Source organism: Culex pipiens, chromosome 3 (genome assembly GCF_016801865.2).
Source record: "Culex pipiens pallens isolate TS chromosome 3, TS_CPP_V2, whole genome shotgun sequence".
NCBI classification, from domain to species: Eukaryota; Metazoa; Arthropoda; class Insecta; order Diptera; family Culicidae; genus Culex; species Culex pipiens.
The window spans coordinates 121,638,442-121,694,364 of NC_068939.1; the positions used below are offsets into that span (position 1 = coordinate 121,638,442).

The 55,923-nt window shown below is 37.0% G+C and overlaps 1 protein-coding gene across 1 annotated transcript; it reads left to right on the plus strand.

Moving 5' to 3' along the window:
- Positions 1 to 11,108: 11,108 nt before the first annotated feature.
- LOC120413070 (uncharacterized) lies at positions 11,109 to 51,674 on the plus strand. Its single transcript, XM_039573773.2, has 5 exons — positions 11,109 to 11,934; positions 34,502 to 35,252; positions 38,059 to 39,573; positions 50,949 to 51,078; positions 51,142 to 51,674. The coding sequence occupies exons 2-5, from the start codon at positions 35,067 to 35,069 to the stop codon at positions 51,501 to 51,503; spliced, it is 2,193 nt and encodes a 730-aa protein (XP_039429707.1). The 5' UTR covers positions 11,109 to 11,934; positions 34,502 to 35,066; the 3' UTR covers positions 51,504 to 51,674.
- Positions 51,675 to 55,923: the final 4,249 nt, after the last annotated feature.

Below are 55,923 nucleotides of genomic sequence, written 5' to 3' on the forward strand. Positions count from 1 at the left end.
CATTGATAATCATATTAAGCTTGTTTGGGTTGGATTGAACATATTTTGAACTTTTAACACTCCTCCGTCCAAGCCTCCGAAACCGTTGCTTCGCTAATTTCAACTCGCTCGCATTTGGCCCCATTTCAACCAATCTTGATCGTTCTTGCAGCATTCGAACCGGTAGGATTTCAAGATTCATCTGAAACAAGAACGAACTTGATCCGACTAACCTGCTAGTCACACCGACTAAATTCGTCGAAGCAACTCTTTTTAGGCGCTCGTTTTAGGGAACACACCATGGCCAAATCAACAAGAAAGCATTAAAATTTGAAATCAACCATTCAAATTTAACTAATTTGGGGTCGCTGAACACGAATATGACATTCAGAATATCCCAAAATATTCAGAAATCCAGAAATCCAAGATGGCGGCCAATATGGCGCCTGTAGAATAGCGGGAACATATATTTGAGGGTGTAGTAGCCGTTCAACTACTCAAATCTAACTAATTTGGGGTCGCTGACCATGAATATGACACATAGAATACTCCAAAGTATTCAGTAATCCAGAAATCCAAGATGGCGGCCAATATGGCGCCTGTAGAATATTGGGAATATTTATTTGAGGGTGTAACAGCCATTCAACCACTCAAATCTAACTAATTTGGGGTCGCTGGCCACGAATATGAAACTGAGGATACTCCAAAGTATTCCAAGATCATGAATTCCAAGATGGCGGCCAATATGGCGCCTGTAGAATATTGGGAATATTTATTTGAGGGTGTAACTGCCACTCAACCACTCAAATCTAACTAATTTGGGGACGCTGAACACGAATATGACACTAAGAATACTCCAAAGTATTCCAAGAACAAGAACTCCAAGATGGCGGCCAATATGGCGCCTGTAGATTATGGGAAACATTTATTTGAGAGTGAAATAGGCATTCAACCACTCAAATCTAACTAATTTGGGGTCGCTGGCCACGAATATGAAACTGAGGATACTCCAAAGTATTCCAAGATCATGAATTCCAAGATGGCGGCCAATATGGCGCCTGTAGAATATTGGGAATATTTATTTGAGGGTGTAACAGCCTTTCAACCACTCAAATCTAACTAACTTGGGGACGCTGAACTAAGATATGAAACTGAGGATACTCCAAAGTATTCCAAGATCATGAATTCCAAGATGGCGGCCAATATGGCGCCTGTAGAATATTGGGAATATTTATTTGAGGGTGTAACAGCCTTTCAACCACTCAAATCTAACTAATTTGGGGTCGCTGGCCACGAATATGACCCTTAGAACACTCCAAAGTATTCCAAGATCATGAATTCCAAGATGGCGGCCAATATGGCGCCTGTAGAATATTGGGAATATTTATTTGAGGGTGTAACAGCCATTCAACCACTCAAATCTAACTAATTTGGGGTCGCTGGCCACGAATATGAAACTTAGGATACTCCAAAGTATTCCAAGATCATGAATTCCAAGATGGCGGCTAATATGGCGCCTGTAGAATATTGGGAATATTTATTTGAGGGTGTAATAGCCAGCGGTTCGAATGCTGCAAGAACGATCAAGATTGGTTGAAATGGAACCAAATGCGAGCGAGTTGAATTTAGCGAAGCAACTGTTTCGGAGGCTTGGTCGTCCGTGTAAGTGAAATATGCCTTGGACGGAGGAGTGTTAAGAAATTTCAATGCACAGCACCGCAAAAACTTAAGTTTTCGATTTTGAGTCGTTCTTCGAGTCTTTTATAAAAAACAGGATTATAGCTTTACCTCAGTGTAGAATACTTAATACAAAACAAATCATCGCCGTCGTACTAACTTGTCGTACGTGCCTTTTTGGAAAAAATGAGTTAAGAACAATGCCTCATCTTTTGACCTTCACAGATCCTCAAAAAATCAATTTCAATCCTGAGATATTCTACAAAAACCAAAAAAGCTCCGATTTTTTTGTCACTTTTCATATGAAAGAAGTTCCAATCTTGTCGTGCTATTTTGACTCAGCCTGAAAATTGACGTAAGTACGACAATTGGCCAAAGGGTTTTCAGGTCAGAACGCGTTTGACACAGATACAAGCTCGAATACCGTAAACATTATCAGTTATAACTCGGGACTCAGGTAACCAAATTCAACCAAACTTCTGGGCAATGCACGGAAGTTTCAACCAAATAAAATGTGTTTGTTATTGTTTACATTGCGTGCTCTCGTTTTTTGTTTATTCAAGGTCAAACATTAAAACGCGTTTTTCTCGGAAAGTCAAAAAGCGACGTACGACATGATAGCACGACGGCGTCGAAATAGAAATGAAAAAAAAAAACCCCAAAATGGTACAAGAAACATAAATCAAGACAAGAAAAGTTTCATTGAAATAAAGGAAAAAAAAAATTAAGTGAAACGGGACGCCAGTTCTTGGATAACTTCTTTTCAACTTAAATCAAATTATGAACTCGACAGAGCTATTTATGGAGAGTTCTTTTATTACGTTAATAAAAAAAGATTTTTGGGCCCCTCCCCCTGGTAACAAAATTTCCATACAAATTTAAAAAAAATGTTTGCCCCCTAAATGCGTTACGTAACAAAATAACGGTCCCTTAGCGTCTGCAAAAGAACTGAACTTCGTAAGTTATGTAATTTCCTTAAAGGTGCTTGCAAAAATAAGAGGCACAGTATGACGCTGCCTTCCCGTTTCACCTTAAACAAAATTAAGTAGTTCAAATATATCGAAATCGACAAATTCTTCCAAAACATCCTGTCCAAACAGATTTACGCTGTTTTTAACATTCAATGTGAAGCAAAAACGAACAAAAAAACAACAAGATTTTTTTTTTATAAAATTGGTATTGAACGATGTTTATTAATGTACTATAACAAATAAAAATAAATTTTCTGTTTTGATAAAATCAACATAACATATTTTTCCTCGAAACAATACAATCAGGCAGCCCATAAATCAACCAAAAAATCGCACCAATTAGCAAATTAATGTCAGCACCACGTTTAACCTTTAACGGCAGCAATTATGCTGAAAGACAATATTCATAAACACCAATAAAGCAGCCGAATGTACGCACCGAAACGAAAACGCAAAAAATAAAAAAATAAATCAAAGCCCAAAATTTAAACTTGCGGAAGTCTGAATCTCGCAGCCGCCAACGCTAAATCGCGCGTAGCCGTAACCTTAATTTTGTTGGCGGTCCACGTTCACGATTTTCTTGTGCCTTCCTGCAGTACCGTTTCGTTGCGAGCTGTGCAACACCTGGTGACGATGCCATGCCATGTTCAGGTTCAAGATCGATTGTCCCGCTCAAATTGTGATCAACTTTCAGGAAATGGTCGTTTTTGCTTCCAGGTTTGCTTGATTCGTTATTTAAATGTGTAAAATTCTTGTGATATTAAGATTGTATGGAAATTCAGTCTTTCGCAAAAGTACTTAACAGAGTGATTTATTCAGCATGAAAATCAAACCTAACACGAACCTCCAATCTAAGTTGGTATCGTTCTAAATATCACATGTATTAATTTTATCCTATACTGTAAAGGTCACCTGAGTCCCGGCATCCAGCTCAAGTGAGCACCTTTTTCGTGACAATCGAAGGGTTTTGCAGCGCGGTCTAGACTGCAATCTCACAGTCGGTCGAGAGGTGCAACGCCTTGCCTTGGTGATAAAATTTATTACAATTCACGACTGTGCATTTGCCGGACTGACCCAGCAACAACCATCGATCCAAGTTCCAGAGAGGTGGAATATGTTGCGATACTGGTGCTTTGCCAATTGTGATCGTTGCACAATCTACACGTTGTCATTAACCCTCGACAATACAGTTCTTTGGTAGTTTTGTTCTTATTGAGTGTGTTTAACTTTATGTTCTGTCCTATACTGTTCTGTACTGTTCTGTACTGTTCTGTACTGTACTGTTCTGTACTGTATTCCACTCTTATTCATACTTCACTTCTACTTCTACTTCTACCTCTACTTCTACTTCTACTTTAAATTCTACTTCTACTTCTACTTCTACTTCTACTTCTACTTCTACTTCTACTTCTACTTCTACCTCTACTTCTGCTTCTACTTCTACTTCTACTTCTACTTCTACTTCTACTTCTACTTCTACTTCTACTTCTACTTCTACTTCTACTTCTACTTCTACTTCTACTTCTACTTCTACTTCTACTTCTACTTCTACTTCTACTTCTACTTCTACTTCTACTTCTACTTCTACTTCTACTTCTACTTCTACTTCTACTTCTACTTCTACTTCTACTTCTACTTCTACTTCTACTTCTACTTCTACTTCTACTTCTACTTCTACTTCTACTTCTACTTCTACTTCTACTTCTACTTCTACTTCTACTTCTACTTCTACTTCTACTTCTACTTCCACTCTACTCTACTTCTACTTCTACTTCTACTTCTACTTCTACTTCTACTTCTACTTCTACTTCTACTTCTACTTCTACGTCTACTTCTACTTCTACTTCTACTTCTACTTCTACTTCTACTTCTACTTCTACTTCTACTTCTACTTCTACTTCTACTTCTACTTCTACTTCTACTTCTACGTCTACTTCTACTTCTACTTCTACTTCTACTTCTACTTCTACTTCTACTTCTACTTCTACTTCTACTTCTACTTCTACTTCTACTTCTACTTCTTATTCTACTTCTACTTCTACTTCTACTTCTACTTCTACTTCTACTTCTACTTCTACTTCTACTTCTACTTCTACTTCTACTTCTACTTCTACTTCTACTTCTACTTCTACTTCTACTTCTACTTCTACTTCTACTTCTACTTCTACTTCTACTTCTACTTCTACTTCTACTTCTACTTCTACTTCTTCTTCTACTTCTACTTCTTATTCTACTTCTACTTCTACTTCTACTTCTTCTTCTACTTCTACTTCTACTTCTACTTCTACTTCTACTTCTACTTCTACTTCTACTTCTACTTCTACTTCTACTTCTTATTCTACTTCTACTTCTACTTCTACTTCTACTTCTACTTCTACTTCTACTTCTACTTCTACTTCTACTTCTACTTCTACTTCTACTTCTTATTCTACTTCTTATTCTACTTCTACTTCTACTTCTACTTCTACTTCTACTTCTACTTCTACTTCTACTTCTACTTCTACTTCTACTTCTACTTCTACTTCTACTTCTACTTCTTATTCTACTTCTTATTCTACTTCTACTTCTACTTCTACTTCTACTTCTACTCCTACTTCTACTTCTACTTCTACTTCTACTTCTACTTCTACTTCTACTTCTACTTCTACTTCTACTTCTACTTCTACTTCTACTTCTACTTCTACTTCTACTTCTTATTCTACTTCTACTTCTACTTCTACGTCTACGTCTTCTTCTACTTCTACTTCTTCTTCTATTTCTACTTCTACTTCTACTTCTACTCTACTCTTTTAGCAGACTAATATTTCGATTCAATCTCTTCAAGGGTTAAGCCGATTCCTAATGAGTTCAGCTGCACGGAGAAAAAAGCGTTCCGAAAATCGTGAACAAATGTGCATGTTTTTGCGTAAAATATTTGTTCATGTAATCGTGAACTCGTGCACGATTGTATGAACAAAAAACTACGTTTTCATGAACAGAAGTGATAAAAATCATGAACTAAAGTTCACGATTTTAAAGAAGCGTTACGTTACGTTTTTAAACATAATAATCTTATTATTGTGCAGGTTGTACAGCCATTTAAATATGGGGTTCTGTAAAATAAAAATAAAGGCAAATCCCTAAGCCGCCGTCACAGTGAGTAACGGCTTCTTACCAAAATTATTAGATAAAAACTGCATTTTGCCCACTACGGCTGTTCGATATGCTTAAAACTTTTAACTTACAATCCAGAAAACTTAACATTTTTTACTAGCTCCAAACTCTTTTTTCACATTTAAAAAGTGTTCTTTAAATCGTGAACACATTCCCACGTTGTTCCCTGAAATCGTGAACAGTGTTCATGATTTCGATAACAAGCTAAGCGTTATGCTGCAGGCGTTACGATTTTTCGTGAACACCTGTTCATGATTTGCTTTTTGTTCATGAAAATTGTTCATGGTACGTTTTCGTACCGTGAAATATCACCTTGTTCCAGATTTCGTGGCACATTGTTCATGATTTTCGGAACGCTTTTTTCTCCGTGTGGGCACCTGCTCGCAGCAGGAGGTCCTACCGGGTCAGCTGATCAGGATCTTGCATTTGCATTAATATCAGCTACAAACAACAACACGACAAGAGGAAGTTGACGCTGATTTTTACAAGGCGCAAAGCGCCTAAAACGCAATGACAACAATGAGGTACAATTGATTGACCACTTCGGAAGTGATTGTTCGTCGGTGACACCTGTTTGTACAGACGTTGAAGTCGCTTGCGAGTTGTCGGGCGTCATCTAGAACTGGTGTGGTGACCAAAGTTGAAACCTGCATGCAACTGGAATTAAATTCAACCGGGGATTCCCGGATGCCATCTTCAGCCTGTTTGTTTGGATTTCCCACTCTTAACTTTCGCTGCACCGCTTCCTCGGCCTTTGAAGCGCGGAGAACAGCATCAGAAGTAATGATGACGTAAGAAGTAGTGATGTTGGTAGACACTGACTACAATGCAATTTAATCCTTTAATTGCTTTTTTTTTCTATAGTATTTTTGTTTTAAATAATTTCTGTTTATATTTTTGTAATGTTTTTTTAAACAGTTTTTTAATTATGGGAAATTTTTTACAGATTTGGTTGATAAATCTATTTGTCTAGGTTCTGCATTTGGCATCTACATGCTGACGTCAGTTGTTTGATTTTTTTGTTCAAGACAGCGACGAATTGATTTATTTGGTCAGGTCAAGAATCCGGATCACGGATCTACAAAACAAACAAACAAACAGAACAGAACCGAATTAAAATCAAATGCAAGTAATTCTAACGACAGATATTGAACTTGTACCTCCGAATTACATAATACAGACACACCAACTACAGGGAACAACATTCCTTACCAAACAAGATTAGTGCCCGACCAAATCGCTTCGTCATTATGAGCCGCAGATTTACTATAGATTGCTTCCGAAACCCTTTTTTTTCAACCTGCACTCGATCCAAATCGTATTAACTTGTCCTGTTCTAACCGGTCCTCAACTTTGGCAAGAGTTTTATTGCTCGATGTTCTCGCCGAGTATATTCATGGATATTATACCCACACGGAGAAAAAAGAGTTCCCAAAATCGTGAACAAGCGTTCACGAAAATGGGAACCTCGAACAAAGTGTTCAAATCCCATGGTACGATTTTGAAAAACGTACCATGAAATTTGAACACTTTGTTCGTGGTTCCCATTTTCATGAACGCTTGTTCACGATTTTGGGAACTCTTTTTTCTCCGTGCAGTCGCAGTCTGGAAGCAATCAATCAGCAATAGGCGGAGATCGTGACCATCGCAAATGGGCTTGTCTAAGGCGATGTTTGTGCTTTGGGAATTCATCTACCATCAGAATCAGCATCGGTGGATGATGATAGGCCACTGACAAAAGATTTTCGGTCGTTGATTTGCATGTTGTTTCTAAATTGAAGCGTTGAGAGCGACTAATTAAGCGCACCAATTCAAGTTTATTTCGAACTGCTTCCACTTTTAATAGCTGTGCAAAACGAGGTTTTGATTTTTAATTGATCCGTTTATCGCGAACATTTATTGCCTGGTTTGAACCAATGTGAGATAACCTCTAAAACGATTAATTGAATTCTCACACTGGACGCTCAACGCACAGCGATCCTAAATTACATCGGATTTGTAAATGACTGGGCAATTTTCATCTACCTGAGGGCGAATCAATGAACCTAATTGATGGAACGAAAAGAATTTTTCATCTGACGTCGGTGACGTCAATGAGTTTCGGCATACTCTTATCCTCATTGGTGTACTGGCGCTCTTCCCAACCCCAGTTGACCACACGTAGGTCAATTCAAACTATTAAGTATGATAATGCTGTAACGATCATCTCATATCATCACAAGGGGGCGTTGAATACCTTGGAGGCAAGCCTTTTAGAATATATAATTATATTTAATTGAAATAAAAGTCTCACGGTTTGGCCAAAGTCATCGCCGGGTTCATAAATCATCGGAGGAAGATTAGTCCGCGATCGTTTTTGTATCTTGTACTTGAAATATATCAGTATAGTGCATGGAAGAGCATGCATGACTGTTCTCCGGGTTTAATGAAAACGATTGTATTTGAGTGTTTAGCGGGTAATTTACATAATTGTCCTAAAAAATATAATATTGAACCAGCGCTTTCTCAATAAAAATTTCAAAAAAAAATTGCTTCCGGAATCAATTTTTAGCATCCGGAATCTATGTTAAAACTAATTTTTCTACAAATTTTCATCTCTACTGAGTTTCATTCGTTTACCATTAACCCACTGTTGGCATTAGGGAGAGTGAGATTTTTGGAATTGGCTATAGATGTCGTTCGTGTGTATACTTAAATTTTAATTAAAACTGGTCCAACATTTGGAACAATTTTTTTTCCAACTTTCATGACTGTGATTTTACAGCAATTCTTTACCGCTTTATTATATTTATGGTACGTTCGTTTGAGGGCTAGTTCCGCACTGAGTGCCGCACTCAGAGCTGTCAAAGTGTTTCTTTGATGAAACTCGCGCTAGTTCCGCAGAGTTTCGCCGCCATCTTGGAACTGAAACTCTAGTGCCACACTCGATATTGTTTTCAGTTTCATGCGAGTTCCACGCACACTGACAAATGAAACTGGCACAGACGAGTGCGGCACTCAGTGCCGCACCAGCTCTTCAAACGAACGTATCATTAGAAAGCATTTATGTTTTTTTTTAAATATTCCGTCTATCTTGCAACATTGGTTCACACAAGTTTTCGTGATTCCATTTTACAGCTGTCAAGTTTGACAGCTCTCGATGTAGGTTGTATACAAGAAAAAATGCATTTTGAATTGCCGACAATAAAAGTGTAGTAATAGTAGCGCATGCGCACTGTCCAAAATTGGGCCCAGCACACGTGCAGTTCTACACGCATACACGTGTAAGGAAGTGAATTGAATTCGGCACGAGATTTTCAATTGTTTGGCACTCAAAATTAAACTTGTAGCTAAAAATGTATTTTTTTTACCAAACTTATTTCTAGGATTTTAAAATTTTGAGAAAATTTCGATCTCTGAAACAAACATAAACTTGATTAAACAAAAAAATCTTGGGATCACAGCTAAAAAAGTAGTAATCCAGCTGCGTGTAAAAGGCCTGGGTGTAAAATAAATATTGCATTATTTTATGCAATTTTATGTGATTTTACACCCTGAAATATGTAGCCCATCACTATGGGAAACCTACTTGACCGAAATGTCAAGCTCATATATGCGTTTTTCCAACAAGTTTTACATCGTTCTGATGGCCGAGCGGGCTAAGGCGCCAGTCCCTACTGTAGGTGCTGGGTTTGAGTCCCGTCGGTTGCAACTTTTTTTTGTGTTTGCAAAAATTGTACATGCAGTGTGTAATAATAAGTGTTTATTTTGACGAAGGTGATGTGCATGCTTTTGTATGCGATTTTACCATCGGATTTTTTGCTGTGATGTTAAGAATAAAAAAAATAAGCATTTTGTGTTCTGTTTGCGAAAAACCATACTAAACATTTTCCACTCCCTTAGAAATCTAACATTATCGCAATATTATGAAATATAAATATTTTTTAGATTTTTTCATGTTTTGTTCATGTTTGTGTTATGAAAAAAATGTTTTATAATTATTTCTGAAATGTTGAATTTTAAGTACATGGTAAACAAAAGTTTAATTATGGGAGGATTAAAAATGTACTGATGATCAATACCGGCGCCGGCTACGACCAGGTGTAAGGTGGGAAGCAGATTTGAAAGTTTGTCCGATACTTGAGTAATAGGGACTGGCAAATCGACTGCATCTCCGACAAATATCACAAAAAAAGACAAAGTATCACGTGAGTTTTGAAAGGGATAGTAAGACGGGTATGAGATCAGGATTCAAAAGTAGCAGTGATTTGATCATGAACAGTTTGTTTATCGATTGAAAACTTTAAACCATTGGCAGCCGGCTATATTCAGATTTTACTATATAATTCATTCGATCGCGATTCTCCCGAATTTCTTCGTTAGCGTGCCTGCCGATGAGTGATGATATAGTAAGGCCTTTGTTTATTAAAACGATTTGTGTAATACCATAAACCGTAACGCATATTCTTCGGCGTGTCTCCGATCATCATTGCTTGTCTCAACATATTGGCACATTTCTTTTGAAAACTATATAAACAAAAAAAAACTCAAAACACAACGAAACATGCCAATCTACCGCGCGATCCACTGCTCGCGATTGACTGATGATGCCGAGAAAATAACAAAAATTTAATGCCCAAAATCACGATTAAACATGGGAAGCAACCGCGTGATCACGCTACTCGAGCCGATGACTTAAATGTTGTAAGTTTATTGATGTTTTAAAGTTGATTGATGATAATTTTGATTGATGTTTAAAATATTTAAAGCGTCCAGCAAAAAAAAAAAAAAAAAAACAATGGTTTTTAAAATTATCAAAGATTATCGAATATTCAAAAACATATTTTTTATAATTTCACATACTACGTGTACACTTTTATTAAAATAAAACAGTATAATATTTTTTAATGAGTTTGTTTTTGTGTGTGTTTCGTATGCTTTTTTTTTATGAGTGTAGAAATTTCTACAAAATTATTGCAAGTTTGCAACAACACGCATCGAAAAGTAATGTGAAAAGCAAATTATGGCTTTAATTTACCTTTATTGTGATTTTTTAAGCATTTGACGAATTTCAAACTGTTCAGATTTTTAGGGATTACTGAACTTTTTTTTCCTAATCATGGATCAATGTATCATACATAATTCAATAAAAATTAAATAAAATTTAAAATCCTTTGAAAGATTCCGCTATTCTCCGCCTCCACTGTACCACCTCCTTTTCTACGCATGTATTGGTACCATCCTGGGAAAACATCCCGTGTGTCAGCCATCGGCTCCTGTATTTATGCACCCGTCGAGACGCTTTTCCTCTCAGTTTTTCACGAAACGCGCTCCAGGTCGGCTAGCTTCCACAGCTGCAGGTGTAAACGTCACGGCCCCCTTAGATTTTCTACTACGGTTTTCCACCACACGTTTCCATAGCCACCAACCCAGGTTGTGGAGATGTGACAGATTGCTTGTTCGTGTGTGTGTGTGGGTATGTGAAAATTGAATTCGTAGTGCCTCCTGCAGTGAATATCCTTTTTTGCCGATATTCTTGAAATTACTCTGGAAGATTCGCGACTAGCGGTGTGGAGAGGTTCAAGGATTTACGTTCAGCAATTCTGGATTGTGTTTGCAAAGGATAATGAAGTGTTTTTCATTGGGAAATTGATCAAAGATAGCCAAGTATCCTTCGGAAGGTGCCAAGCTCAAGGCTGACTGGATTACTCGTTTTACGTGCGATTGTGTCGGTGTGTGAGGAGTAGGAAAACAAACAACAAGAGAAGAAGAAAATGGCCATGGTCTTCGCGCGGTAGAGGCAGTGCAGTGTTTTGGTACAGTGAAGATGCTGCGTGTCGGGACGATATCTATCTAGCTATCACAACAGGTGCACAGCTTCGTTAGTGGCTCATCTGGTCCTTTTGGGTACTCGATGTCCTGAGAGGAAAAACACCTGGCAATTATCGCATTTTATCGAGAGCGACAATAAAGGCAAAAACGCGTTTTTGTTCTTGCCTTGAGGTGAAGGTGGTTCAACAAGGCTCAGCAAAAAGTTGTAGGATAATAAAGTGACCAATCTTGTTCAAGGCTAAAAGGACAGGATGGTCAGGTTTGGCTGCTGATTGGAGTTGATCTTGTTTCAGGGTTGATGCTGTTGCCGGGATTATCGTTAGAATTATACACACATGCGAAGGTATATCTTATTATTTATGAAATGATTTTTTGCTTATTTTCACATATTTTAAAAGAACAATCCTTTTTTGTTTGTATCCGTTTTTTGTTCTTTCAACCTAAAGGAATTTTTAAGCATCGTTATAACATAAATTCCTAGTTTTTTTATTCAATATTTCTTAAAACTAATAACAAATTGATCCCTCAGAATTTCGACTGCAAAACAAATTGCTATAGCTTTTACATTCAGTGTAAAAAAAGAGTTGTAAAAGGCATTATATAGTAGTACATTGCCCATGGTCACATAAATGTCCCATATGCAAAAACAGCATTCAGAGAAAAACGCATTGGAAGTTTGCCCCACACGTAAGGCTACGTGTCAAGTTTTCGCGAAAAACTGGATTTCCTCCTGATTTCTACGACAAAGTACTGGATGTTGCAGGCTTTTCGGAAAGAGCACACGATTTTGAACCAAGCTACATCAATATAACTCAAAAGCGATGAAAATGCATATGAGACATTTATGCAGTACAGTTGTTTTGAGTATTCAAATCATTTTAAATGTTTTCGGAAAAAAAATTCCAGACTTGACTATCACAATTTTCAATTGCCCGAAGTTACGATTATCCAAAATTCGATTATCCCAAGGAATTATTAACAAAAAAAAATGTTGTTGTTTTTTTTTCTTATTTAACAAACGAGTGATGCACCCCATTTTGCTGAAAAAAAAACCTAAAATTCAAAGTTGATGAATGAGGTGGAAGTAAATCTTTCCCTGTTGCTGAGAGAAAGACCCATGAAGAGTATCGGGGCCGGCATTTACAAAGCGGATTATGTAACAGTTTATTAATCAACTTAATGTTAACATGTTAAGGTTAATGTTAACATTCCATAGGTTGTCTTCCTAAGGTGTCTTGATAAGGTCCAGTGCGTTGCATCGTCACGAAATTTTAGTTTCAAAATAAATCATAGTTTTTGTTAGTTTGAACAACTGTAGGTTAAGATTTCATTATAAGACATTAATAGACAGTACAAGGACATGTGAATTGATTGGCCCGCCCATGTAAGAAACCCCCCCCTCTCTATACCGCACAGTAGTAGTACGATTTACGAAGTTTTTCAAAGTGTTTTCAAAGTAAAAATTAATATTTGTATTATTCCATTATCACGAAGGACCCCCCCCCTCCCTTCTCCCCTCCTCTATCCATGTAATGGGACGTCCATGCATTACGTAACGGCGTAATATCAAGGGGGAGGGTGGATGGTTCGAGGATTTATACAAAAAAACGTATCGGAAATGTATTACCAGGGGGTGGAGAGGGTCTAAAAATATAAATGTTTTGTTACGTAATGCAAGAACGCTCCCTTAATATTTTAATGGTTTTGAGCAATTTACAAAAACGTGGAAGTTTTAGAAGGGAGGAGGAACTTCAAGTTTTCAGGAGGGCTGATTTTTTTTAAATAAAGTGCCCATATCGTTTGTTAATGGCCCCTAAGGGGTGATCTGCAAACAACGTAACTTATTTTGTTGACTTTTGTGCTTTTTAAATTAAATTTGAGGAAATAATAAAACTGTTTACCTACCCAACAAAACATTTTTAATTGCGAACAACTAAACGTTGCATACAACTTATTTAGGTAAGGGTTCGTCCAACAACAAAGTTACAAAAGTTTGTAAAAAAACAATCGAATCACGTGGTTTTTATTGTTTAGTGAATTTCACTGTAATTTGGCCGACATAAGGGTGTGAGATAAAAAAAAATCGTTGCGTTGTATTAGAATGAACCCTTACGTAAATCAGTTTATCATAAAAGGGCCATCCAGTAACCATGTGATTACTTGTTAGAAAGTTTTTAGAATTTTTACACCTGGTGAACATCGGTCTATTTTGATTTGTTTAACAAGTTTCAAGAAAATACCTACTTTTTTCGAGTTGCATACAAACTTAAGTAAAGGAATTTGTGAATGACCCATGTACAATTCTTCTGTAAATATGCTCGGAAACACAGGATTTTTTTCAAAAAGCTTCAACATTTAAAAGGAAATAGAAGTCTAACCAACTGAAAACAATTTTAAATGTATTTTCCTGCGTTTGAAATCATATTTTGCATTCTGGTTTGGTTGAGCGTTTTAGCAGAATGCATTACTATGAATACAAAGAGACGAGTTGTTCCTTTTAATTTCGCTATATATTTTTTAATATATTAATAGATACGTATTTCGTTTACTACTTGTAGACTTCATCAGTGTTCTGTTCTCGACAACTCGTCTCTTTGTATTCATACTTTGTGGCATGTGTGTGTGTGTGTGTGTGTGTGCAACCAATCAAACGGGACCACGCGGCCGCTTCTTACAAATTGAGTTGTTTCCATGTATTTTAGATTTTATATTCTATACATGCAAATAACTCGCATAGGCATTTGGAAGGTGTTAGCTCTGCCGAGCTTCGGTGACCCATTTCTACGCTGGCTAGCCGAGCGCGAGGTACCTCCGCTGAACCGACAAGCCCCGCCCTAAAGAACGGTTGCATCAATTTGATCCAAACGTTATTCAGAACTTCCGGACCCTCGTCAAATGGACAAAGATCCAGCGCGTATATAATTGTTAGCAGTAACAGTATTCCTAATTCCAGTCATAGCTCATACGCCGCGAATCTGAACGAGGGATCGAACCCCGCCTTGAGCAATTTTGATTTTTTGTTCATGTTCAGGAATTTCAAGAATTTATATTTCCTTAACTTTCTTATTGGGAGCAGATGGGAATCGAACCCAGAACTATTCGCTTATAAAGCGAACACCGTAACCAGTCAGCCACGGCCGCTCTTGCAACACTTGAAAATTAAATAAGGATGCAAAAAGGAAATTCCTCACCGGGTTTGAACAACACGATCTCGAACAGCCGTTCTATGCCGCGGAAAGCACAGATCCAAATCCCTCAGCTCCACATATTGGCCAACTTCCACTAGTCTTCTTCAGACCAAAATTTGATATCAATCGCCACCCAGCGCCGTCCGCTATAAAGCTGTCCGTAAAGCGAATTTAGTAATTCACTTGGTTGATGGCCGGCGCTGACAAAACAGTTTCCTTCTTCACCAGGTGCACAAGTTTTAAAACATTCACAAACCGTTCGAATAATTTTGAAGACATTAAAATTTGGTCTCAAACATTAAAAAATAAAAACTCCATGTAAATGACAGGAGCACAAAAATTTCTTGTATTCATACTTTGTGGCATCGATCAAAAATATTTTCAATTTCTGTGAAATTCCAATGTCCAATTCAAATGGCAAAAAAAAAAAATCTCTTCAATACTTGGATATTTTGAAAACTAATGAATGCAAAACTACTGGGCAGGTGTAAAACGCATTTAAAACACTTTTTTCATTCAAGTGTTAATACCACGGCTTTTAATTTAATTTTTTATATTTTTTTATTTTTTTGCCCCCCTTGACTTTGGCCAGAGACGAGGGACATAAACTTCAAAAAATATTTGCAACGGCCTTAAAAATACTTTAGCGAACGAAAAAAGCACCGCGCATTTATTTTTTTACTCTGAAATGTCGAAATTATTAAAATTCAAGAGTTTTTTAACATGGAAAATCGAACCAATAGTTTCCGAGATATTGCGAATGGATGACACTGAGAAAAACACAAAATTTTGAACTATGTGAGGGTGTATCTCAGTCCGATGAACAAAGCCAAACATTGTTTATTTTAGGAAATATTTCTAAGCTTCTCAAATAATTTTTTGGCTGAGTACTTTTCCTTCATGAAGTATTTTAGATTGAAAAAAATATGCTGGTCATCCATGTCAACTGCACTCAAAATCAAAACCATCCCTCAAAATGATACTTTCTATCCTTTTTTCAAGTTCACCTGGCGTCACCCTTTCAAAAGAGTATGTCAAAATCAGTACATTTTCGATACCCTTTTAAAAGGGTGACGACGGGTGAACTTGAAAAAAGGATACTTTTGACTTTGAGTGTGGGTACACTTTTGGACTCGACCTTCACCGATTTGGACCAAACTTGGAGGGAACGTTCATCTATCGATAGTTATTAGAAATCCCAAGTTTGGTGCCGATTGGATCATCCCTCTATTTTTGGGACCGCCCTCTTTATTGACGATTTCGATAAAAAAAAACATTTTTTTTCTTTTACTTGTAACTTTACAATTATTCGACTAAAAGACTCTGGTTGCATTTTACAGGAAATTGTACAAGGAATTCAATAAAAATAAAATATCAACGCTTAAATGCCTTCCAATATAGTTGATGGCTTTAAACGTGATTTTCACACATTCTATAACAAAATTGTCAGAGGAACACGATGGTGTTCCCCGGACAATTTTACATAAGAATCAATAAATATCTCAAACTAAACCAAACCATTGCCGAGAAACAGTCCTCCTAAAATAATGAATTGCAAACCCCTGAAAGAAGGCCTGGAGCGCAAGCGTAGATCACGTGCTTATTTTTGTATAGGAAATTTGTGTATCCATAATTCTGATAGAAATGCGACGCATTTATGGTTTGAAGTGAGGAAAACGACCTACAAATCATTGTCTAAAGTGTTTTGCATTTTGTTAACAGCATTCAGATATTTACATTACCTTCTCCTACAACTATAGATCATATTGCATTGCTAAGGTATCTGCTACCTACAGATAAAGCATTCTGTGTGAACATAACTCTTATGATTTCCATAGGCGTCACGTTACACTGAACCAATAAAAGCTTTCAGCGTGGGTAAAAGTTATTACAAAAAGCATCACTCCTGACGTGCACAGCAGCAGAAGCAGCACGGTGATTGTTTTGCATCGTTCTGCTTCCTGAATATGAGAGAGTACTTTCAATGGAACTGACAACAATAAACCACACGAGCTCTGAAGCTCTGTTTGATACGAGGACGTGCTTCCGGTGTGGCGCAAAGTTGGCATTTCAAAAATAGTTTTGACACTGCTTTTATGAATTCTCGTTTTATTCATGACGCAGCAGCAGCACGAACCCCTCGCAAAATGGAAAGCGCTTCATCCTAAAAAATCGAATCAAAAAGTAATCTCGTCAAAATTTTCCATAATTCAATTATCCGGGAAAAAGTGCTCGCTCCTCCTCGAAAAAATGAACAAAAACATAATCAATTCGGGGCAATTTCTAATCACGCTTCGAGCTCAATTTCCTAGACCTGGTTGCAAAGAGCACGCGCGCCAAATCCTGGAATCATCAAGCTTTAAAAGCTCTTCAAAAACAACAGCCATGCGATTGGAAGGCTACAACGAACGACATAATAAACCCCGTTCCTCTTCCGGTTCCGGCTAACAGACGATCGTGCTGATATTATACTGCCACAATACTGCGTCTTAAGTAGCGTAGTAGTGATAGAACTGCTCTTATTTTTTAAAGCAGCCTATTTTTTTTTATTTAAAATTTAAATTTTCACCGCCAAAAACAACAGAAAGTACTGAAAGGTACTTTTCAGCATCCATTTGAGTGCTAAAAAGTGTAACTTTTCAGTACTTTTGATCGTAAATGTCAGACTTTGAGTCTTTGTATTCAAATGAATAAGTACTGAATACAACATATTATGATAAATAATTAGCGTAAGGAGTATTGGAGGAATCCACTCTTGTGCATCCTTTAAAGCCTGTGCAGTCTAAGGGGTGGTTGGGTGTCTTTTGGTGATTTTCCGCGAAAAAGATTTTTTTGTATAAACTATTGTCCACAGCCTCCAACACCCATACTCCCATAGGTCAAAAGTTAGGGAATTTTATGGACTATAAGCTTACGTTATTAACTTTTTGGCCAATCGCAGTTTTTCTCATAGTTTTACGATTTTTCTAGAACAAACATTTTACAACGTTAGTTTTTGCCCTGTAGGCCTCCATAGTGGCACTTTTTGGTCTCAATTTTGCCATATTCGGAATCCTCAGAAAATTTAACATTAGATTGAGGTGTTGGAATTTTGAATTTGATTGGAAAAAATGCCATTTAGAATTAATTAAAATATTATTTAGCATTTTGTCGGATTAGGGGTAAAACAGGGTTTCGCCTACTTGATACAGCATTTGACGTATTGATCATAGGATAAATAAGATCTATTTCTTTTTTCACAAAAATGTTTTATTTAATTATTTTTTAAATCAAAATTACAACTCCAATACTTCTAACTTACGTGAAATTGTCCGAGGATTCCGAATATGACAAAATTGAGACCAAAAAGTGCCGATATGGCGATCTACAGGGCAAAAACTAACGTTGTAAAATGTTTGTTCTAGAAAAATCCTAAAACTATGAGAAAAACTGCGATTGGCCAAAAAGTTAATACCGTAGGCTTATAGTCCATGCAATTCCCTAACTTTTGACCTATGGGAGTATGGGTGTTGGAGGCTGTTGCCAAAAGTTATTAAGGTTTTAAAAAATCCATTTTTAACAGTAATTTGCAAAAGCTATGAGAAAAAGTCAAACCAATCCTGGATGTCTATAGCACATTTTGAAGGGCTTCAAAATACCTTTCGAATGCATCTAAGAGAGTTGGAATTGATGAAGTTTTACGGAAATGCGAGCAATTTTAAGATTTTTCATGTTTTTTTGACCTCAAACTTCAATGCCCGTTTTACCCCACTTCCCTTTGTCGTAGAGGGCTCATATTTGGCATGAGTTCATCTCATGTATAGACAAACAAACCCTGAAAGTTTCATCCAAATCGGAGCACCTCGATACGACCTCTAGAACAAACCGAGCAGAATCTACAAATACTGCCTCTTAACCTCTCGGAAGTCGCGTGTTTTGGCGTTTCATACAAGTGCCATTACAAAGTGTGTACAAAGTACACGTGTGCAACTGCCGGTGGGGATTACACTCCACAAACCAGAATCGTCGTCGGCATGATGTGATTTAAAGTGATTTAAAATACAAAATTTAATTTCAATTCATTTTGAATAAAAACACTTGAACTAAAGACTATCCAACTAATTAGTCTATGCTTGTGAACTCTCTTAGACGACGCAATTACAACAGAAGAGCAGTTTGCCTAATATCTTGTCGAAACGCACGCCTAGATTCTGTCAATAAGCTGAAGCGGCCCCTAATTAATTGAAATGAAAGACAGCAAAATGGCTCGCACACAGTTCGACGTAAACAATTTAATCTGGACCATTCTGGAAATACCTACTACGCACTTCCTCGAGGCATCGGCAGATTTGTGCCGCGTGTAGATTAGGCCGCTGTTTTGTGCGGTTATTTGAGGTGTGGGTGGGTGAAAGGACGTCCTATTTTCCCTGTGGCAGGATGGTACAAGACGAAAATGAAGAAAAAACAAAAATCTACCCACAAATATGCAAATTCAACTTTCGGCCTACAACCACAGAATTTGATCCTCGACCTCTCTCTCGGCTGAGTGTGTGGGCATCGGAATGTAGAAATAATAATAAAAAAGGGGGCAAAATCACAAGGCACAAGGATCTCAACCAAGGACACTTACCCCATCATCAAAAATAGAACAGAAGGAGGGAGGACACAGTCTGGTCCCAGCAAAGAAGCTAATACCAATCAAAGCCGAAAAAGAGCGCAGAAACTTTCTTCCAAGGGTTCCGACTTTTCCCGTCATGTCAACTACCCATACAGAAGAGATTTGGAGCCATTACGGTGAGAAAAGGGGAAAGTTTATCATTTATTTACTACGGGTGCCGTATTGTTGGAGAAATTTGAACATTTCTAGAGTTTTTTAAAGGTCCTATAAGCTATTGTGTTTCATATGTTTAAAGGACCTATTCAAAAAAAAAAAACTCTAGATTTGTTTTAACGGTACACATCAACCATAGGTTTAGCACCCAGATTTCTGTTACATTTAAGTTTCTTAAAAAATACGGGAAATATCGATATAATTTTTTATTCATCCCCTAAATTACTGTCTTCAAAGTTATTTACAAAAAAAGTTTGACTTTTTTTGTAATCAGATTCTTGCAGGATTGGGTCCGCAAGGTTGACAAATTTGGAATAAGAAGACAACAACTTCCTTGGTTGCTGTACAACATTTTTTTTTTTAAAGCGGTTATTTTCCAAATTTAACAAATTTTGCAAAGTTTTCCTCTTACGTAAGCAAAAAATGCCTTTAAAATTTGTTATTAAGTTTACAAATTCACATAAAATTGACCTCTTGAAATAAACATTAGCTTAGGTTTTGGCTGAGTGTGAGACAAACATATAACCAACCCTCCCAAGTAACATTTTTAAACCAACTAGTCACCACCTAGTTTTATTGAGGTTTTATGGTAGCATCTTAATTGCTTATAAGTTTTATATTGGCATTCACAGCAACTAATAAGCATGAGCTGATTTATAGGTTCTACACCCAGAACTAGGCATCGGCATACGAGAGGATAAAGAGCACGGTTCGGTAGTAAAATGGTACTGTGAACAGACGGAGAGGATAAATCCCGAAATTACCGAGAGTACTTCACTCATGGGTTCATTTTCAAAAAAGTTCATCTGTCAAAAAAAAAGTACCGGTACCGAGACTCGAACCCAAGACCTTTGGCATATTGAACCGCGCCTTTGCCGTATGGGCCACCATGGTTTGGTGACTAAGTGGCAGTCATTTGTCCATATAAGCCACTCAATAGGATGAACAGTTTCAATGAACGAATGAACACGCGAGAGGTCTATACTCTCGCAAAATAGTACTTTCCTCACGTTTCTTTTCGGGAGGACTTTCCCCTCGATCTTTAACTTTGGGTGTAAGAAGGTTTTATGCCTCGGACATAAAACCTGGTGCAAATAAAAGCTAAAAGGCTTTCAATAAGGTTTTATGAAAGTTTTAAGAGAGTCTTGAAAACCCGATGGCAATGTCATGCCTAATGGTTTAAAACCAAGGGTGTTGTAGCTGTCAAGTGCCATTAGGCATGCAAAAAGCTTACTTAAAACCATAAGCTCTTAAAAAAGCATTTAACGCGGCCAAATAGCAATGCATAAATATGGCTCCAAACGCGTGGTCTGATTGAATGTGATTGACCGCCATCTTGGTAGAAAAAGTTGAAAAAGCAATAAATTTGATTAGCATTTGATGAAAACACACATTTATCCTGAATTTCTGACATAACTAGTACAACCATAGACGTTCAAAAATTTGTTGAATATTTTTTTCAAAAAACTGCAGAAAAAAAATTTTTAATTAAAAATTGTAATTACAAAAGAATAATTTTTGATGAAGCGAGTTGATTTTTTTGGCTCTATCTCCCCCACATTTATCGATATAATTTTAACCGCAGCTGAAATTAAGCCACCAACTGCGAGAAATAATCTTTCAATTATTATAATTACCTCCAATACATATTATTTCAACATCGCCATTTTTGCAAACCATCTCCATTATATCATTTGGCAAGACAAAGACTATTTTTTTGCCAGAATAAAATCTGTCTGGCATAAGACGTTTGAAGACGTATGAAATGTCATTTTTCCATAACTCCTAACTGGGTTTTAACAAAGGTTTTATTAAGGCTTTAACGGTACACATCAACCATCGCTTTTGCACCCAGATTTCTGTTACATACATTTTAGTATCTTCAAAAATACGGGAACTATCGATATGATTTTTTATTCATCCCCTAAATTACAGTCTTCAAAGTTATTTACAATAAAGTTTGACCATTTTGACAATCAGATTCTTTCAGGATTGGGTCCGTAAGTTTGACAAATTTGGAATAAGAAGACAACAACTTCTTTGGTTGCTGTGCACCCTTAAGGAGGTTTTTTTTAACCCTGAACTCCTACGTAGGTTTTATAAATAGGCCGTGACAACCTTTTGCGGAGGTCCTTTTGGGTTTTAACAGAGGTTTATCGGAGTTCTGGGGAGGCTGTTACGACTAAGTGGTTTTAATGTTGGTTTTGGCTGATAGGTTTTATAGCGGTTGTGACAGCTTTGATAAAGCCTAAAATATTACTTGGACTATTCGTGATCAGTTGTGAAAATTAGCACCCCTATCCTAGCGATAGAATGTGTAAATTATTAATTGACGTGTTTAAATAAAATTTCATGTAAATGTAAGCCAACTTTTAAATATTTTTTTTTATTAAATTGTAAAAAAAAAATAAAAAAATAAACTCAGATTGACCACCACTTAACGGTTCATTCACACATCGGCCTGTCTCATAAAAAGAACTTCCTCAGATTCTGCTGTCCGAATGCCTAAGCTTCTCGGAAGACCCTTTCCCTTTTAAGATGGCGGAGATTGTGCCCACTGGGAGGGCATCTGATTCACGGTGCTGTTTACGAAAATGTGACAGCAGTAGCGGGAGGGAGGCAAGGACCCAGCTTTGAAGTTGGTGCTTGGATATATTTTTACCATCGCGATAGGATAAACTACGACTTGGATTTGTTCTGCAAGCAGATTTCGAATGTCAGTGAATGTTTTTCAGATCGAAAGGATAACGTTTTTGGGTGAGCTAATTTAGTTATTTTCAATGGAAACATCTTTATTCACAACACATGTGAAATATTTTCAGGGAAAAATCTCTTTATACTGTACCACTGGAAAAACTCAAATCTACTGTAAACGAAAATTGCAGAGTTACCATTTTCCCAAGATTTGAAAAAAAAAAATCTTTTAAAATGATTTTCTACGCATTTTAATTGACGCTTTCTCGGTAAAACATGTACATTTCATAGAAACTGTATCACTTTTTTTCTATAAATAAATATTGCCCTTGCTGCTTTGCGGTAGAAGAACGAAGCAGCACGCTTCCAATCACCACAAATCATTTTGCGGTGATGACACGTGTGTACACACTGCACAATTACATGTTTACCGAGCAGACCGACACGCACACGTGGTGTTGTTTTGCAGCCATCGCCTCAAATGAATCGTTAACGTAATTTCCTTAGAATTATTCAGAGTGTATTCGAATTGGTTGGCACACATCGAGCAATAGTTCTGGGATCGGAAGGAGACTGAGTATTTTTTGATATTTTTTTTTCAAATGTCAAGATCCAAAAGATGGTGTTTCCCATACAAATTCCCATATAAAAAGTCAAAGTAGTTATGTCACAGACATAACCGGAATGGCGTAGACTACGTAAAGTTTAGATATGTGGACACAGAGTTTTCCATTTCTTAATTTTGATGAATTAGCTAGACACTTGAAATACATTAACGGAATAAGATCGTGAATGCGAGATGGACCCCCCGACACATAGTAAATTCAATCGGACCGTGTACGTACCGGTTGTTGAAACGGAATTTATATACGAAATATATGGCAAATCTAATGCGAACAAAACCGCAGCTACCATGTAAACATACTTTGAATGTGTTGATAAATCTTTTACTAGACAACATCGAATGGAGGAAGGAAAGAGAAGAACGAAAAACGATTTTTTCGCGAACCGAATGAACGTTTAGTAGCAGAATGAGGGGGAGGGAGAGGGGTTGGGGGCGAGAGCAGCCTCAGAAAGCTGTGCAGTCCGTCGCCCCGAAAACCAAAATTTGTTCCTGAAATTTAAACTGTAATCATTCAATGCGCTTCTTCGCCCCGGGTGGGACGAGGGACGGGGAGTGAGGCAACTCTGAAGAGTTGGGAAGTTTAACAACTAGAATTGGGAAGTTTCACAACCACGGCTTGACCCACGAGAGGCACCTTTTGTGCGAGAAGGCAGCAGGCGCGCGCCTCATTTGGTTGCTGCATCGTCGGGTGGGACGATCCAAACGGTCCGGCCATCGAGAGGCAACTGGCTGACGGTGACGACGAGAAGGCGATGCGCACTTCTTTTGCAGTTCTGGTCCCTCTCTCTTCTGCTGCTGCTGCTCTGGGCTGAGCTTTCCTGCTGCTGCTGCCGGTCCGACGTCTGAGACGTGAATGATTTTCTGAAAACTGGCGCGCGTTCTTATATATGATTTCGGCCCGCTACTTCCCCTCCTTTTTCGCGACCGACACTCGGTCGCGTTGCTCGGGTGATTTTCCCCTCAAAATAGGTACTTGACATTCCCGTCCGTGAGTGGGAAGCGCTCATTTTGCTTGCAAAATCTCTGCATTTTGAAAACATTTTAAAACATTGAATTGTTTCAATAGTAAAACTATTTTGCCAACAATGAAAGTGTTATAGCAAATTGCTGAATAATTTTCGAATCGAATGGAACATAAATCGTGTCGATTCGATTAGAGGGAAGGAAGATATAAGCGTTTGACGGATGACGCAGTATTCAGGGCCTTCGGCCCGGGTTTTTTGGAATGGCACCCCAGTACCTTCGACAAAGACGTAAGTCTACGTCAAAATTAAAACGTTTATGTTCAGCATACTGAATTGATTCAAAAAACAGTTTCGTCTGCGTTTAAAAATTTGAAAAATCATTGCGATCAGAAAGCGTTTCGGTCTCATTTGGCATGCTAAACAACCCTATAGCATATGCCAGAAATTTTAACATTTCTGAAAATGTCCAAATGAATTCCGCATTTCAAGTCAACTGTTGTTTCAACCGTTGAAAACCACACATTACCTTGTTTAATTCATATCCATACACAGTAAAAAATTGTGTAAATTCGGAAGGAGTAAAATTTGAGGTTGTAATATTACCTCTTCTATGGTGTAATATTACCTCAATGTAAACTGAAGAAATGAAATTACAATGAAATATTGATAAATTTACACATTTTGAGAGGGAAAATTACACATTTTTTTCTGACATAAAATATGTACTCATTCCGAAACGTAGAGAATTACTCAAGGACAATCAAATCAAATTAGCTTTGATTCAAGAAAGCACAACATTGCCCGTAAGTTAAACTAAAATGAGGCCTCCAGCCTAAATTTCAGTTCATTTGGTTGAAAAATTTGCCCTGGCTAATATTTTTTTATTTCCTGGTACAGTCCAGACTTAATTATCCGAAGTTTTTTTTTCATTTTCTTATTTTGAACATTAAATTCGAGTTCTGCGACCCTATTTTAGCCATTTTGCCTATTAAATAACTAAATGTATTTATTAAACATTGGATCACTGCCATTTTGGCCGCCATCTTGGATTTAAAAAATCTAAATCACACTAGCTTAGTTCAGGGGTCATACTTAAGCTCTAGAATCAAACATAAGACAACGAAAAAAAAAACGTTTTTTCGTGATTCGATTATCCGAAGTGATTTTTTTTCCGAGGCCTTTGGATAATCAAGTCTGGACTGTATGCACAACTTTGGCAGGAAATGATGAACTTTTTGACACTGCAACGCCCAACGCATGTCCAACTTTCACAGACGCCCAGAAAAAATTGGAGCGATAACTTCAAATCGGTGGTTTCGGGCATCACTCAAATTGAGACTCAATCAATCGGGACGATTCTTTTTTCCAGTGATTTGTAAGTGCTCTCTACACAGCAAAAAATGCGATGGTAAAATCGCATGCAAAAGCATGCACATCACCTTCGTCAAAAAAGACACTCAATATTACACACTACATGTACAATTTTTGTAAACACACAAAAAAGTTGCAATAAACGCATATATGAGCTTGACATTTCGGTTACGCAGGTTTCCCATACTAATTTGCTACATATTTCAGGGTGTAATATTACATAGAATTTCATAAAATAATACAAAACTTATTTTACACCCAGGCCTTTTACACACAGCTGGATTACTACATTTTTTGCTGTTAAAAGTTGAGTAAATTTGGAAGGTGTAATTTTAGAAGGTTGAATATTACCTCTTTAATTATGTAATTTTACCTCAATTTAGACTAAAAAGTGACATTACACCAGAAAATTGGTAAAATTACACATTTTTTCGGACATAGAAAATGTACCCCTTCCCAGATGTAATATCACCATGTACTTAAATGATTGATTATGATGTTAGGAATAATGTTTTCTTAGTAAAGAAAAGATAATAAAATACTTTCTCGCATTTTTTTTCGAAAATCGATTGGGATCAATACATAGGGGAAATATACCCGTTTTAAGCCTAATAAGCGGTCGCGTTTGAATGATGCTGGATAATCTGGAGTGTTCCTTGAAACTTGCTAAAACCACTCAAACGCTCGGGTAGTCATTTAACCCCTATTTTTTTTCTTTAAAATCTCATAACATTTTAGAGAATTTACCAATTTGGATGCTTCCGGTTGCAAAAGATCCAGATTTGTTATTTGTTTTTGGGACAAATATGGTCCACTTTTACCGGAGATATTCCGTATTCCGTTGGGGTACCTCGGCCCTGCTATTTGGGTCTTTGGTCAATATAACAAAAACTATTTCACATAACAATGCCGGAAATGATGCAAAACTTCAAGATATCATCCTAATACATCATCCTGCAAAAAAAAAAATGACATGGTCAAGACCTACGGGACACCGGAGCCGGTTCCAGTTGGGCACCAATCGACATCAGCTCAGTGAACCGTTCCCGGTTGGAACCTGTTCCGGCGCCCAAAGGTCTTGACCATGTCAATTATTTTTGCAGGATGACGTATTAGAATGATATCTAGAAGTTTTGTATCATTTCCGGCATTGTTCTGTGAAATAGATTTTGTTATATTGACCAAAGACCCAAATAGCAGGGTCGAGGTACCCCAACGGAATACGGAATATCTCCGGTAAAAGTGGACCATATTTGTCCCTCATCTGACAGTTGAAATTATAGACAAATCTGGATCTTTTGCAACCGGAAGCATCCAAATTGGTCAATTCTATCAAAAGTTATGAGATTTTTAAGAAAAAAAATAGGGGTTAAATGACTACCCGTGCGTTTGAGTGTTAATAATAGTTATGCTATTCCTATTACATGCATTTAAAAAAAATATTTCCAAAATGCATTCTAATCAGTCGAGTGCATTGGGCCACGCCCATTTTCCTATTTTCAGCTTAGTTCTTTTTTTCTTCCAGAGCTCTTTTGTGTCTGCTAAGTGCTTTAAATTTTAAGCGAACACTCACGAAAAGTAGCATTCATAGAGAAAATTCCCTGGCATCACTGGCTGGTGTTGGTGGCCACCCTTTTTTCTTTATTTGCCTTCGCTTCTCGCTCGGTTTTCTTCAGCCTTCGATTGGAATGGGTAGTCAAAATTGAACCGTCAAAAGACTTAACGCGTTTGTTTTTTTGATGGTGCTTGCTAATTATTTACATGTTTCGGGATTATTTTTCAAGTGAGTGGCTAACTAATGTGCAAAAGAACATGTTGCCGGTAGTTGGAAGCAATTTTATATCTCAAGCGCTTTTAAATCGTTGGCGCAAGTGAAAAGATATTGATGGCGACTTCCGTTAAGCAGTTAACCTCTCATCTTGCCTCTCAAAGTGCGTTAAATTTGATCTTTTTGGCCATTCAATGGCATAAATTTGCGTGCTTACTTGAGGCGGTTCTGTTGCTGGTAAGTTTATAGCCTAAATAGTATTTTTGGAGCTTTAATCGAGCATCAAACTCTTCATATGGCGAAGATAGGTGTTTAATTAGAAAGGGTATATTTCCCCTAAGAAGATTTAATAATGCTTATTTTGTCATTAAATGATATGAATTTGTCCAAAATTTCAGTTTTTGGTTTCTCCCAGGCGGTTTTATGTCGAAAAACTGCAATTTTAAGGCTCGTTTAATTTAGGGTTGCTCATGTTTTCCAGTGAAATCCATGCAGCTTGCAGATTTTATTTCCACGAACATTTTTCAACGAGATATTTGAGTTTTAGTGGAAAAAAAGCGCCAATTTTCAAAAATTCTCAGAATTAACAGGAAGGCCTACTTGTTTTCAATGAATCCATATCTGGAATCTATTTTCACGAAAGCAGAGAATATTCGGAGCTACGCCTGTTTGGAATGTTTTTTTTTGCGGTTATCAGCTGCATTTTAAACCGCTGGCAAGTTTGGTTATATCTCGGATTTCGTACCACTTTTGCCATGGTAAAAATCTGTAGATAAATAATTGACAGAAATCGACAAATGTCAATCAACCAGAATACAAGATGGATGGATGGATCCTTTTTTTCCGTGTCTATTGGATTGATTTGCTGCAATTTCAATAATTGAAATCGATCTCATGCACACACATCCTGAAAATCCTTAAAGCAACTCTTCCCACCAGTCAAGATTCCTTCCCCTGAATTGCACCGCCGGTGACATTGACACATGGACTTGCCCCGACCCCGGCGGGGGTCACTCACGAAGAGTCGATATTCCGATCGTATAATATGTAAATTTGCACGCACGCAGCATAAAAAATCGACAAACCCACATTCTATCGGTCTACGAAACGTGTGCGGAATCGGACCAAATTTCATTGTCACACTCACCTTTGAGCTGGGGAATCGTCGATTTGCACCGCAATATCATCAATCAGTTTGATGCTTTTCAGATTCAGGTAGGGGTAAAATACCACACAGTAAAATAATCATTTTTTTTACAAAACAATTATTTTTTCAGTAGTTTTTTTTTAATGGTTTCGGATTAGTGATAATTTGAAAACATTTTGTAAATACTTTCGGAACAACGAAGTATACATTGATCCATCTTTTTTCCTTTACTACATTTTTTCTCAGTATGTACAAGGGACGTGAATTTGAAAACCGTTTAAATGATGGATGGTGGTAACAGTATGATTGCTTCTGCTGCGTAATAAAAAATTGAGGGTGCGACTTGATTGCTCCCTGGCACTTAGTTAAACTTTGGGGAATTTGTGTTACAAGATAACTTGACAAGGAACAAATGGTTTCTTTTTAATCTAGCTGGAAAAGTTTTCTAATGGAAAGACGACAAGTTGATTATATCGAGCCGAAAAGTCAAACTTACATGATGATTATTTTTTTAAGATTTTTTTTAAGAATGAGCTATCAACAAAATCATTGATGGTTTTATTTTATTTTCGTCAATACTTCCCGCACATGATTTATTCAATCACGTCACCAAAAAAAGGGTAAAACAAAAAAGTCATGCTAAAGTTTTTATGTGACATTTGTGCATTAACGTGAAACGTGACGTGTACAAATAACGTTACTTAGAGCTGTGCAAATGGCAGGCAAATGAGGACAGAAAACAGGACAAGAAAAAAAAAAAACTCAAAAACATTCCTTCTCTCGACTGGGATTGACTTATTGGACAAGGAAATCCTTCGTGAACTTTCAACAAAGCTGCGATGGTGGGAGCTTTGGGTTGTTTGTGAGCACGTGTATGCCGATCACGTGTTGGTTTTTATTCTCCTTCTGTGTTGGCAAAGTCGGCGGGATTTATGGAAATGTACCTCAACTCACCGGAAGTTGGTACGGGGTGAATGACTAAGATTTTTGCATTTTTTTTTAATTTTAGCTGGCTTGTAGCCAAAAAAAAAAAAGAAAATATATCAAAATATAATTGGCGCCTTCTGTAAATTTGTATGCACAACGGTAAAAAAACACGATTAAAAACCATTTCTGATCACTTTATTTCATTTTAATGCAAAAATTTTGTTTTGACAAGACAACATTTTTTCGATGGATCAACTATGGTCCCTTTTGGAACGAGCTGTCAAGTAGGAGCTTTTCTGTCAAGAAGGGCCGCGAGGTTAATTTTTCAAAATTGATTTAAAAATCTATTTTAAACTCTTTGTGGTCGTACAAAGGGTCAATGTACTCAGAAAAATAAGCTTTATCGCAGTAAACAATAATATCAGCAATCTAAGCTGCATTTTAGGACCCAATTACAGGACATGGTATTTGAATGAAAAAGTGTTTCGAAATGGATTTTACACCAGCCTAACACAACATGTAATAATAAGTTTTAAAAAATATCTGTGTAGCTAAACTTGATTTTCAACGCAGGAAAATGCATTTAAATCGTTTTCAGTTGGTTAAAGTTCGATTTACATTAAAATGTTGAAGCTTTGAAAAAATATGCTCCTAGATTTCTAGAGCCGATGTTGAAGAAGGTGACATAAACTTTGAAAAATATTTGCAACGGCCGGTTTAATGAAAATAAAATAGCATTCCAATACACGGATAGAAATCTTGTAAGCTAGTCCGGTAATCTTGCCGGTCACGCTATGTTGTCAAATTTGTAAAAATCGTAATCTCTTGTAACCAAGCGCCAGGGTTGCGAATGAGCGAGCGAGCCAGAAGCCGTGCTCACTCATTCATGAGCATGAGGACTTAACAGGTAGCTCGTGCTCGCTCATGCTCATCGCATGCGCTCGCGCTCAATGAGCGCTCATCAGCAAATCAGGTAGATTTTTAGTATTGTTGATGAATCTGGCACAGGCCAATTGGATTGCCACTTTTGAAGATAATTTCATCGCGAAAAAGGGACATGAACTCATCAAAGTTGCATTGGTAATTTAATTTTGGTTAACCGCGGTAAATTTTCATGAAATCATTCGTTGGCGTCGAACTATCAAACATTGATCGCGGTGGATTGCGGGGGATACTTTTCTACCACAGTTTTTTGTGTGATCAATGTGGATTTTTGTTAATTCGAAATATTTCAAGAAAATTTACCGCGGTTAACCAAAATCAAATTAACAATGAAACTTTAATGTTGTCAGCCTATATTTTTTTTCAGAGTTTGATAATTTAGAAAACTAGTTTTGATTAAATTCCCGATAAATGAAAAATGGCTGACTCGCAATTAAGGTGTCTTAATTTGCTAAGAATCCCAGACACTCTTTTTAGCTTATTTCACTTTCAAATTTAGAGTAAACTGTCAAGGAACGGAATTTTTAGGTCTTAAATAAGCTGTAAATAGGATGGTAATCGATTTTTTTATATTAAAACATGTTTTTACTTGTGAGCACGCTCATTTCTCATTTATTTATTTGGATCGACTCCAGCATATAAATAAGATAATTGATGTGAAAATTATCTAAGACACAGATTTGACATTTATTGCATGCAAAATTATTTACAAATAATTGACTAAACAAGATGAGGTGCCCAGGAATTAAAACATGACTAAACGTATTACCAAGAAAACATATTTGTGTTCCTTAAAAGATACTTTTCAGCTTTATTAAATAGTTCACTTTCACGTGTCACTCTATTATCAACTTTTTTTATTAATCGAATTATTTCTACACAGTAAAAAAAGTGTACATTTGGATGGTGTAATTTTGTAAGGTTGAATATTACCTCTTGAATGTTATAATTTTACCTCGATTTAGACTGAAAAAGTTGCATTACACCAGAAAAGTGGTAAAATTACACATTTTCAGAAGTAAAATTACGCATTTTTCTAACATAAAAGACGTACTTCCCAGATGTAATATTTCTATGGTTTTTTACTGTGTACAGATCTTAATGTAACACCTTAACCCCTTAACTCTGACTCCAAAACAAGTTTCAAAACAGAAAATATGACAAATAACTTCATCCAATATTATTAAGATTAGCCTATTCAAGCCTCCATTTAAAAAAAACAACCTCGAAGCTCTGCTGAAAAAAAAAGTTATTATCGTTTACCCGTTACAGGTAAAAAAATACCGCTCATTTTGCTCAATGAGCAAAAATGAGCGCGAGCGCGAGCAATGAGCATTTTTGCTTATAAAATAAATGAGCAAACACGAGCACGAGCAAACGTGAGTTAGCTCGCGTCGCGCTCCTCCTCACGAATGAGCGAAAAATGCGCGCTCGTGAGCGGATGAGCGCTCAAAATCGCAACACTGCCAAGCGCATACGCGAAATCATTTTTTTTTAAATGAATCAAAATGTTTAAAATGGCATAACTCAAAAAGTGCACATTTGTGCACTTTGAAATTTGGAGACAAGTTAGGACATGGTTCAAAATTTAGGCTGGAAAATTTTCAGATCGCACAAATGCACACAAAAAAAGCACTTTATTAACAAAGTTGAAAAAACTAAATTTTGAATAAAAATCCATCTTTTTGTATTTTTAGTAATTTTTTAGCCTGTAAAAGCATGTTTTGTTCAATGTTATGTTGCTTATGTTTACAGCAGTAGTGCACTTGTAGTAGTGAGGAGCAGTTGGGAGCATTCGAAAATCACATTACGCATTCTGTCTTTTCATCACCCAGATCGTAATGTTTCCAAAATCATCAACATTTCTTCTGATTTTGAACAACAACGTTGTCGATTTGAAAACATTTGCAGCAAATTGAAAAAAATTGACGATTTTGGAAACATTTCGGTTATTACAAATTCGACAATATAGCGTTACCGGACTAGCTTACAGGATTTCTATCCGTGTAAAAACAATTTAAAATGCATCAGCCCAATACATCATCCTGCAAAAGTTATTGACATGTGAGCAATTATCATCGAAATCAGCCGATTTCGACCATTTCGCTCTGAGGCTACCAACTGTACGGATTTTATCCTTACCGTTCGGATTTTCGACCTTCTTCGCGGATTTTTAGCCGATTTTTACGGAACTCATTGATGGGAGTAAAAACTGTTGATTGATTTTTAACTATCATTTTCAAATTTTGGTTTGGTTGGATTAACAAAGCAGAAAGTTTTTTTTGAATTCCAATGAGTTGAGTCTCTAGCTGACCAAAAGCTTGTGGAAATCTGAAAATCAGAAAAAATAGGTACACCGAAAAAAACTGGCAGATTCTTAAATATAATTTTTAATTTTTGAATTTTTTATGTGTTTTAGGAGACAAAAAACCGCAACTTTTGAGCCATACAGAAATATGGAGAATAATTTTGCCGCCGAGTTATGACTTTTTGTTAAAAAATATCGTGATTTTACGAAAACAAACTTTATTTAATCCACCTTCAGGTGGTTGGTGCCTTCCTAACATTCATAAAGTGTAGACATTTAGTCGAAATAGCATCATTAACAAATTAACTTTATTACTCATTTCTTTTGCCAGGGGTTTCAGACCTTCAATATGTCTTGCTCATCGTTTATAACTGTTGATAGGGTTGTTAAATCTGCAATATTTTGGACGCGTTTGAAAGATCTTTTGATAACCCAACTAACGATAGATTGCATGCCATATCTGGACAACGTTTTCATCATAATATTCGAGATCCGGCCTTCAACAGTGTATAAATAGCACTTTTAAATGCCTATCTTAAAATGTCTAACATGTTACATAACTTTTGAAGTGCTTAGCTATGCATCATGATGCAATTTTGACCACAAGTTAAAGAAAGTCTCGATATGATTACTTAAACTGATATTTTTTTCTTTTGAACAACTATGACTAAATTTATTTGAGTTCATTTTGTTGTCATAATTGTATAAAAATTTCTGTAAAATTATTGGCAACATATTAAAAAAATTGTACTAAACCAAAAATTCCTGGGTCCTTGGAATTCCCGGGAAATTGAACTTTCGATTCCCGGGAAATTGAAAATCTCGAGAGTAGGGTTCTAAAGCTCTATGCAAATTTTTATGTTCAACGGTAAAAACACGATTGAAAACCATTTCTGATCACTTTCTTTCATTTTACTTAAAAAAAAAATTATTGACAAGACAACATTTTTTCGATGGATAGACTATGGTCCCCTTGGAAAGAGCTGTCAAGAGGACCTTTTCTGCCAAGAAGGCCGCGAAGTTATTCGTTTTAAATTGATTTAAAAATCCATTTTAAATCCTTTGCGGTCGTACAAAGCGTAATTGCACTCAGAAAAATAAGCTTTATCGTTGTGAACAATAATTTCACAAATTTAAGCTTAATGGTAGGGCCCAATTGTCACCCTCTAGTCACGAGAATGGAGCGCCAAATTCGTGTTCAGGGACAAAAATTATCGCTTAGGACAAAAATCAGGACGCTTGGGTTTGCCGGAAATGAAAGAGGGGTCGGGGGAACTTCTTGGTCATTAGCTACCTAGTTAAAAAAAGTGATTTAAGATCGCGGTGGATACTTTTCTAACACAGTTTTTTGTGTGATGAATGTGGTAGATGCTTTGGTGGATTTTTGACAGTTCGAATTATTTCAAGAAAATCCACTGTGGTTAACCACAATCAAATTAACAATACAACTTTGAGGTTGAAAAATATCATAATATAATATAATTTAGAAAAACAACATATTAATCAAGATGAAGTTATATAAAAACTTAGTGTTTTGAAAAAATGTCAAAATAGTTCAGTGAAGTTTGAGTTTGAACAAAAGTTGCTCAGAATGTCACTTAAACCTGAACCTGAACACGGAAGAAATAAAAAACCGAAAAAATCCGGTTTGTAAAAGAATTGGTTTTTGTGACTCTCTGACCACGCATCTCCATAATATTTGCTGGGTTATGTTTTGAGTTTGACCATTGACCATGGCTTTGTTGATTTCGTTCGTTTATAATAATTGCAAATGAACTGTAATGTTTTTTTTTTTTATTTCAATTCCATCATAAAACTACTTACTTTTCCTGTCATTCTAGCTCGATGAAACAGCCTACTTTTCACTACCAAAAAAAAAACAGATTCGAATAGAAACACTTTTCAAAACAAATGCTGAAAAGTTCTACTTTTCAGCACAGAAATGGATGCTGAAAAGTTAAACTCATCTTTCTGCAACTTGTTGCATACACTACTATTTTATTTTCATTTTATGATATAAATCATTTCAAAATTGGAATAATTTCTCCACCAAAACGATTCCCCTTTCCAAATTGACAATATAACTGCCATCAGATTTCAATAATATCTTCTATCATACACCCTCTTTAAACAACTCTCTCTCTCTCTCTCTGTTTATCTTTCAGATCGCGTCGCGGGAGCAAACTGCGCTGAATGAATGAAATCGCGGTCTACCACAACCACTGAATATGATGGAGTCGTCCATCACTTCAACAGCTTCACCAAGCGGTTAAAATTCCACCAGGACTTTCCAGCAGCGATTCCTGGCAGCTAGGCTAGGCTATCAAATTATCGCAGAAGTCGCCCACGCAACGACAAGTTTCTGCTGCGTGGTTGGTTGGCCGTTAAAAAGACCATCAAGAGCTTGTAATTGGGGAAAACGACTGTTTCTTGCCGTTCTCTTTAAATTTGGCATTTACAGAAGTGAAATGGAAGTAAACACAAAATATAAGTGACGAAAATAGGCCAACTCCCCCTACATTGAGTCAGAGTTGGGGCTGATTTGGGTGGTTTAGGGGGTGGTTCTATATGAGAACTTACGCCGTGCAATCTGTATCTGAAAACAAGGAGGCAAAAAGAAAAGACGAAAGCTCTCTGTATCATTCGAGTCACGCGACTTTTGATCCGACCAAACTAGAGTAGCGTAAAGAGTGTCCTTGCGGGGGTGTGGGTGGACACATTACGACGAAAATGGGAAGCTTGCCAAATTTGAACGAGCTGACGACGGAGCGGTTGGAGCGCCGGTTGGAGGAACGGGAACGGATGCAGGCCCGCGAACGGATCATCGAACGGGACTTTGCCCGGGACCAACGGGACGGCGGCGGCGGAGCGGGACTGCGCGGGCTGGACCGACCGGTCTTTGTGCACCAGCAACAGGTGGGTGGAATCGTTTGGGGGGTTTTGGGTGCTATTTATTTTTTCTGGTGAGTAGGTTGAATTGAGAAGACATGTAGAATTTTGATTAATACAGATGTGGGTGGTTGTTTTAACTAGACAAATCTAAAGGTAGACCATAAGTTTTTCTTAGTTTCAACCAGTTTAAGTTTCTTTTTAAGAACATTGAGTGAAAATGGTACAATGATTTATAACGCCTGTTTTACGCTATATTAATGTCGAACTCATATTCGGTTGCTCTGAAAAAAAAAAAACCACGTCCGTATTATGTTTTTGCTTTTCTTGTTTATTTCATCAAATGGAACTGATAAACAGTATTTTCTTTATCCCACCCGTGTGGTTCAATCGGACCGCGCACTGGACTCTCTATCCAGAGGTTGCTGGTTCGAATCCCGTGGCGGGCGCTCTACAATTCTAATTGTAAATATGGCGCCGTTGCTCCGTGCCGTACTCAAACACTTAGGAGTCCAGGGCGGGGAAGTCCTTGTAGATAAAAGGAAGACTCAAGTGGTGGTACTACCAATAGTGACCGACAACTATAAAATCAACTTCGTTTGATTTCCGTGGAGTGAAATTATCTGGTTTTAAAAATATTATATGGATTTATTTCATTCATAACAAAATTAAATTTTTGCAATTCCGTCGTGAAACTACTTACTTTTCCTGTCATTCTTGAACGACGAAATAGCCTACTTTTCTGTACCAAAAATAACAGAATCGAATAGCAACACTTTTCAAAATAAATGCTGAAAAGTTCTACTTTTCAGCACTGAAATGGGTGCTGAAAAGTTGAACTTTTCAGCACTTGTTTCGAAAAGTAACACTTTTCAACATTTTTTTTTTTATTTAAACGATTTATTGACAAAATACATGAAAATTCTACTTAAAATTTCACTCAATGGGTGTTTTTCGAAATTGCAAAAAATGTTGTATGGAACTCGTTGCAAAACTTGATTTTTTCAGCACTCGTCGTATTTATCCAACTCGGTGAACCTCGTTGGATAAATGTACGACTCGTGCTGAAAAAATCCTCTTTTTGCAACTTGTTGCATAAACTACTATTAAATCACCAGTCAAAATAATAAAAACTTGATTTGATTTTTTTTTATTTTCAAAAAGGCATCGCAAAATGTTCCGAACAAAATAACAGTTATGCTGCTGTCAAAAATCATCATTCTAAAAATTTCAGGAGATATTCATGTTTTTTAAGGTTTCGGCTTCCTCTTTCTTAAGTTTTTTTTTTCAACTTGATTGAGAAAATTGTATGAACATTTATACAGTGGACTTTCTCGTTGTCGATATTAAAGGGACCTTCGAGAGCGGGAGTTATCAAATCATAGAACGGAAAATCAAAGCAATCTATTTGAAGGGACTGAAAAATTTATTGACAGCTGGAGCAATATTGATATCGAGAAGATCGACATCCAGAGAGTCCACTGTAGAACAAATGTTGTTTTAAGACTTTACAGAACCTATTTAACATTAGTTTTATTTGTACATTTTGTTTTCTATTTCTTTAGCAAAAAATAACAGAAAATAAATCTGGCACGCCACCACTTCAAAAAAAAAAATGGCCCGCAAAGCCAACAGATTGGGCACCACTGGTTTAGATGAAAAGTGTTATTGCTGGAAAAATCAAAAATATTATCAAAACTAAAATTCAAAAATATTTGTAATTTGCATAATCATATATTTTTTGTTAGGTGCACCGTTTTCAAGTAATACCTAATAGGCATTTTGAAGTTTTTTTTTATATTAAATGTTTTGGAATTTGGAAGGAAAAAAACTGCACAAAAGTGAATATATTTCCCCGAAACCCACATTCCCGAAAAGACATTTCCCCGAATGCCACATCTCCGAAAAGACACTACGCAGAAATGTCATTTACCCGAAAATCATTTCCTCGAACAATACATTTCCCTGAACGACCACATCCCCAAATGGCGACTTTCCCTAAAAACGGGTACTTTTTATTTCGCAATAAAAATCGCGAAAACTTAGATATTTTGGAAACTAAAGATTGCAAAACAACCAGACAGGTGGATAATGCATTTTAAAACACTTTTTTCATTGAAATGTTGTAACCATGGCTCGTATTTTAAATGTTTATACTTTTTTATCATATTACGATATTTAATGATTTGCGTAATTTTTTACAGCCCAATCCTTAAATCGCCAGACCTATTTTCACCTCTGCTGACGGTAGCGTAAAATATTAAAACACGCAAATTAAGGTCGTAGAAGATGTCCCTCACTTTTGGGTCAATGACTGTCAATGATGGTTCTGAATTCAGGGTCCAGAAATAGTAAATTGAAATGAAAAATTAATCACGATATTTAAAATGCTTCTACAAACAACACAAAGAAAACCATTTTTTGAATAATACATTCTGAATCAAGATTTGAATGTTTTCTAAAACAAACATGGCCGCCAAATGGAATGATGCCTTCCAGAGCCTTAAAGTGATTGAAAAAATATGAGAATTACCAAAGAAAACTCAAAAAATAATTGAAGAAAATCATAAAACAAGAGATCTTAAGTTTCCGTATAACAAAAGTTGTTCAAACTGACCTCCTACCTGAACTAGGGAAAAATGATAAAATATCCAGGCGAAGGGGCATAAGTAGAGGCTCAATTTGACAATAAATTGACATAATTTTTAATGTAACTTTTGGCCCATTGCCGTCCTAACTTCATAACGGTACACAACATAGTTGGAAATGTTAGCTTCATGGAAACGCATGATGCCTTACCTAATTTGTACTACTTTTCCCTTTCACATTGCAGATCGCCGCCGCCAGAACTTTCTTCCAGCAAAAATGCCCTCCCTCGGCCCGGAAGGTGATGCGAACGCGAAGTTCTGGCCAGGCCCACCACATCTGGGACGATCCGTTGATCGAGCAATTCATCACCAACTACTCACCTGCCTCGTCGCGTAGCCATCGCCTTGCGGTGGCCCCTCCCCTGGCCTACGGCTACCCCTTCCAGAGTTCAACCCTGGGCAATCGGAGGCGTGACTCGGTCAACAGTTCGATTGGGGCGACTTCGGTGCGCCGACTGCTGACCGTGAACAACCGCAGCTACGGGTGCCGGCACAAGATTCCAACGCACGTGCGGACCAAGGTCACGAAGAACTTTATTCTGCTCACGATCGCCCACGGGTTGTTGTGTATGGTGTTGGTTCCGCTGCTGGGGCTGCAGGCTTCGAATTCCACCTGGTTCGTGCAGGAAGCGTGGCTGCCGATGGGACCGGACGTCGGTTCGGCGCTGCTCAGTTTGGCCTGCATCGTGACGGCGCTGATGTGCCTGGTGACGACCAAGATCCTGAGGAGGTTTGGGTACTCGATCGTGCTGGCACTGGTTTACGGTGGGCTTTGTGTGTTCTTGGCGGCGCATATCTATCCGGTGCTGGTTTCGCTGGTTCCCGGGTATTTGATTCTGGGGCTTGTTCTTGGACCGTCTGTGATCTGCAAGCAAACGCTGGTGGTGTCGATGGCTGGCAAGTTGAGCTGTTCACAGCCGGAATGTGGGGGGAACAGCATGGCCGGTATCAACGCGGACAGTTTCGATGATCACAAGTTGCTGTGTGGAAAGGACGAAACTATTCGAAGGTTGGGACGATGGTACAAAGCTGCCGGGGATTTCGGGATCATCCTGGGAACGGTCATAGCTTCTTTCATTCTGACGTGCGCTTCGTCGAATGGTACTGGATGCTATTACATGTCGCCACTGCCTTCCGCAAACACCTCAACGACGCAACAGCAACTCAACGGTAGTGCCGGAATCGCCTTCAACCATGTGGACATTGCTCCAACCTCAGCCAGTAGCGCCGCAAACCTACCCGAACCGAATCCAACCACCAAAGTGACCACACCGGGAATGCCCAGTTTCAAAGAAACGCTCTTCTTCCTGTACAACATCCGGCTCCAGCACCACAGCAAAGACGAAGAAGACGACGGTTTCCAGCTGGACCGGTTTCCGTACAGCACGTTCCAGACCAACGACCACGGCGAACGGATCTGCGGGTCGCACCTCTGCCCTGTTTGGGATCGGAACATCCTGATCAACAGCAGTGCGATCAATTCGCTGGGCATGCAAACCTACACGGGGACTCTGCCGCTGATGGGACTGTACCTGATCGGTGGGGTGATTGCGCTGACCGTGACCGGTTTCACCACGCACATCGAGCACAACGTAAAGTTCGATTCGATCCGAAAGATGACCGATACGATGCTGTTTGCGGGACCGATGGCGTACTTCATCGGGACAGAGCAGGGGTACATGCTGGCGGATTTCATGAAGGTAGGTTTTAATTTTTGATACATATTTTTATTAACCACCATATCTGCCGCTCTTATCTAGTCCGTCCCATATGTATTTTGGTAATTTTTAAGATAAACATAGCAAAAGTATTGTTTTTACATGTACCGTCAGTGGGGGTGACATTGGGTCAAAGTGATTTTTTACGGATTTTACCATTTCTCAGATTCTTCTCAATGAAACTAAATTCTGTTAAAAGGGTTGTGTAGGGGACATCTTAAGATCACTTCGCTGAAAAAATCTCGTTCCTAGAACAAATCCTGTTATTTTGGCAGATGTCTAAAGTTGGGATACGTTTTTGGCCAAAAATGACCTCTCGAAAAATCATTTTTCTAATATTTTTGTTAGAATTGCTCGAAAACTACCCAAATGTTTGAAAATCTCCACTTTAAACATTGTAGCGTGTCAATACGGTTCCCTCGAACAAGAAACACTGTTGGATGACTTGTTTTTACCTGTTTTTACCATATCGTTGTATTTGAGCATCATTTTAGTTTCATTTGACCCAATGTCACCCCCTTTAAGGGGTGAGATTGGGTCAATTTTCAAACTATTGGCATTTAAGGTAGTGTTCATCAAAATCCACCATATTTTGGGAAAATGTTAGTAAACTATCTAAGAACAAATCTACGTTGAAAGATTTTCGATGTTATTTAAATTGTTTTTGTTATCAAGAAATTACGAGAGGTGTATCGTTTTTTGACCCATAGTCACCCCCACTGAGGTACTTTGAGCCAGTTTAATAAAAAAGTGATGTTTGTTCTGAAAATTCCAAAATAAAAATCACTTTCGTGCTGTCCCATATGCAAAATAAAGGCTAGTCAGTTCCTTCTCAAAATGTCTCATGAATCGATTAAATGAACGTGTAACCATTTTAATCTCAAGGACTATGTTTCTATGAACCCGCAGATTATAAGTAGTTCATATCTGCAAGAATATAAAATTTGATGCGTAATATTTGAAACCATTTGTGCTTTTTTCAACCATGAGTAAACAAGAAACTACATACCATCATTATGAGTAGGGTTAGTGAAATTTCACGATTTCGCGGACAGCGTGAAATCCGCGAAATTTGGCTTTTTCCGCGAAATCCCGTGAAATTTTATGTTTGTGTGAAACTGTAACGATTTTCCCAAAATAATTTATCAAACTCAAATAGGAAAAAAATAATCTTATGAACTATACAGTAGAATTAAGCGGGTGAATATCCTGGTTTTATTACTGATTTAAAGTTAGTGATTCTCGACGATTCGTAGACGGCGTGAAATTCGTGAAATTTATCAATTTTCTCAAATATTTTTTTTCAAATAGTAACATAATAAAGGTTTCATCCATAAACACTTTTTAACTAAATTTTATTAGTTTTCAATTGAAAAGGTTGATATGAACCATTTGAAGAATTGTTCAGATTTTTCAGTTTTTTTAGAACTAACTAAATTTAGTAATATTTTCATTTGCTGTAATAAAAAATTTACTGCTACTTTATTTGAAAGGTATAGTTTCAAAACAAATTAAAATAATCAAGCTTTGTTTAGTTCAAAATAATATGAAAAGTATTTTTTTTTAAAGATCCAATAAGCTATTGTGTTTCATATGTTTATAGGACCTTTTCAAATAAAACTCTGGATTTTTTATCTTTGCAACCACGTTTTCAAAACATTTCAGTTTTTTTTCTGAGTTTAATTTTAACGATATTTGATTATTTGGGTGGATGATTCCCGTGAAAGTTCAAAAATACTTTTTTGTTTTCTTTTCTCATTTTGAAAAAAAATTCGTTTCCGTTGCAAATTATATTATTTTTGATTATTGATTTTAATTTTTTTTAAGTGAGATGAAAACCTTAAAAAAAAGTCAAAGTAGTTATGTCACAGACATAACCGGAATGGCGTAGACTACGTAAAGTTTTGAGATGTGGACATAGAGTTTTCCATATTTAATTTTGAAGAATTAGCTAGATACTTGAAATACATTAACGGAATAAGATCGTAAATGGGAGATGGACCCCCCAACAAGACAGAACTTACACATTCCAGTCAACTCAATCGGACCGCAACTGCCATGTAACCATACTTTGAATGTGTTGGTAAATCTTTGACTAGAAAGCCTTATTTAAACAATAGAAACATCGAATGGAGGAGAGAAGAACGAAAAACGGTTTTTTCGCGAACCGAATGAAAGTTTGGTAGCATAATGTGGGGGAGAGAGAGGGGTTGGGGGGGAGCAGCCTCAGAAAGCTGTGCAATCCGTCACCCCCGAAGACCAACACGAGTTCCTGAAAGGCATTTCACCGACTCATCACGGGTGGGACGAGGGACGGAGAGTGAGGCAACTCCGAAGTTGGGAAATCCTCACCCCCTACCACGAAAGATCCAAACGGTCCTGCCATCGAGAGGCAACTGGCTGACGGTGACGACGAGAAGGCGATGCGCGCTTCTTTTGCAGTTCTGGTCCCTCTCTCTCCTGCTGCTGCTGCTCTGGGCTGAGCTTTCCTGCTGCTGCTGCTCGTCCGACTTCTGAGACGTGAATGATGGTCTGAAATCTGGCGCAGTTTCTTATATATGTTTCCGGCCCGCTACTTGCCCTCCTTTTTCGCGACCGGTACCAGTCGCACTGCTTGTGTGATTTTCCCCTCAAAATAGGTACTTGACCTTCCCGTCCGTTAGATGGAAGCGCTCATTTTGCTTGCAAAATCTCTGAATTTTGAAAACATTTTAAAACATTGAGTTGTAACAATAGTAAAACTATTTTGCCAACATTGAAAATTTAATAGCAAATTGCTGAATAATTTTCGAATCGAATGGAACCAAAGTCGTGCCGATTCGATTTGAGGGAAGGAAGATATAAGCGATTGACGGATGACGCAATATTCCAGGGCCTTCGACCCGGGTTTTTTGGAATGGCACCCCAGTACCTTCGACAAAGACGTAAGTCTACGTCAATATTTTTAATTGGCTAAACGCCGCAGACAATTCAAATTATTTTACTCATTTTGGCAGGACAAGTTTGTTCAATCTTGCTTTGATATGAAATTCAATAAATTTTAAAATGATAAAACAGAAGCAAATCAGCGAATACTTTTTAGCTTTTTTAGTCGAAAATTAAAAAAAAGCAGTTCAGTAAATGAGCATACATATGCCCTACATTTGGTTCAAAATATATATATAGAGCCCATCCCAAAACCAGGTGGAAGCATTTTTGAAAATTAGGAGATTTTTTTTTGTCACGTTCAAATTTAGTGAAATTTTTTTTTAGTTTATTGAAGAATAAAAAAAAATGAAGCATAAAAAGTAGTTTCTGTGATTTAAACGTAAGATTTTGAGAGTTATTTAAATTTTTTCACGTTCCGTGAAATTTGCGTGAAATTTGATGTTTTAAAATTGAGGTCCCCGTGAAATTTGCAATTTTCGAGCGTGAAAAATCACTAAGCCTAATTATGAGTAATATTCCATAAAATAAGTTCTATTCAATCTTGAATGAATTGCCCTGGTCCTAGTTCTGGAAGAGGTTCTACTTACGGTAAACGTAGATTGTGGATCACTAAATTTCAACGGTCCAGACGTTGAGATTCGCATTCAAATATCTCTTGCCTCTGTAGTATTTTAGTCTCGTTTATGATTACATTTTCATAGTTATGAACTTTACTTAAAAGAATGAGTGAATCTGAAATAAACATAAAATAACGTAATTTTATATTATTTGTGAAAATTACTTGGAAATTACCCAAACAAACCTTGATATGACAGTTTAACTTCTGGTGAAAATGTTTAAACCTACCTTGATATCATTGACTGACTTGCCTTTATTTATAGAATAATAAAGGCAAGTCAGTTCTAGTATGTTGTTGTTTATTTTATTAACGTGATTTTTACCTTGTTCTAGTATGAAAATAACACAAATTTATCTCTAAATTTCAAGTTTTATGAAACAAATATATGTTAAAAATATTTGTTGAACCAATATTGAAAAAAAAAATGTATAAAAATTTAGCAAAAAAAAATGTTGATTGGAAATTTGAAAAATGGTGCAACATTTTTTGGCCTTCTTACGGCGTTATCTCAGCATTCACTTTTTACATATGGGACGGACTACACGGTAAAGAATTGTGTAAATTTGTAAGGTGTAATTTTGGAAGGTTGAATATTACCTCTTTTATGATGTAAAAAGAGGTAAAACTACACATTTTCAGTGGTAAATTTACACATTTTTGCTGACATAAAAGATGTACTCCTTCCCACATGTAATTTTACCATGATTTTTTTTTACTGTGTAGATAAGAGCGGCAGATGGTGGTTAATAAAAATATCTATCAAACATTGTTCGGGACTATGATAACCTGTATCAGCCTAAATTTAAGTGTGATAAAGATTAATCTGATTTTTAATCTGTAAACAATTTTAAATACCAAAGGCAGAAAAATATTTTGTAGAATCAGCCTGTACGAGGTTTGATTCAACAATTTTTTTTGTTGAATATAATCAACGCCGATTTTGCGTTGAAACAAACCTTGATTTTCTCAATTCCACAAAAATCTTTTGTTGTTTTGAAAAAGTTGCTTTGACGTTTAGCGTTGATTCAACAAAAATCTTTATTTTCAAATCAACAAAACGTTTTGTTGATTCAAATATGCCTTATTTTTCTGCGTGCAATTAAATTGCATAATTTTTCCAGGCAGAACTTTATAACTGAGTTAATAAGCTTCTGCCTTCTGCATCATTATACCCGGTTTATTAGCATTGAACTCACTTTTCCACAAATTCCACGTTCAATTTTGCACCACAAACTATGCTCTCCTCTCCAATTCCCTCTAATTATTCAGCCTTCCTTCGTACCATCATTCTCAAAACCTGAGCAAAATATTTTTAAACATTTCGAAACAACCATAAAAAACAACCTCAAAAGCAAAAACATCTCAACAATTTTCCGAGATGCCAAAGCACCCGGCTCCTCATTGAACCCGGACCGAAGCCAAACTTTTGCCCGGTCGAGTACGTCGAGGTATCAGTTGCAGCCGAGCCGGGGTTTCCCTTTCAACGGTGGGGGGTAAAAAAAAACTTTTTGAGTGGGTATTATCACAACTTTTTCCCGGTTGCTGTCCGTGACACGCGTTCGACACGACGAGTTCGACAGCTTTGATGAGCAGGGTGGATTTTTTTTTGTTCTGTTGGGATTAAAAGTTCTGCATTTCAGGTTAATTACCAACTCTAACTCTAATTATAAAACATTTTTAACAAAAAGGGAGCAGGTTTCCCAATAGCGTAAACAAAACGAATTCATGCTTCGAATCGGCCGAGAGTGAAAAGATCTCGGATTAAAAAAAATCGTTCTGATACAGCCATCCCACATATTCGAAACACCCACAAACTGGATACTACATATATCAAAAGTAGGTATCCATAAGACAAATTTTCATTTCACATTACTATTGTCAGGGACTTGTTCAGGCCATTCTACCGCTGTTTTACTGGTAAAAGAAGTTCTTTTACAACAATATATTGTAATTCAATGAATATCAGCACTGCCGCTCAAGTCAAGTCCGTCCCATATTTAATTTCGTCCATTTTGAGTTAATGATGTAGTTTGGTTCAAAATCTTGTGAACTATCAGAAAAACTAATGAAATTTAGTAGTTTATTCCAGAAAATAGTGGCAAATTTAACTTTTTTGTTAAATCCTAACATGTTGCCTTATGGGCGGGACAAATTTGCCTTGTTTTTTTCTCGGCTTGCTGTTTTTATATATGGGACGGACTAGATTAGAGCGGCAGAGCACTTCCATATGCAAGTTAAGAGCAGGTCCACGAGCAAAGCATACCCATCTCGCATCGACCTTACCAATCTGCCTGAAATTTTCAGGGGTTGTTTGTACATATAAAACTAACATCTGGCCAAAATATGAGCACTCTAGGTCAACGAGAGTGGGGCAAATCGGGACACAAAATTTAAAGGTTCAAAAACGTCAAAAATCTTAAAAAGGCTTTAACTTTGTGCAAAATTCATTTTAATTTCAAAACTCAAAATGCATCTGAAAGGGCTTAAAAATGCAACAAAATGCAGGGAGAAGCATCCCAATTGGTTAAATCTAAAGGGAGTTATTGGCATTTTAGTGAAAAAATAGCATAATTTTCAAACTCAAATAAAAAAGTGTTCCATCCAGATATCAACTCGGTTCGACCTGCAGCTTGTAGGGGACATCTGGGACTACCATCTGAGACTGAGAACGCTTTGGGTAAGGCAGTTTAACATAATAAATAAACACTTTTACTTTTAATGAATTTTTTGATTGTAGACTTTTGCTCGGGGACCCCTTAGATCCCATTTTCTGGTGATAATTTTATCATATTCGTATTTCTGAGACAATTTCACAATAGAAACATGCATAAAAATGTTTAATTTCATCCATTTAACCCTTTAAAAAATGAAAGTTAAAAAAATCTTCGATTCACATTTATTAAAAATCAAGTTCGTTTTTAAGGATACTAGATGAAACCAGAAAAACGCAGCTTCTTAATATTTTTAAACTTTCATTTTTTTGAGGGTTAAAATGAATGAAAATAATCATTTTTATGCATGTTTCTATTGTGAAATTGTCTCAGAAACACGAATATGATAAAATTATCACCAGAAAATGGGAACTAAGGGGTCCCCGAGCAAAAATTTGCAGCCATAAAACATACTAAAAGTAAAAGTGTTTATTTATTATGTTAAACTGCCTTACCCAAAGCGTTCTCAGTCTCAGATGGTAGTCCCAGATGTCCCCTACAAGCTGCAGGTCGAACCGAGTTGATATCTGGATGGAACACTTTTTTATTTGATTTTTCGAAAATTATGCTATTTTTTCACTGAAATGCCTAAAATGCTTCTCCTTGCTATTTGTTTCGTTTTTCAAGCCCTTTTAGATGCATTTTGAGTTTTGAAATTAAATTAAATTTTTCCAAAGTTATAGCCTTTTTAAGATTTTTGATGTTTTTGAACCTTCAAACTTTGTGTCCCGATATGCCCCACTTAGAGTGCTCATATTTTGGCCAGATGCTAGTTTTATATGTACAAACAACCCCTGAAAATTTCAGGCAGATTGATGAAGTCCTAACAACGTTCCATACAAAGGGGTAAGCCCTGTTCGTGGACTCGCTCTTAAAGAAACAATAAATAAAAGTGCTTCGATTTGGCTCAAAATTGGAGTAGGGGTTCTTTGGCCTAAATAATTAGAACCGTATTTTTTTTTGGCCATAAGGGTGACCTACGCCGTGTTAGGGTGGTCCGAAAAATTGCAATTTTATGTGTGTTAATGTTTTTCAATGATTTTCCAATAAAATTGAGGAAGACACAGTAACGTTTTTGAAGACAAAATATCGGATTTCGGTTATATCAATCGATTTAAAAGTGCCATGCGTCTCCATCAAAATGAGTTTCTAGTACATTCGACTGGATCCCAGACCATCTTCTGCGGGGAGTTGTGCCGTCGATCTTCGCATCAAAGTACAACCATGTTCCTCCAAACAACAGATTCTTCACCGATGGCTCCAAGCTCGACGGCTGTACGGGCTTCGGTGTTTATCTTCATGAATCTTATCAGCTGTTCCTTAAGCTGAAGGACCCGAGTTCGGTTTACGTCGCAGAGTTAGCCGCGGTTTACTGCGCACTGCGAATCATCGAGACCATGCCACCTGACCACTACTTCATCTTCACCGATAGCTTTAGCTCTGTTGAGGCTATCCGGTCTCTGAAGCCGACCAGGGAGTCTGCGTTTTTCCTCACGGAAATACGCAAGACTTTAAACAACCTGGCGGCTCAGTCCTTCAGCATCACGGTGGTATGGGTCCGCGCTCATTGCTCGATTCCGGGTAATGAGAAAGCGGACTTGCTCGCCAAGAAGGGTGCTGAGAGTGGAGACATTTTTGAAAGGCCAATTAGCCTACAAGAATGCTACGGTTTTCCGAGGCAGCGTGCGCTTCTGGATTGGCAAACACAATGGGACGGCGACACCAAGGGACGCTGGATGTATTCCATACGACCTACGGTGCAAAGAAAAGCCTGGTTCAAGGGAATGGACTTGACGCGTGGATTCATCAGAACGATGTCCCGCCTTATGTCGAACCATTACTCGTCCAAGGCTCATCTTTACCGTATCAACATGAGTGATACGAACCTTTGCGACTGTGGGCAGGGTTATCAGGACATCGACCATCTCGTATGGGCGTGTCCAGATCACCATGTTCACAGAATTAAGTTGAAAGATACCCTCAGGGCCCGAGGAAGACCACCAGAAATCGCGATGCGAGACGTGATATCTCAACTAGACTTTGATGTTCTCTATCCGATCTATCAGTTCCTCTTAGATTCCAAAATAACTATTTAGTTTTCCTCCAGTTAGTTTTCCTTCAGTTAGAATAACTCGCCTTCGCACAAAGCCGTCGTTTCTGGTTTGCAAAGCAAGATTACCCCTGCAGCTGGACACCGAGTTGCGGCTGAGGACAAAACGCAAAGGCCAGCAGAGCCAACCAAGACCCCTACACAATCCCCCTTCCCTTCCCACGCCTTGTCTTTTAACATCAATCCCTTCCCTACTAATCCCGAGTAGGCCGCGGGTAATCGGCTCCCCTCCCACTAACATTTACACACAAGATCCTCTGTAATTATTAAGTCAAATGTAATTACAAAAGTCGACTCGGTCCTAACCAGGTCCCAGTACCGAAAAGGACCTAATAAAAATAATTTTATGAAAAAAAAAAAAATACATTCGACTGGAGACGCATTGTGCTGTGTTCAGTTAATGTACCGTAAACCGGGGTGACTTTGATAGGATTTCAATTTGTTTTTGGAATATTTTCGAACAGGTAAGGTTTTTCTCAAGATTATTATTTTTAAAACATGTACTGGGGTAGGCGGAAAAAAAGTTTTTTCAGTAATGTTCAGAAAAATAGTTACGTTTAAATATTTTAGTTTTAATTCCGGGGTGACTTTGATAGTCATAGTTTTTCTTGTTAAAATCATATTTAAGATGTTCAAACTTTATTTGTACGCTAAATGTACCATCACTAAAGTAGCTGATATAGTTTTAAGAAAAAAAATCAATGTTTATATTTAGTTAACTAAGTGTATAAGCTTTTTAGCAAAATACATATAAATTTTAGGTATAATTGTTAAAAAGTCGGAATTTTGCCTGAAATTTGTTAAAACTTGTTTTGTTTATAAAACTATCGATTTATATTGCATTTTATACTGAATTTCAAGCACGAATCACAGATTTTCACATTTTACATGAAATTTGTTCAACTGAAATTGCCTATAAAGTTGGAGATTTTTTTAAATTGTGTTTCAAAAACAAAATATTATATATTATTTACATTTTTTTTTTAACCTTCTCCTAGTGGAAAATTGTCCAAAGAATCCGAAAATGCATTCCGTTTTCCGATTAAAAATCATGTTCATTGAGAAAATCATGACACTTTGAGAAGTTTAAAATAATGACTTTCATGAACATTTTCTTAACTATACTTAACTAACTTTTTAAACTTGTCAAAATTTTATGAAAAGTTCTTGTTGAGGTACTTCGAACACTTCTCTACCACGGTCAGTATGTTTCTAAACCATTCCTTACGTATTTTAACAGTACTCTTCATTTTGCGTAAAAATCGCAAACCTATCAAAGTCACCCCGGCTATCAAAGTCACCCCGTTTTACGGTACCGAGTTCTTTCATTTTTTTTTCAAGAAATCATTTCTCAAATTTTTGTTAATGGATATTCATAATTTTTTGATATGTTACGTAAGGCTAGTACATATATTTTATAAAGTCTTTGTCATTTCCCTCCTTCGAAATCATCCCGAAAAATAAGGAGGCAAAAAAGATTAAAAAAAAACGTTAAAATTTCAATGAAAATCAAAGTGTTGAAATTTTTGAGACCATGGCTTGTTATTTCAAATTTATATTTTTTTTTTTATTATTTTGACCCCGGCCAGAGCCGAGGGACAAAAACTTTGAAAAATATTTGCAAAGGCCTAAAATATCTTCAAAAATCATACAAACATATTTTCAGCTGTGAGCAAATCAGCAAACGTAGTTTTCATGTGATCTGTTAGTCTATTCAGCTATGTTTTCAAAATGTTTTAGTATTTTTCATTAAAAGCTCAACTAATCATATTTCTTTTGAAACGTAAAAAAGTATGACACATGAAGAATATCGGGCCGCATTTATAAAGCGGATCCAGTGGCTAATGTTAACATTCCATAGGTCGCTTTTCCTAAGGTGTCGTGATAAGGTCCAGCTTGTGATGATACACTATCTTCCCTTTACTAAGCATTCGAATCCAGAAGGGAAAAGATCACCAGTTGTGTTGGCACGAGCCGGGATTTGTACCCTGCTAAAATCATAAAAAATCGCCCTAATCGCTAAATAATGAAATATGGGTCTAATCACGGTATGGACGAAGCAAAATATTATAAATCGAAAACACCCATTGGAGATTTACACGTAGAAAGTTGTGTTTCACCTTCTTGATTAAGAATATGTTCGATTCTTTCGGTTAAAAAAGCGTTTTTCAGAGAAAACGTGTTTGTTCATACTAATCGAGCCGCCTAGTACTAAATTTAAAAAAAAAGTTGATTAAAAATACTTTTTTGCAATTCCGTCGTGAAACTACTTACTTTTCCTGTCATTCTTGAACGACGAAATAGCCTACTTTTCTGTACCAAAAATAACAGAATCGAATAGCAACACTTTTCAAAATAAATGCTGAAAAGTTCTACTTTTCAGCACTGAAATGGGTGCTGAAAAGTTAAACTTTTCAGCACTTGTTTCGAAAAGTAACACTTTTCAACATTTTTTTGATTCAAACGATTCATAGACAAAATACATGAAAATTTGACATAAAATTTCACTCAATGGGTGTTTTTCGGAATTGCAAAAAATGTTGTATGGAACTCATTGCAAAACTTGATTTTTTCAGCACTCTTCGTATTTATCCAACTCGGTGAACCTCGTTGGATAAATGTACGACTCGTGCTGAAAAAATCCTCTTTTTGCAACTTGTTGCATAAACTACTATTTTGAAAGTTTATGCTAATCGAATGTAAAAGAAATGAAAAACATTTTGAAACACGCCGTATAATAAGACTTATTAACAAATTATTAGAATTTACTTGAGCTACCATGCGCCTCCTCCCTTGGTACTGGGAAAACACATTTTATGTGAAAAACGCGATTTTCACCGATAGAATATTTGGAATCGAACATACCTAATCTTAATCAGTGTAATAATATGAGAAAAAAAACACAAAGGTATTTGAAATGTGGTCAAAACGTGTCGTTTTTGTTGCTGGATGCATGCATAATATAACCTGTTCTAACTTATATTTCCAGGCTTTCGTATCCTGCGAGCTCGGCCCGAACAGCGTCGCCGGCGCCATGATCGGAATGGGCGTGATGCAGCTGATTGCGGCCTGCACCCTGAGCATGCTCCTGCGCCACACCAAGCGGGTCGTCGTGATAAGTAGGACTTATCCACTATTCTTATGTCGAATTTGAAATAACCCAGTCTTTATTTTCCCTCCAGTTGCCGGTTTCATATTCCACGCCTGCCTGCTGCTAGTTCTGCTCCGGTGGAAGCCCTCGCGCGACGACAGTGCCGTTCTGTACGTCATTCCGGCGGCCTGGGGCGTCTGCAACGCGGTCTGGGAAACCCTCACCGGAGCGCTCGTAACCGTAAGCCACTCGACGAAGGTGGCCGAAGTGATGTCCCCGTTGCAGGCGCTGCGATTCCTTGGCCTCGGAATCACCTTCGGCGTGCACGGATTGCTCTGCGAGGCGCCCAAGATCATCATTCTGGCCATCCTGCTGGTCATCTCGGTGATTCCGTACACCATGCTCGAACTGAAGCTCGAAAGCCAACGGAAAGCCGCCAAAGTGAACTTATGACGATTGTGTGCCCACGATTACTAATGTTTGGTCAAGTTGAAGTACTTCTAAGTGGGGGGAGGGTGCACAGTGCCCCACTTGGTGGTATTTTTTCGACGGCACATACTGGGAGAAATCGTTTGCTCGCTCAGCACGCTAGGCATGCACGCAAAACCCCTTTATCAAGTAAATCAGCGATTCTCAACCTTCTTCTAGGCTAGTACCCCCTACCATGTAAATCAAGTAGCCCCGGTACCCCCGTTGAGAATCGCTGAAGTAAATTAAAAAAGGATGCCCGGTTGTTCAGGAGAACCACAAAGTTAACAAAATATCATAAAGGATAAATTTACACCCTGCTCCAATGGCAGTCAGCGTGGTTCAAGAGCTCCTACTTCAAAACTATTGTAGAACTTGTTTGGTAGAGACTGTTGTTAAAAATTTGTGCATTGTATTCTCTTCTGATGTGTACGGCAAAATTTAAGGAAATAATAGAGGAGAAAATCGTGACGTCAGAAATGAACTCAAATCACTCAAAGTTCATTTTGTGAGTGACTTTAACATTTTGGCCTAGTTTGACAGCTACCTCGTTCCCAGGTTTTCTGTGGGAGAGAAAAGGAGGCGAATACTTTATGAAAATCATACCTGTCAAAATTCCTAGCCTCAAAATTTTGTCGCGAGTTGCTTTTCTCCTCTATTCCGCAGGAAGGTCTTTCTATAAATTTCATTTCCTAATCAAATATCGAAAACTAAAATTAAAAATCAGGTTTTCATATGAAAGCTACTGATTTTACATAATATTATTTATTCCATTACTGTATGTTAACAACAAACAAAATCTGATTGGATTTTAATAAAAAAAAAAACCAGGACGAAAAACATGGTTTTATAAAATTTTTAATATAGCATAAAATAGTAGTTTATGCAACAAGTTGCAAAAAGAGATTTTTTTCAGCACGAGTCGTACATTTATCCAACGAGGTTCACCGAGTTGGATAAATACGAAGAGTGCTGAAAAAATCAAGTTTTGCGACGAGTTCCATACAACATTTTTTGCAATTCCGAAAAACACCCACTGAGTGAAATTTTAAGTCAAATTTTCATGTATTTTGTCAATAAATCGTTTAAATCAAAAAAATGTTGAAAAGTGTTACTTTTCGAAACAAGTGCTGAAAAGTTCAACTTTTCAGCACCCATTTCAGTGCTGAAAAGTAGAACTTTTCAGCATTTATTTTGAAAAGTGTTGCTATTCGATTCTGTTATTTTTGGTACAGAAAAGTAGGCTATTTCGTCGTTCGAGAATGACAGGAAAAGTAAGTAGTTTCACGACGGAATTGCAAAAAATATCTTTCGAAATTGGCTGTGTTCTTTATTTTTTTTTATTAATATAATTTAAATGGCAACGTTGTAGGTTTTCGTTAAGACTGTTAAAAAATAAATAGGACGATAGAAAGCAAACTGTCGCGTTTGGAAATTGACTTAAGTTGAACAGCAGTTGTCAAAGACTTGGATTTCCGTTTCACCTTAACGGGTTTTTAACAGCTTTGGAATGTATGTTCCCTTGAATTTCATTTTCTTTACCGAGAGAGAAAAAAACTTAAATTGTTTTGTTTTGTTTTCTCGGCCTCTTCAAGAACATCAATAATAACTTCCGAAAGCATTCAAAGCCAGGGCTTGTGACCATTCCATATTTGTAGCGAATTGAGTTTTGGCAGGTTTCTTTATTTCGTTCACACATGAACGAATTAGCATTTCACAAAGATCGTTCAACATTCCTTCTGAAACCTCCGATCACCATGACTGCATTCAAATGATTGCTGTCGTCACGCAGTACCGCACGAGCAAGGAAAAGAAAATAGAGAAAGAGAAAGACGGGCGGCTGCTTGAGTGTTGGGTTCGGGTTTTGTTCGTTTCAACTTCGTGTGCGTTCACTGTTGGTCGTCCCGAGTGATCATCATAATAGGCGCTGTGAGTGAGAATTCAAATATGTATCGTTTTCGATGATGAAAGCTGACTGCATTTTTTTTTTTTTCAAATTTCGTGGCTTGTTCATAGCATTGTCCTTCAGCCCTACTCAAGTTTAATTTGAATTCCAATTAGCATTCAGTCTGTTCTTTTGTGTTTAATTGGCTTTATTTTTGCAATTTTACAAAACCCTACATGTTTCAAGCAAGCACCAACTCTGGTTTGAAATATGAGTAATAAATAAATGCTGATTTGATTATTTTTTAGTCAAAAAGCTAATTTTGGTTTTGCGTTACAATATTTTATCATAAATTTCTTCGGAATTTACTTGACTTTATTTGACAAAAGACCATCTTGGGAGTTGTTTCCATAGTATTGCCGTACTTATGTATTCTTCCGGTGTAGTTCTTTCGTAGAACCCGAAGCTAATAAAAGTTTTCCTAATACTTATCAAAGCTTCAGTGTGCCAAAAACACGAACCAGTGCCACAAAGGTGTTGAAGATAATCATAATGGTTTTGAAAAAATGTTTCGATTAGACCAAATTATTGTAGCTTTCTGGTAGCACATTAAGAAAGTAAAGTAAATAAAAATCAACTGTTAGCGAACCGATGGCCTCCGACAATGAAACAGTAAGTAAACTGTATATAGAAAGTAATCAAAAACCGTCAGCCTAAAGCCAAAATATCACGTGCAAAAACGATGTTCCATTTGATACAAACACTACTACGAAACACTGAACGCAGAAGAACAAATTTGTGCCAAGATGCCTAAAATTTAAGAAAGACGTAGCGTTAAGGTAACCATTTTCTTGGTGCAAGTGTTTTGAAACAAATAAGAAAGAATAAGTATTTTTTAGAAGCAAACACAAGTATAAGAATGCTGCCCAGCACTGAATTCGTAGTGGACTCCGTTGCCACAACCCTCTCCTCTAATCACTTGTATTAATCAACTTGAAATTCGTTTAGGAAAAGAAACACTCAACTTTAGAGAGAGATAAAGAGCAACTAAAAGTAGGCAAACTGTAATCAACTTTCTAGTTTTCCATGGAAGATTTCTTGTAAGAAGTGACTCTGTAGAGAAACCTTAAAATAAAGCTTAAATCTATGATTAAATACTCTTTCAAATAGAAGCAGAAGGTTGCTATATTATAAACCTATCTACCAACCACATGATGTAATGATGTGTACTAATCGGATGAGTATCGTTAAAAAAGGATGTGAATAAAAGACTATTGGGCAAACATTGTGTTTAAACCTCAGAAAGAAAACAGATAACTCAACCCTGCCACTAAACGGGATCAAATCCAAGAAAAAGGTCTATCAATAATTTCAGTAAAAAAAATATCTTTTCGTTTTTTGTAGCTTTTGCTACAAACTTGACCAAATTGGATGAAATTTCATTTTTAACTACGAGATTGAGGCGAATCGGGACTACAGTCTGACAGTAGTTTTTAGAACACTTAAAAGTTTGAAATTTGAAAACCGATGCACAATTTTTGTTGTTCTGTTTCTGTTCTATTAGAAACTAATCTAAAATATCCGAATATTGTGCAGTAACATGGCTAAAACAGCTCTCCCAATTCACCCCATGTGTCCCGTTTCGACCCAGATGACGGCACTAATATTATTTTATTTTTTTTTCAATTTTAGCAAAGTCACAGAAGGCTGCTACTAATTTTATAGTTTTTGTCACCCCCCCACCCCCCCCCCCCCCCTTCAAAGTTGACCCGAAAAATCAAGGGGGAAAAAAATATTTTTTCAAAAAACTTCAAAATTTCAAGTGCAATCAGCTGAAATCATTTTAAAATGCATTCCCTTCCGTTTAGAATCATTTGTAGCATGTTTTGGTTTATTAAAAATCTTTAGATTTTCTAAAAAAATTTCGATGTTTATTATCGCAAAATGTTTTTTTTTTGCTTACATTTTTGTTTTCTTCAAATTTTACATTTTTTGAAAACTAATGAGTGCAAAACAACTGTACTAGTGTAAAATGCATTTTAAAACACTTTTTCCAAGCAAATGTTGAAACTATCGCTTGTTATTATAAAATTTATATTTTTTTATTTTTGAAGGAATTTTTTGATCGATTTGTTGTCTTCGGCAAAGTTGTAGGTATGGATAAGGACTACACTGAAAAAAAAATTATACTCGGTAAATTTTTTTTTGTGATTTTTAATGTCACTCACGGTGTGTTTTTTAGAACAAACAAATGATAAAAAAATCGGTATGTCTGATATTTGACACCGTGAAAGAAGGGCTCTTTCCCGACATTTTGCGGGGTACACCGAAATATTTCGTCAGGGGGTCTAGTGCAACTTTTTTTTTTTTGAAGATTATTGTTCGATTTTATGGGATATTTGTTCAAAAAAATCACAGAAGATCGGTGCATTCATGTTGATTTCACTCAAACTTCTTATGAATATGCCTTGGGGACTCTAACCAACTATATTTGACCAATATTTAACCTCCAAATAAAAA

What these genes read in the sequence shown, in the direction of transcription:
- LOC120413070 (XM_039573773.2), top strand. Translation starts at nt 35,067, where the DNA reads ATGGGAAGCTTGCCAAATTTGAACGAGCTGACGACGGAGCGGTTGGAG. An exon ending in TGCTGGCGGATTTCATGAAG is followed by an intron (nt 39,574 to 50,948) that starts GTAGGTTTTAAT and finishes TTATATTTCCAG; the next exon opens with GCTTTCGTATCCTGCGAGCT. An exon ending in CAAGCGGGTCGTCGTGATAA is followed by an intron (nt 51,079 to 51,141) that starts GTAGGACTTATC and finishes TTTTCCCTCCAG; the next exon opens with TTGCCGGTTTCATATTCCAC.